We start from the raw sequence: 72089 nt of genomic DNA on the forward strand, positions 1-72089 counted from the left end.
TGGCAACTGCCCTATTTTGTGAGCATGAGCAGATGGCAACTCTCTTTTTACCTCGAACATGTTATTGTTGCCACGTCTGTTTTGTAGCGCTACATGGCAACTGTCTAGTGTTATTAGGTGGCAACTCCTAAAGATACCACCATCGCCCACATGCCTATCTCCTCTCCCACACACCAAAAGCTATCAGTTGCCATGTGTTTTGCAGGGTACATGGCAACTGCCCTATTTGTGAGCATGAGCAGATGGCAACTCTCTTTTTACCCCGAACGTATTATTGTTGCCACGTCTGTTTTGTAGCGCCACATGGCAACTGTCTAGTGTTAGTAGGTGGCAACTCCTAAAGATACCACCATCGCCCACATGACCGTCTCCTCTCCCACACACCGAAAGCTATCAGTTGCCATGTTTTTTGCAGGGCACATGGCAACTGCCCTAGCGCACTTGTAAGCAGATGGCAACTCTCTTTTTATCGAAACATGTTTTTGCCATGTTTTTAGTGCTACATGGTAACTGTCCAGTGTTAGTAGGTGGCAACTCCTAAAGTTTTTCAAATCATGGTATCTGTAGTAGACCAGACCATACATGGCAACAGCTGCAGTTGCCCAAAAACGGCATCCGACACTTTTGACCTAAGATGGCAACTGCAGTTGAGCAACCATGGCAATTGTAGTTCAACAACATGGCAACTGCAATTCAGCAACATGGCAACATGGCAACCGAAGAGGTCGGACCATGGCAATCGCGGCAGGACGCGTGGTTACTGACACGCGGGGCGTGTGGCTCGCAGGCGGGGAGGGGCGACGGCCGAGACGGGTCATGCGGGCCGCGCGCTTGCTCGCCCGGACGTGCTCGTGCGGGGGCGATCGCGCTGCACCAGACGTGCGGGCGGGGTCGTCTCCGTGCCACACAGGGCGTATGACACAACCACTCGATACACCACACGTGTGGCAGTTATCGGCGTCCTTGTTCATTGCAAACATGGCTGTTAAGAAACAGATTTGCTATTTCACATCTAGATATGAAATAACTATCTCACATCTAAGTCCTTTGCCGCTAGATTTGTTTGATCTCGTTTTTCTTTTGTCCACGTTTGAGCGTGTAATCTCGCGATTTGTACGCATTCGCATTCCAGCGAGCGTGCGCTCGTGCAGCCCCAGCAGGGGGACTTGCATGCAGCCTGCCAGCGTGGGCTGGCGCATGTGTGTGCCAGCGTGGCTGGTTTTGCCGTTCTGTTTTTGTTTTTTATTGTTAAACTGTCTCAATGCTATAATATGTGTATATATGCATCTCCTTTTGCGTGTATATACCATATGATCGTTCTTGTATGTTTTTGTTTGTCAATGTTTTGATTTGTGTTCATATATGAGCGTGTTGTCTCATCTAAGTTTCGGTCCATTTGATCCGTCGCTATAAATTTTCGTGCAATTCTTTGATCGTGGTTGTTTTGTCCCATGCGTCCGTTGTCCATTTTGCGGCCCATCGCACCGCGCGCCTTTCTTTTTGGGGCCATTTTTGGTGGATTGTTTTGTGTGTTGTAGTTGGAAGAGAAGAGTTATTTGTTAGAGACGAGCTGACCGCTAGCTTAACCATTCAGGTCTGAGTCAATTACATCGGTGGTGCTACAACTTAGCGCAAACGGTCATTTTGGTGCTAGAAGTTGTGGCGTACATTAAAGTAGTGGAGAAACTTAGCTTGGGCGTGCAAATACAGTGCTTATCCCGTTTGCATATAGAATCTACGCTGACTAGACGTGTGGACCCCGCTGTTAGTGACTGGACCAAGGGGAGTGGGCGTGTGGCCTCATTTTCAAAAAAAAAAACTCGAAATATTCTTTTTTTTTTTTACAAAAAAAGTCCACATGAACGTGGCATTATTCACCTCTGTGACCAGCGGTCAAAATATAACCAGCAAAATAGAGGCCGCTAGGTTTTGAACCAGCAACAACCTGCTACCACACATGCTGATCAAACCACTCCGCGTTACATTTTCCAGTTACACAAGTGGATAACAGGACTATATATATTTAATAAGTACGCAGGTGGAGTTTAAGTGGGCTGCAAATATTGCCGCCCAAATTACACTAACTATTACTCCCTCTGTAAACTAATATAAGAGCATTTAGATTACTAAAATAGTGATCTAAATGCTCTTATATTAGTTTTCGAAGGGAGTATTTAAAAAGATATTAGTAAAACGTAAGTAATAAAACTTATGTTAAAATATACACCCGTGTATTATATAAAAATATTATACGAAGAAACGATGATAAGTAAATAAAAATGTTAAAATATACACTACTGATTTGTGTGTTATAAATTTCAATAATACAACCATTTCGATAATTATATAATTAACTTGATGAATTATATTTTTTGGTATAATTTGGAACAATACAATATTTTATAAACTACAACTAAAAATGTTATTTCAATTGTACAAACATTTAAAAATTTATATGCATACTTATAATTCATGCTGTTAATTATAGAATTATTATAATGTTTGTATTATTGAAATTTATGACACACAAATGTCCCTATTAATTAAATGAATTTAATGCAATACACGGTGTATATTTACTAATCATATTTTTTTGTTTGTATAGTATTTATAACACATAAAAATTTCTTTTACAAATATTTCAAAAAAATACTTTTTTGCAGAATGGGCCGCAATATTTGCAGCGCATTTAATCTCCACATGCGTACTCGATAAATAAATATAGACATGTTCACATTAGTCAGTGGAAAATATGAGTCGTAGTGGTTAGACGAGTATCAGTTTTGGCACTTGGTTGCTGGTTCGAAACCTAGGCGCGCCACCATTTTGCTATCAGTTTTTGACAGGCGGGACCGGCTGATCAATGAGTTGAAAAATGCCACGTCCACATAGACTTTTTTTTGTAAAGAAAATATTCCGAGGTTATTTTTGGAAAAATCAGGCCACATGCGCCTTCCCCTTGGTCCAGCTGCTGAAAGTGGGGTCCACACGCCTAGTAAGCACATATTCCGTATACAAATGAGATAATCACTGTATTTGCATGCCCAAGCCAAGTTTTTGCACCATTTTAATGTACGCCACAACTTTTAGCACCAAAGTGACCAGTTACGTCAAGTTGTCACACCACCTGTGTAATTGACTCTTCAGGTCTTTGTTCTAACTCTTTATCTCATTCATCTTTGTCTTTGGAGTAACGACCCATTTCTTGTTTCTGTTTTTGCCTGCGAGTCTAACCCTAATATGTAAGAAGCCATCCCTTTCTATTTTTCTTGTCCCTTTTTATTTTTCTTGTTCCAGTTGCAATCGATCATTGACATGCATGTGGTTCAAATCATTTTGGTATCTGTGCAAGTGTACTCCTAATATGTAACTGGGTTCACGTCTTTTATATTTTGTCCTAGTTGTAAGTCAACCACCGACATGCAAACTGGAGCATGTCTTTTTTTATTGTCATGGTTGCAAGTCAACCACCGACATGCAACTCGGTCCGACACTTTTTTAGATTATGTTTCAAGTGCACCTTTGTCATACAACTAGGCCCGCCTCTTTTATTTTTTCTTGTCCGAGTTGCATGTCAACCAACGACATGCAAGTAGGGTCCAACCCATTTTTGTTTCTCAGTTGCAAGTTGACCATAAACATGTAATTATAGGATAGATTCTTTTTGTTTTAGTTACAACTCACACCAACACATACAACTGGCATCGCCATCTTTTGTCCCAATTACAAGTCCACCTTCAATATGTAACTGGACGTACCTATTTTTTATCCCAGTTGCAAGTTCACCCTCGACTCGCAATTGAGGCTCAACCTTTTTATTGTCCCTGTTGCAAGTCCATCCTTGACTCATAACTTAGACCCAACATTTTTTCTCTCAGATACAAGTCCACCCTCACTCACAACTTGGGCCACCTTTTTTTGTCCCAGTAGCAAGTCCACCTCTGACTCGCAATTCGGGGGCTGACCTTTTTTTTCCTACTTGCAAGTCCACCCTCGACTCCCAACTCGGGCCCGATCATTTTTTTCTTCCAGTTACAAGTCTACCCGTTGACTCGCAAGTGGGGCCTGACCTTGTTTTGTCCTAGTTGCAATTCCACCCTCGACCTGTAACTAGGATCCGACTTTTTTGTCCTAATTGCAATTACACCCTCAACTCGCAATTGGGGTCTGACCTTTTTTTGTCCCACTTGCAAGTCCACCCTCAACTCGCAATTTGGGCACGACCTTTTTTTCAGTTGCAATCCCACTCTCGACTCGCAACTGGGTCCCCATATTTTTTTCTAGTTGCGAGTCCACCCTCGACTCGCAATTAGGGCCTGAACTTTTTTTTGTCCCAGTTGCAGGTCCACTCTCGACTCACAAGTAGGGCCCGACATTTCTTTCTCCTCATTTGCAAGTCCACCGTCGACTCGCAACTGAGGCTCAAGCCTTTTTTTGTCACAGTTGCAAGTCCACCATCGACACACAACTGGGGCCCTAACTTTTTTAGTCCAAGTTGCAAGTCCATCCTCAACTCGCAACTGGTGCCCGACCCTTTTTGTTCCAGTTGCAGGTCCATCTTTGACTCGCAACTCGGCTTGATGTTTCTTCTATCTTGCAACTGGGTTCTGAGTATATTTCTTTGATTTAGTTGCAAGTTCACCCTTGATTCACAGCTGGGGCTAACGCTTTTTTCTCTCCACTTGCAATTCCACCCTCGACTTGCAACTAGGCTTGATGCTTTTTTTGTCTTGCAAGTGAGTTTAAGTCTTTTTTCCATTAGTTGCAAGTCCACCACCGTCGAGGGCCCACAGTTGCAACCCGACCATCGACTCGCAACTGGGGGTGTGTGTGTTTTGTCATGGCCCCCAGTTGCAACCCGACCATCGACTCGCAACTAGGGGTGCGTGTGTTTTGTCATGGCCCCCAGTTGCAGCCGACCATCGACTCGCAACTAGGGGTTTGCGTGTGTTTGTCGAGGCCCCCAGTTGCATGCCGGACATCGGCATGCAACTAAGGTTGTATGTGTTTGTCGAAGTCCCTAGTTGCATGCCGACCATCGACTCGCAACAAGGGGTGTTTGTGGAGGGCCCCCAGTTGCATGCCGACCATCGAGTCGCAACTAGGGTGTGTGTGTGTGTGTTTGTCGAGGGTCTCTAGTTGCATGCTGACCATGGACTCGCAACTAAGGGTGTGTGTGTGTGTCTTTTGTCGTGGCCCTAGTTGCAACCCGACCATCGACTCACAACTAGGGATGTGTGTGTTTGTCGAGGCCCCCAGTTGCATGCCGACCATCGGCTCGCAACTAGGGGCCTGTGTGTTTGTCGTAGCTCCCAGTTGCATGTCGACCATCGACATGCAACCAGGGGGAGTGTGTGTTTGTTGAGGGTCCTCAGCTACATGTCGACCATTGACTCGCAACTAGGGTGTGTGTGTGTGTTTGTCGAGGCCCGCAGTTGCATGCCGACCATTGACTTGTAACTAGGGATGTGTGTGTTCGTCGAGGGTCCCCTGTTGCATGTCAACCATCGACTTGCAACTAGGGGAGTGTGTGTTTGTCAAGGGTCCCCAGTTGCATGCCACCATCGACTCGCAACTAGGGGTGTGTGTGTTTCATCGTGGCCCAATTGCAACCCGACCATCGACTCACAACTAGGGTGTGTGTGTGTGTGTGTGTGTGTGTTTGTCGAGCGTCCCTAGTTGCATGCCGACCATCGACTCGCAACTAGGGATGTTCGTGTTTGTCGAGGGTCCCCGGTTGCATGCCGACCATCGACTCGCAACTAGGTGTGTGTGTGTGTGTGTGTGTGTGTGTGTGTGTGTGTGTGTGTGTGTGTGTGTTTGTTTGTTTGTCAAGGGTCCCTAGTTGCATGTCAACCATCGACTTGCAACTAGGGGAGTGTGTGTTTGTTGAGGGTCCTAGTTGCATGCCGACCATCAATTTGCAACTAGGGGTGTGTCAGTGTTCATCGAGGGTCCCTAGTTGCATGTCAACCATCGACTTGCAACTAGGGTGTGTGTGTGTTTGCCGAGGGTCCCCAGTTGCATGCCGACCATCGACTCGCAACTAGGGCTGTGTGTGTGTGTGTTTGTTGAGCGTCCCGGTTGCATGCCGACCATGGACTCGCAACTAGGAATGCTGTGTTTCTCGAGGGTCCCCAGTTGCATGACGACCATCAACTCGCAACTAGGGATGTGTGTTTATCAAGGGTCCTTATTTGTGTTTTTTTTGTGAACCCGAGTTGCAACCCGGCCATTGACTCGCAATTAGGGATGTGTATGGAGAGGTTCTGAAATTATTCGATGTGCCGCTTTTGGTCTATATTTATTGCTTCACTGTGATGTGCAGACAGCAACGGCCAACAGGTCCGTTGGCTAGGTACATGCATTTCACAGTGGGTCGACTGATGCAATGCGGGGCAGTTCCCAGATTAAAAAAATCAAACACCGACGCAACGCAGGGCAGCTTCCCAAGTAAACAAACCAAAAAATAAAAAAATCAAGCAAACAAGAACGTGGTGGGCTTGTTTCATATGACGCTGATGTCAAAGCTTAGAAGGGTAGATAGAGAAAAAAAACCAGCGGTGGCCTGAACAATCAGAACAAAAAACAGTTGGAGGAATTTGTCAACAAGTAACATCACATCTAGATGTAACATAGTCAGACCCGCTAAGAAAATGTGAAGAAAACTCGAGGACAAAGAAAATCGGGCCAATAGCTCATGTGCGACGTTATTGATGTGAATTGGAAGGAGTGCGACGTTGTTGGAATGAATGACTGTGATGCGACACATTTGAGCGTGTAAATAGCCCAGGGCCACATGGGGTGTTAAATGTGGTTAAATTGGTCGTCAACCAAGCCCGCCCGTTTATGTTAGGACATGTGGGTCCAACTTAATTGTTCCTCAAAACAGCTGACCCTGCCCTGCCGCCCGACCGTGCCGGGCCCGCCACTCTGCCCCCCTTCTTCTCCGGTGGCGGCGGATCTTGCGTTCTTGGTGGTGGCGGCGGAGCCCTCGTTCTCAATGGCGGCGGAGCCTTCGTCCTCAGAAAATGGTGAGTGAATTCGAACCTAGTCGCCCTCCCGTTCCTCTCTCGGGCCCGTAGATCTCAGCTCGTTTCCTCTGTTTTTGCTTGTTGAATCGATAGGTTGTGAGGGGAGCCCGTGGGCATACTGAGATGGAGCCGCCAGATTCAACTTCGAATAGATAATGCGCCTCTCTCTGATCCAATTTTGCATGCAATTAGGGCCTCGTCTGCTCTTTCTCACGGGCTCACACTGTCCGCCACTGACAGAGGGGATGCTGCCGCTCGGACCTTCGAATTGACAGTCAATTTCTTTCCATCAAAGGCAAAATTAGTTGATGGTAGCATACAGAACATTGAGAGAGACACAATTATTAAATGGGAGGTTGAGTTTACAGAGATTGATCCACAAGTTCTATAGAACATGGGAGAGACGGCAGTGAAGAAATGGGTGGAAAAAATTGGGGAGAATATTGTTTGGGGTCCAGAGCAAGAAGTATCACTGTTGCGGTTTGATGATTGGAAAGGAGAGTATGTGAGAATAGAAGATGGTGAATAGATTGTTGAAGAAATCGATTGGCAAAACGGCTGGACAAGCAAACGGGCTAATTTTTTTGCTGAGCTCGTTGATCTGAACATTTTTTCGAAGGTTGGATATGTGCCATCACAATTGGCTGCGCAGATGGTAGATGATGATTGGGCTACACAGAGGCCATTGATTCCCATGTGTACTAAACTTACAGTAATAGCCGAAGAGGGACAGGTGACTGGAACTGAAACTGCAGCAACTATTGAATGGAATGTAGTTGAATTAGATGAGCCTACTGATTTGGTCATTGCACCAATGCCTGACATTGATATGGCCAAACTTTTTGGCATTACAGTCGATGACAGAGATAAGAAGGAGAGGGGCGAATCTAGTTTGCCTGCTAATGCTGATGAAGAAGTAGATGGACAGTTGATGGAACAAGCTGCAGATGAAGTAGATGATGCAGATGATGATGAGCTGGTGCATGTGTATGACAAAGAAAACCCTGTCATTGGAGTAGGCAAGTTGTCCCCAAGCATGAAGGAGTTTAGGGTGTGTTTCAAGACTTATGCAGTGAAACATGAGTTTGATGCCAAGACTGTTTGGACTGATAGAAAGAAGTTTTATGCGAGGTGCAGAGGATTTGATGGTAGTGTGAAGCCTTGCAAGTGGTACATATCTGCTAGACTGCAACCTGATGGAAGTACTGTTAGGGTTAACCAAATCCTCAATCAACATACTTGTATTACAAGTTCACAGAGAGTATCAACCATGACATCACAACTTTGGGTTGCAGAAAAGATCACCCCAATTTTAGCCAAAACACCAAACACTACTGCCAAGAAACTCAAAGTAGATTTGAAAAAGATGTACCCCATTAAACTGAAATATACCACAGTGTGGAAGGCAAAACAAAGGGCAATGAAAAATTTATATGGTGATTGGGCAAATACATTTAGGATGCTTTACAACTTCAAAGCAGAGGTGGAAAAGAGGTCACCTGGCAGTGTTGTGGAGATAGATACAGAGGTATCAGCCGAAGGTGAAGTCAAGTTCTCCAAGTTTTTTATGGCTTTGAAGCCTTGCATCGATGGGTTCAAAGCAGGGTGCCGTCCATATTTGAGCATAGACTCATCATTTTTGACAGGCAAGTGGAATGGTCAGTTGGCAGCATGCAATGCTCTAGATGGACACAACTGGATGTTTCCTATTGCAGTTGGCTTGTATCAGTCAGAAACAGAGGCTTCATGGACATGGTTCATGATCCAGTTGAAAAGATGCATAGGGCCAGTGTCACCTTTGGCTATACACACAGATGCATGTAAGGGGCTTGAAAATTCAGTGAAAAATGTTTTCCCACATGCTGAGCAGAGGGAGTGCTTCGGTCATTTGTGGACGAATTTGATCAAAAAATTTAGAGGAGAAGAATTTGGGCGCATGTGGCCAGCAGCAAGATCTTACACTAGACAGACACACAAATATCATCTTGATAAGATAATGGCAGCATGTGATGAGTTTGGTCCATGGCTGAACACCTACCATTCTTTGTTATGGTACAAGTCAGCATTCAACACTTTCATCAAGTGTGACCACATCAACAACAATTTGGCAGAGAGTTTCAACAACAAGGTGAAGGAGTTAAAAGATTTGCCTGTGCATGACATGGTTGACCAAATCAGGATCATGCTCATGCGGTTGTGGGAATTGAGAAGAAGGATAGGTGATTGTCTGCAAGGTGATAAGCTTCCAGCAGTGGTACAACAGGTGGTCAATAGGAGCAGATGTCTTTCACATTTGTTTGTTGAAAAATCTTCACCTTGGGGTGCTGACGTTAGAGATAACAAAACTGGAAGGAGACATGTTGTTAACACTGAATTGCATGATTGCACTTGCCTCGAGTGGCAACACACTGGTAAACCATGTGAGCATGCCATTCTTTTCTTAGCATCCCAACCGAAGATAAACATGCACCCATATTTGCATGAATATAATTCGGTAGCAAGATTCAAAGCTGCATATGCTACTCCAATTCCAGCACTTACAGATCAGTCTCAGTGGCCTGAAGTGGACATTGAATTTTCCATGTGTCCTCCCTTGACGAAAAGAAAGGCTGGCAGGCCTAAACAGAGTAGATTCAAGGCATGGTTTGAGAAAGGTGGGAGTAGTAAGAAGGGAAAGAAAGATGGAAAGCCAAAAAGGGCCCAAAAAGGTAACAAAAACAGATGCAACTTGTGCCAGGAACTTGGGCACAGAATGGGATCTGTCAAATCCCGTCACACTCCTGATAAGCCAAAGTATGTTCTTGTTTATTTGTCTGTGTTTTGATTTGGTGCCTTTTTCCAATTACTATATCTATAACATTTTCCCAATGGCCAGGAGGAAGCGAGCAAGTTAGCCCCTTGTTGTTGAACAGTGTTGGCCAACAAAAAAAGCAAGAGTCAATGGCGGTAGAAATAAGAGAAGTGTGCCTGAGCCTGAGCAGACTGAAGAAAATCCTGCTGCAGTCAACATTCAGACTGAAGAAACTGATGTGGAGGTGCACACCGAAGAAACTGAAATTGCAGTCAACATTCAAACCGAAGAAACTGCTCTCGAGGTTGAAACTGAACCTGAGCGTGTGGAGGTTCAGACTAAAGAAACCCATGTTGAGGTACACACCGAAGAAACTGAAACTGCTGTCAACATTGAGACTGAATACACAGATCACGAGGGTGTTGGCGAGGTGTTGAAAATACCAGTGAAGAAAACCAAGATGATCAGTGAACTTGTGTGTGTAGTAGAACCAAAAACAAGAAGTGCTAAGGCGAAGAAGGGCACACGACGTGGTAGGAAGTGGTAGAACAGAGAACAGTTTGAAAATTTGGGGCATGTAATAATATTTGTAACTTGGTGCGTACTGGTAGTCACTATGTATCCCCGTATTTCTATTCGAACTTGTTTGTTGGTACCTTGTCTAAACCAGCCAAATAAAATTCAAATTCAAATTCAAATTTGGGCTCAAATTTGAATTAGGGATGGGGTATTGATGTTTTAATGCTATCTGAAGTACCTCAACTGAAATATGTTTGCTTGCTGATCATTCCGAGCCCTTTTGGTAAGTTGAACTCATAGTCATGAAAAGTGTGTCTCAAATGACCTCCAAAGGTAGGGTAAACGGCCCCATATTTAAGCAAGTTTTTTGGTACCTTGTCTAAACCAGCCAAATAATTTTTCTACACATCTATTCTACCTATATAGTGTAAATCTAAAGTCTCACTATTTATTGAATTAATTTTCTATTGTTTTCTTTTCTTTTTGAAAAAACAAGGTTTAATAGAAAATTATATATAAAACAAGTTTAAAACATGAAAGTGAGAAAAGTAAGTTAAGATCTTTCTTAGTCAATCCAAAATGAAGTTTTGGTGAGGTTTTCACACTTTTAATTTTCAAAACCCCACCTACTCTCGGGTGCCCACTACTCTCTCCCTTGAACTCCATACTACATTGTTCGAGGAATGATAATTTTGTGAAGGATTTTTCGTAAAAATGTATGTAAACCATATTTTTTTTCTCGTTACTATACGACATCATAAGACTATGTGCGCAAGTTTTATATATTTTTGATTTTTTTTGAATTAGTTATGCTCAACCCTAATCAGTCAAAACCCCTCAAAACCTCTCAAAACCCCTCAAAACCTCTCACAAAACCCCTCAAAACCCCGCACACTACCGGGTCGTCGATGGTTGTGCGTGGACGGTTGAGATCAGGCGCTAGGGTTAGCTACAGTGTGCATCGATCCGCATGAGACGCGCTGATTGGTTGAATCAGTGTGCATCGATCCGCATGAGACGCGCTGATTGGTTGAATCGGTGGGGTTTGGATCAGCCTCTCTCGTTGGAGCATCAGGACCGTTCATTTGAATCCAACGGCAAGAGTTGACGCGGTGCATGGACCAAGCCTACGCAGTGCCCTTTCCATTGTTGCATGCGTGCCCGTGCCTACCCGCAGCATGCATGCCCACCCGCAGAACTGCGCCCGTGCGTTGCATGCATGCCCTCGACGTAGCCCTGCTCCGCCACCCCTATCGACGCAGTAAGCTATCGCATGCCTACCATTAGAACCGATGCAGCGTCGCATCAAAGCATGCACCCGGCCACAATGCAGCAGCCCGATGAAGACAACCAAAAAGCCAACGCTGCATGGCGTGCTGTACATGGCATGCTCCTCTTTGAGGACGCAATACTGGCATGGGGTATCGATGCAGTTCAAACGGCGTGCTGCCCGTTACAAGATGGGCAAATGAAGGCGTCCATTATTGTCACGTCTCCCATCGACCGAACGTTGCCCTCTAGCCAGGCCCTAGCAAGATGGGCAAATTAATGGGCTACGGCATGAATGCATGGGCGGCACACGCAGAGAACCCAGGGCAGGCGTGTCCCCTTGACCCACGACGACACATACGCGTGCGTGAGCCCGTCCCCCTTGACCCGCGACCGGTGGCACAGAAGGATCGCAGCCCGTTTCCCACGCTCGTGTACACACTTTCATGGGGCGCCACCAAACGCCGCCCGCCCATTAATTCTACGGGGTGAAACCACGTCGCACTTGGGCTATTTAAGCCGGGCACTATCGTCTTCCTCTCCCTCGTCATCCACACCCCACCCTCTGCCTCCTCTGCCCTCCTTCTTCCTTCTTCTCCATCAAACCCGATCGAGCCCTCGAGCCACCCCGCCACCATGCAGTACAACGCCCCACCTACCGCTTCCCCCCAACCGTGCCGGAAAGGCTCTACCCGGCCGGAGTGTATGTAGAGAGAACCCTTAGGGTTTGGGCGATCTCGAGGTGGAGGGGCGCAAGGGAGTTAACGGAGTTCTTCCTTGCGGCCGGCTTCCGCCACCTCCCCCGCGGCTCTCCTCGGATGTACCATCTTGAGGAGGTCAACCAAAACGGCGTTGTGGTTGGGCTCCTCGCCACGTTCACTAACCCTTTCGATGCTTTCCATCTCCTCGGGCGAGCGTATTGGGTTGGTTGTGAGTTCATAGCTTTCACCACCTACAATATCTTCACCGACTTCAACGACATCTTCCCCAACAACGGCGTTATGCACACGCTCCCGTACCCCATCAACAATGGGGAGGAGTGAAGGGTTGTGACGCCCCCGATTTGACCGTACACTAATCATGCACGCAAATGTGTACGATCAAGATCAGGGACTCACGGGTAGATATCACAACACAACTCTAAAACATAAATAAGTCATACAAGCATCATAATACAAGCCAGGGGCCTCGAGGGCTCGAATACAAGTGCTCGATCACAGACGAGTCAGCGGAAGCAACAACATCTGAATACAGACATAAGTTAAACAAGTTTGCCTTAAGAAGGCTAGCACAAAAGTAGCAACGATCGAAAAGGCAAGGCCTCCTGCCTGGGACCTCCTAACTACTCCTCGAAGCCGAACTCCATGTAGAATCATCCTCGGGATCTCTAGCTCCTGGACTCTAGCATCTGGTTGCGACAATCAGGTATGGAAGGGGGAAAAGAGGGAGAAAAGCAACCGTGAGTACTCATCCAAAGTACTCGCAAGCAAGGAGCTACACTACATATGCATGGGTATATGTGTAAAGGGTCATATCGGTGGACTGAACTGCAGAATGCCAGAATAAGAGGGGGAGAGCTAATCCTGTCGAAGACTACGCTTCTGGCCATCTCCATCTTGCAGCATGTAGAAGAGAGTAGATTGAAGTCCTCCAAGTAGCATCGCATAGCATAATCCTACCCGGCGATCCCCTCCTCGTCGCCCTGTTAGAGAGCGATCACCGGGTTGTATCTGGCACTTGGAAGGGTGTATTTTATTCAGTATCCGGTTCTAGTTGTCATAAGGTCAAGGTACAACTCCGGGTTATCCTTTTACCGAGGGACACGGCTATTCGAATAGATAAACTTCCCTGCAGGGGTGCACCACATAACCCAACACGCTCGATCCCATTTGGACGGACACACTTTTCTGGGTCATGCCCGGCCTCGTAAGATCAACACGTCGCAGCCCCACCTAGGCATAACAGAGAGGTCAGCACGCCGGTCTAAATCCTATGCGCGCAGGGGTCTGGGCCCATCGCCCATTGCACACCTGCACGTTGCGTACGCGGCCGGAAGCAGACCTAGCCTAGTGGCGTTCCAGTCCAATCCGGCGCGCGCCACTCAGTCGCTGACGTCACGAAGGCTTCGGCTGATACCACGACGTCGGGATACCCATAACTACTCCCGCGTAGATGGTTAGTGCGTATAGACCAAATGACCAGACTCAGATCAAATACCCAGAACTCGTTAAGCGTGTTATTTATCCGCGAACGCCGACCAGGGCCAGGCCCACCTCTCTCCTAGGTGGTCTCAACCTGCCCTGTCGCTCCGCCACAAAGTAACAGTCGGGGGCCGTCAGGAACCCAGGCCCACCTCTACCGGGATGGAGCCACCTGTCCTTTCAGCCCCCTCATCAGAATCACTTGCGGGTACTCCTCGAGCCGACCCGACTTTAGTCACCACATGTGTCATGTATATAATGTATATAGTATATACCCGTGATCACCTCCCAAAGTGATCACGGCCCAGTAGTATAGCATGACAGACGGACAAGAGTGTAGGGCCACTGATGGAACACTAGCATCCTATACTAAGCAGTAGGATAGCAGGTAAGGGTAACAACTATAGCAACAATGACAGGCTATGCATCAGGATAGGATTAACGGAAAGCAGTAACATGCTACACTACTCTAATGCAAGCAGTATAGAGAAGAATAGGCGATATCTGGGGATCAAGGGGGGGCTTGCCTGGTTGCTCTGGCAAGTAGGAGGGGTCGTCAACTCCGTAGTCGAACTGGGCAGCAGCAGTGTCGGTCTCGTAGTCTACCGGAGAGAAGAGGGGGGAAGAAACAGTAAATACAATGCAAACATAAGCATGACGATGCGTGACATGACAATGAGCGGTGCTAGGTGTGTCCTAACGCGGCAGTAGGTGGTACCGGCGAAGGGGGGAACATCCGGGAAAGTATTCCCGATGTTTCGCATTTTCGGACAGATGAAACGGAGGAGGAAAGTTGTGTGTTCGATAGGTTAGGGAGGTGTGGTGGACGAACGGGCTGCGTATCCGGATGCGTCTCGTCGTTCTGAGCAACTTTCATGTACAAAGTATTTCCATCCGAGTTACGGATTAAAAGATATGATTTTCAAAAGAATTTATTAATTTCTGGAATTTAATTAATTATTTAATTTAATTCGAATTTGGATTTATGACATCAGCATGATGTCATGCTGACGTCAGCAGTCAACGTTGACCGTCGACCTAGTCAACCTGACAGGTGAGTCCCATCTCTCAGGGGCTGTTAGCTAATTAACTACTGTTTAATTAAATTAACTAACTAATTAGATTAATTTAAACAGGATTAATTAACTTAATTAATTTAGTTAATTAATTAATTTTATTTTTATTATTTGTTTTATTTATATATTTATTAATTTTAATTATTATTATTATTATTATTATATTATTATTTTATTTTTTTTAAATCATTTTTTTTCGTTCTCTGGGCGTGGGGCCCATCTGTCATAGGCCCCAGGGGGTTCGGGCCCAGGGGCAGTGGCTCAGGGGCGCGAGGCCCCACCTGGCAGTGGCCCAGGGGCCACAGGCGGCGCGGGCGCGGCGCGCGGGTGCGGCGCGGGCGACGGGCGGTGGGCGTGGGCGACGGGCGCCCGTAGTGTTGGAAATATGCCCTAGAGGCAATAGTAAATGGTTATTATTATATTTCTTTGTTCATGATAATAGTCTATTATTCATGCTATAATTGTATTGTCCGGAAATCGTAATACATGTGTGAATACATAGACCATAATATGTCCCTGGTAAGCCTCTAGTTGACTAGCTCGTTGATCAACAGATAGTCATGGTTTCCTGACTATGGACATTGGATGTCATTGATAACGGGATCACATCATTAGGAGAATGATGTGATGGACAAGACCCAATCCTAAGCATAGCATAAAAGATCGTGTAGTTTCATTTGCTAGAGCTTTTCCTATGTCAAGTATCTTTTCCTTAGACCATGAGATCGTGCAACTCCCGGATACCGTAGGAGTGCTTTGGGTGTGCCAAACGTCACAACGTAACTGGGTGACTATAAAGGTGCACTACGGGTATCTCCGAAAGTGTCTGTTGGGTTGGCACGGATCGAGACTGGGATTTGTCACTCCGTGTGACGGAGAGGTATCTCTGGGCCCACTCGGTAATGCATCATCATAATGAGCTCAATGTGACTAAGGCGTTAGTCACGGGATCATGCATTGCGGTATGAGTAAAGAGACTTGCCGGTAACGAGATTGAACAAGGTATTGGGATACCGACGATCGAATCTCGGGCAAGTAACATACCGATTGACAAAGGGAATTGCATACGGATTGATTGAATCCTCGACACCGTGGTTCATCCGATGAGATCATCGTGGAACATGTGGGAGCCAACATGGGTATCCAGATCCCGCTGTTGGTTATTGACCGGAGAGGCGTCTCGGTCATGTCTGCATGTCTCCCGAACCCGTAGGGTCTACACACTTAAGGTTCGGTGACGCTAGGGTTGTAGAGATATATGTATGCGGAAACCCGAAAGTTGTTCGGAGTCCCGGATGAGATCCCGGACGTCACGAGAGGTTCCGGAATGGTCCGGAGGTAAGGAATTATATATAGGAAGTCCTGTTTTGGCCACCGGGAAAGTTTCGGGGGTTACCGGTATTGTACCGGGACCACCGGAAGGGTCCCCGGGGTCCACCGGGTGGGGCCACCTATCCCGGAGGGCCCCGTGGGCTGAAAGTGGAAGGGAACCAGCCCTTAGTGGGCTGGGGCGCCCCCCTTGGGCCTCCCCCCTTGTGGCCGCCGCCCCCCTTGGATCTCATCTCCAGGGCCGGCGCACCCCCCCAGGGGCCTATATAAAGGGGGGAGGGAGGGCAGCAATACTACAGCCTTGGGCGCCTCCCTCCTCCCCTGCAACACCTCTCTCTCTCTCTCGCAGAAGCTCGGCGTAGCCCTGCCGGAGAACCGCTACATCCACCACCACGCCGTCGTGCTGCTGGATCTCCATCAACCTCTCCTTCCCCCTTGCTGGATCAAGAAGGAGGAGACGTCGTTGCACCGTACGTGTGTTGAACGCGGAGGTGCCGTCCGTTCGGCACTCGGTCATCGGTGATTTGGATCACGGCGAGTACGACTCCGTCATCCACGTTCATTGGAACGCTTCCGCTCGCGATCTACAAGGGTATGTAGATGCACTCCTTCCCCTCGTTGCTAGTAGACTCCATAGATGCATCTTGGTGAGCGTAGGAAAATTTTAAATTATGCTACGATTCCCAACACGTAGCCTGCCCGGGGCAGGGCGGGGCCGTGGCCATGGACGAGGCCGCCGGTGCCCACGACGCCAGCCAGGAGGGGAGGCGGAGGGCCGCGGGCGGCGCGGGGGTGGAGGTAGATGCGGGGCTGGCCGGAGCGGGGCCGCGGACCAGAGGGGGACTGGCCGTGGCCGAGCCAGACGGCCGGGACGAGGCACGGGTGCCAGGGCGCGGGGGAGGTCGACGCGGCCGCGGGTCGAGCTCGTGTCCATGGTGGATCGCGGGCGAGATGGCGCAGAGAGTAGGAGGGCGGGGGTGCGGTGAGCGCGTTCGGGGCCCGGGTCGGCGAGTGTGCACGGCGATGGAGGGGAAGAGGAGGAGGGGGAAAGGCCCGGGGCCTCACCGGGGTTCGCAGGGTCCAGGGCAGCTGTGCTTGAGGTGGTCCGGCGAGGAGGAGACGAGGAGGAGGACGGTGAGGCGGCGACGAAGTCCGGCGACGGCGTGGCAGCTCTGGGGCGACGTCGGGGGCGAGCGGGGCGACGGGGTCGTCGGGGCGGCGTCGGCGACGCCGTCAGTTGAACGAGGACGAGGGCGGGGCCGGCGAGGGAGGGCCCCGGCGTAGTGGCCGCGGGGATCGCCGGCGGCGTCGGGTCGATGGGATCGGGGGGTTTGCCCCGATCCAGATCGGGAAGAGGGGGGAGAGAGAGGAGTGCGAGGGGGGGAATGGGGATCGGGCTAGGGTTACGGGGGGGGGATATGGAGAGGGAGTGGGCCGGCCAGTTGGTTGGGCCAGGCCTGCTGGGCCGGAGCCCGAAGGTTCTCCTCTTTTCTTTTTTTTGATAGTTAATTTTCTGTTTTGTTTTGTTTCTTTTCTTTTTATTTATCTTTCTTTTACTGTTTTACTTTTAGTTTTCATTTATTTTAGTTTTATAAAAATTATCACTACACTTAAATTAATACTTTTAAGTATACTATTGCCACATTAATCCTCAACCCAAATTAAAATAGTTTAATATTTTATAAAATTCAAAAGGCATTTATTTTAACATTTGAACCTCTATTTTAATTATTTTGAACACTTAAACATTTTATTAAATTTAGGTTTCTCCACCATTTTTATTTATGCAATATTTGGTTCACTCCGAACATTTTAGTTTTACTATTTGAAAACTTTTATCGTTTGCTTGATTTTGAACTTTGAATTTTGGACCGGTTTTGATCTAACGATAGATTAGAAACAGTAACGTAGGTAACGTGGCACCATTAGCGTGGGATTACTGTAGATTAATTACCCGGGCGTCACAATTCTCCTCCACTACAAGAAATCTCATCCCGAGATTTAAGAGGGGAAGTAAGGGGGAAGGGATTTGGTCACGAAATTCTAACGAGTCTTCTCGATCTTGGTTGCTATTCTCAGAGAGGTCGATCCATTATGTTGATGTCTTCATTTCTCTGCTTCAGGTCATCATGATGAAGTTGGCATCCTTTCTTTGGGAACTCCATCGTACTTACGAAAGAATAAAGGGTGGTTATTCCGGAAGAACGGACCTCTGCAAGGTTGACTACCTGGTAGCTAACATCAGGGAAAGGTGGCGGAAAGTAACTCTCGAACTGAAACTTAAGAAAATTTTGAGAGCAAAGTAAGAAGGTACTATGAGAAGTTTAAGCGGGTCGGCAATCGTTCGATGCCTGAACAAAGTGTGAAAGGGGTCCAGATCAACGAGAATAAGTATTGCGTCTGATACCAAAGTATAATACTAGGAAGATGACCCATGAATTATATACGAAATCAAGCGCGAGGAATAAGTTTGGAAACAGAGAGTATAGGAGAGTCAGGTTTCGATCCTGTGGAATTGTGGGTTATGGGCCCACCATGTGGTTAAAAGTAGGAAGGTCGTTGGCATCTTACACGGTCATGATAGCAAGACATGTCAGAGGGTAGCCTGTCGATTATGTCGGCAACAACGTCGATACCAAGGGCGAGGGACGAAGAGAACCATTTTTCCTGCTCGTTGAACGAGGCGGACCAATAGGCAAAGTTCTCGTCCATCGGTGGTTACCGGAATGTCATCGACAATAGTAACAGGGTCTTACTGACAGAATTGTACACCGAGGTGTTTACATAAGCAGGAGAATACTTACTGCTTAGATCATGTAGATCACCAGAAAGGTTAAACCAAACAATGGAAAGGAAAATATGATTATCATATTAAACAGAACAATGGAAAGGAAAATGTGTTTAAACACATATTTCAAGGGTATATCCTTCCCAAGGACAAGCAGAGCATGATATCCATGACAGGATATAATGTAGAAAACTCTTTTAGGTACGGGAGAGAATTTTCATGACATTACCCATACATCGGTGTTTGGATAATTGAGCAGGAAACATTTAGCATTGGGCTTCAAATGTTCCTGTTGAAAATCGGAGTACCATAGACATGCTTCGAGATAGCATTGACATGGTCAACAGGTGAAGATCAGAATTTGGAAACAAAAAGGATCCATCAGGAACAACTTATAGAATAAGTCTTACAATTTCCTCATGGAAGAATAGCTAACCTTGCTAAAAAGGAAAACGTATAACAATAGGTCCTCTGGCCAGGTGTGTTAGGCATGACATCACCTTACCGGGTCATAAATAGACCAATGTTACAACTCTTGGAAATATGTTCCAACCATCATATCTGACCGAGATTCAGATCTGATTGGTGTCAGGATACCTCAGACTCGGAATGCCTGAGAAGAAAAGGTGAAACACAATTGACGAGATGACATCATAAGATTTTTAGGAAATGAACTATGGAAGTGAGTTCCAAAACAAGAGTTCATCATTAAATCAAGGAGGTGAGGAGGTGGCTGATTGACTCAGCAACAATTCATTGAGATTACCAAAAAGATGGATTTCCACAATTATGTGAACAAGGAGGAACACTTGTCAGATCAAATGATATAATTATGTATGCTCGAGGAAAACATACACAATTAAACATTGGTTGAAAGGTGCGCCCGAAATATGGGCTTAGGTAGCATGATCAATGTTTAGAATGGTGATTCAATAACCAATACACAAGGAATGAAACTATCGTTCATTATCTTACAGGCAATAAGGTTGTTAGTAATTTTGAATATTACACCTCATAGTCCAATCATCGGTATTCCGGTAGGAGACAACACGGGGACCAAGAGATGAATGTAGATGGCGAGATGTATCAATTGTATCAAGAATTCTTAAGAGGTGGTGAAATTCTCACAACATTCTTGATATATAAGATGGTATTACTTCAAGGTAGGACATAATATAAGCTGGATAACCAGTAACTCAAAGTACAGCCACAACACAAACAAGTTTGAGTCGGAAAGAAGGCAAGGAAGTAGTCGATGGCAACACAAATTACCAAGGGACAAGGATGGTATTTCCCCATGAAGAATTCAATTGATATCCTGGAAGAGCTCAGAATGCTGATGATGATCACGACACATTTGTCGAGAGACTTCATGAAGAGATAATCGAACGGCGATGACATCAAGTCAAAGGAATGATGAAGCGAAAGGTTATTGGAACCATGGGTACGACACAAACTCGAAATCAAGCTTGCTGTTCAAGGTGAACGATAAGACGAGGAAGATCGACGTAAGCTTAGCTCATCATCGAAAGCTATGCTCTGGGAATAAGTACCAGATGGCACGTTTTAAAATTTAGCACAATAATGGTATAGCCGATCAGACTAGGAATGATTTGAAGGATCATTAAACTCGTAAGCAATGAAAATTACTTGGAGTTATAGAGTCGGAGTGCGGAATCGATTCACTTATCAGTGTTCTCGAGTGACTAATAACTCAGAACCCGAGGGGGATTGGAATCGGTGAGAATGTAGTACTTGATGAAGAACTCATAAGAAGTTATGCAGTTCCAAGATAACCTCAAGATACCAGGGGGTAATACTCGACGACAGATCAAAGTAGAGGTTGGAGTGGGGTATTGATCCGTAGAAGACAAGTACTTCATCTCGTCTGAGAAATGGAATCAAAGGAGATCAATCATGGTCAGAACCACGATTGCAAAGGATCAATTCACATATACCAGATGATATTATATCAAGGAAAAAGTTATTATTATAAGAAGCTTCCATGATAGGATCTACATCGTGTCCATGGGCATGAACACAAAGGTTCAAGGTCGACTCCCACTTCTTCAATGCATAACCTTCCATTCGCCTCTCGTATTTTGATAATGACATTAGTTGTCGAAAGTTTTACCTGGTGCAATACCAGATAAGTATGTCCCGCGAAATCTTTCGGGTTCACACAGATTAAGGAAGGCATAGGTTCAACCCATCGGGGCATCGTAGAAAGATATACTACAAACTTCAGGAGTAAATAACACAAGCTCAAAAGTAGAGCATGGTTCACAAAGCAGCGGATACAATTTACCAAAGGCATCAGGTATCCGAGGAAAAGCTCACAAGCTTATTTAATATGAAGGACATTGTCGGATAAAATCCGACAAAAGGGTCTGATGGTCCACAAGGGATCTGATGTGAGCATCAGTACTCAACCAGAGGAAGAAAGAATGCAAGGAGATCAGATTATAGAAACAACTGACTAACTCAAAGCTCAATGCAAAGGAATTATAATTTCAAATTCAAGGGATCGGAAGCAAACGCTCTGATTGAGGATGGATAAGTCGAGTAAACTTACGGGTACAATCGATGGCAAATTTGATTGGTCGAGATCCAGCTCACGTTTAAAATGACGTCTGAGCCGGAAGGATGAATTCTAGGATCTGATTGAGAATTGCGAGCATTCGCAACAGATTGAATCAACGGACTCAAAATGATAATGACAAGAGATGCCAATAAGATTACGAGACTTAAGATTAATCATAGTGCAAGTAAGCAAGAATTTCAAGAGCAAAAGGCTCCTGAGGATTTTCGGAAGATCGAATGGTATTTTGAACACTTTTGTGAAATACTTGAATCAACTAGGGATGAGCGGATACTCGGTAAGTGCGAGAATTATCCGTAGGGGTATTCAGGAGACAAAGAACAGCAAGGCAGTAAGCTCAAAGGATTCTCGGAACAACAGAGAGAATTTCGGGGTATCTCGTAATACAAGATCAACTGGGAAACATTGTATGAATGGCGAGTATACGTGGTTATCCATAGGAGTTCATCGATGAAAGGGAATTGCAAAAGCGATGAACACAAGTTCTCGGGTTATCAGCGGAGAGTATCTTTAGGGTCTTCACGTGCAGCAGACGATCATCAGTAATAAGGGGCTCTCCGGGTGAAAGTGATAACGAGATCCTAATGTTAGATTTAGCAAAATTCACTTAACCCGAATAGAAGAGAGATCAGAGTCCCAGAGTATAGACAAGAAGTAAAAGATCCTAATACCACCCAATGGCGACGTGGGCCCGTAAGCCACACAACCATGTTAGTAAAAGTTTTTCAATGACTAGACTCGACTTCGGCCAAGGAGTTGGAAAGGGGGATTCCTACAGGCAGTCGGCTCTGATACCAACTTGTGACGCCCCCGATTTGACCGTACACTAATCATGCACGCAAATGTGTACGATCAAGATCAGAGACTCACGGGTAGATATCACAACACAACTCTAAAACATAAATAAGTCATACAAGCATCATAATACAAGCCAGGGGCCTCGAGGGCTCGAATACAAGTGCTCGATCACAGACGAGTCAGCGGAAGCAACAACATCTGAATACAGACATAAGTTAAACAAGTTTGCCTTAAGAAGGCTAGCACAAAAGTAGCAACGATCGAAAAGGCAAGGCCTCCTGCCTGGGACCTCCTAACTACTCCTCGAAGCCGAACTCCATGTAGAATCATCCTCGGGATCTCTAGCTCCTGGACTCCAGCATCTGGTTGCGACAATCAGGTATGGAAGGGGGAAAAGAGGGAGAAAAGCAACCGTGAGTACTCATCCAAAGTACTCGCAAGCAAGGAGCTACACTACATATGCATGGGTATATGTGTAAAGGGTCATATCGGTGGACTGAACTGCAGAATGCCAGAATAAGAGGGGGAGAGCTAATCCTGTCGAAGACTACGCTTCTGGCCATCTCCATCTTGCAGCATGTAGAAGAGAGTAGATTGAAGTCCTCCAAGTAGCATCGCATAGCATAATCCTACCCGGCGATCCCCTCCTCGTCGCCCTATTAGAGAGCGATCACCGGGTTGTATCTGGCACTTGGAAGGGTGTATTTTATTCAGTATCCGGTTCTAGTTGTCATAAGGTCAAGGTACAACTCCGGGTCGTCCTTTTACCGAGGGACACGGCTATTCGAATAGATAAACTTCCCTGCAGGGGTGCACCACATAACCCAACACGCTCGATCCCATTTGGCCGGACACACTTCTCTGGGTCATGCCCGGCCTCGTAAGATCAACACGTCGCAGCCCCACCTAGGCACAACAGAGAGGTCAGCACGCCGGTCTAAATCCTATGCGCGTAGGGGTCCGGGCCCATCGCCCATTGCACACCTGCACGTTGCGTACGCGGCCGGAAGCAGACCTAGCCTAGTGGCGTTCCAGTCCAATCCGGCGCGCGCCACTCAGTCGCTGACGTCACGAAGGCTTCGGCTGATACCACGACGTCGGGATACCCATAACTACTCCCGCGTAGATGGTTAGTGCGTATAAACCAAATGGCCAGACTCAGATCAAATACCCAGAACTCGTTAAGCGTGTTATTTATCCGCGAACGCCGACCAGGGCCAGGCCCACCTCTCTCCTAGGTGGTCTCAACCTGCCCTGTCGCTCCGCCACAAAGTAATAGTCGGGGGCCGTCAGGAACCCAGGCCCACCTCTACCGGGATGGAGCCACCTGTCCTTTCAGCCCCCTCATCAGAATCACTTGCGGGTACTCCTCGAGCCGACCCGACTTTAGTCACCACATGTGTCATGTATATAATGTATATAGTATATACCTGTGATCACCTCCCAAAGTGATCACGACCCAGTAGTATAGCATGACAGACGGACAAGAGTGTAGGGCCACTGATGGAACACTAGCATCCTATACTAAGCAGTAGGATAGCAGGTAAGGGTAACAACTGTAGCAACAATGACAGGCTATGCATCAGGATAAGATTAATGGAAAGCAGTAACATGCTACACTACTCTAATGCAAGCAGTATAAAGAAGAATAGGCGATATCTGGGGATCAAGGGGGGGCTTGCCTGGTTGCTCTGGCAAGTAGGAGGGGTCGTCAACTCCGTAGTCGAACTGGGCAGCAGCAGTGTCGGTCTCGTAGTCTACCGGAGAGAAGAGGGGGGAAGAAACAGTAAATACAATGCAAACATAAGCATGACGATGCGTGACATGACAATGAGCGGTGCTAGGTGTGTCCTAACGCGGCAGTAGGTGGTACCGGCGAAGGGGGGAACATCCGGAAAAGTATTCCCGATGTTTCGCATTTTCGGACAGATGAAACGGAGGGGGAAAGTTGCGTGTTCGATAGGTTAGGGAGGTGTGGTGGACGAACGGGCTGCGTATCCGGATTCGTCTCGTCGTTCTGAGCAACTTTCATGTACAAAGTATTTCCATCCGAGTTACGATTAAAAGATATGATTTTCAAAAGAATTTATTAATTTCTGGAATTTAATTAACTATTTAATTTAATTCGAAATTTGGATTTATGACATCAGCATGATGTCATGCTGACGTCAGCAGTCAACGTTGACCGTTGACCTGGTCAACCTGACAGGTGGGTCCCATCTGTCAGGGGCTGTTAGCTAATTAACTACTGTTTAATTAAATTAACTAACTAATTAGATTAATTTAAACAGGATTAATTAACTTAATTAATTTAGTTAATTAATTAATTAATTAATTAATTTTTATTATTTGTTTTATTTATATATTTATTAATTTTTATTAATTAATTTATTATTTTTATTTTTATTATATTTTATATTTTATATTTATTTTTTTAATCATTTTTTTCGTTCTCTGGGCGTGGGGCCCATCTGTCATAGGCCCCAGGGGGTTCGGGCCCAGGGGCAGTGGCTCAGGGGCGCGAGGCCCCACCTGGCAGTGGCCCAGGGGCCACAGGCGGCGCGGGCGCGCCGCGTGTGCGGTGCGGGCGACGGGCGGTGGGCGTGGGCGGCGCGGGGGTGGAGGTAGATGCGGGGCTGGCCGGAGCGGGGCCGCAGACCAGAGGGGGACTGGCCGTGGCCGAGCCAGACGGCCGGGACGAGGCACGGGTGCCAGGGCGCGGGGGAGGTCGACGCGGCCGCGGGTCGAGCTCGTGTCCATGGTGGATCGCGGGCGAGATGGCGCAGAGAGTAGGGGGGCGGGGGTGCGGTGAGCGCGTTCGGGGCCCGGGTCGGCGAGTGTGCACGGCGACGGAGGGGAAGAGGAGGAGGGGGAAAGGCCCGGGGCCTCACCGGGGTTCGCAGGGTCCAGGGCAGCGGTGCTTGAGGTGGTCCGGCGAGGAGGAGACGAGGAGGAGGACGGTGAGGCGGCGACGAAGTCCGGCGACGGCGTGGCAGCTCTGGGGCGACGTCGGGGGCGAGCGGGGCGACGGGGTCGTCGGGGCGGTGTCGGCGACGCCGTCAGTTGAACGAGGACGAGGGCGGGGCTGGCGAGGGAGGGCCCCGGCGTAGTGGCCGCGGGGATCGCCGGTGGCGTCGGGTCGATGGGATCGTGGGGGTTTGCCCCGATCCAGATCGGGCAGAGGGGGGAGAGAGAGGAGTGCGAGGGGGGAATGGGGATCGGGCTAGGGTTACGGGGGGGGGGGGGGGATATGGAGAGGGAGTGGGCCGGCCAGTTGGTTGGGCCAGGCCTGCTGGGCCGGAGCCCGAAGGTTCTCCTCTTTTCTTTTTTTTTGATAGTTAATTTTCTGTTTTGTTTCTTTTCTTTTTATTTATCTTTCTTTTACTTTTTTACTTTTAGTTTTCTTTTATTTTAGTTTTATAAAAATTATCACTACACTTAAATTAATACTTTTAAGTATACTATTGCCACATTAATCCTCAACCCAAATTAAAATAGTTTAATATTTTATAAAATTCAAAAGGCATTTATTTTAACATTTGAACCTCTATTTTAATTATTCTAAACACTTAAACATTTTATTAAATTTAGGTTTCTCCACCATTTTTATCTATGCAATATTTGGTTCACTCCGAACATTTTAGTTTTACTATTTGAAAACTTTTATCGTTTGCTTGATTTTGAACTTTGAATTTTGGACCGGTTTTGATCTAACGATAGATTAGCAACAGTAACGGAGGTAACGTGGCACCATTAGCGTGGGATTACTGTAGCTTAATTACCCGGGCGTCACAAGGGTGGCGCCCGGAGGAGCGAGGTGGCCCCGGAGGAGGAGGAGAAGAAGAACCCGAAGAAGAACCCGTGCCCCCGATCTATCTAGCTTGCTATGGATCTATCGTATTAGTTTTTTTAAGTTGTAATCGTTATGCTACTATTATTAAGTTTTATTAGTACTTTAAGTTGTAAGGCTATCATGGAGTTGTAAGGCTATCGTGGAACTATGGGTTGCAATCGTTATGCTTCTATATAATCGTTATGCTACTATATATATTGTGTGTTTCGTGCTATTATTTGTGGATTGCTATGGGTTGTTCTTGCTTATTATTCGTGTATTGCTATGGGTTGCTACGGGTCCGGGTTGCTACACCCCAATCACCACACACACCATCTTCAAAATATTGGCCAAACCATGGACATGCAACTAGGAGCCCCATGCAAACCCACTATGGACATGCAACTAGGAAATGCAAACTAATTTACTTCGGGCACTTCATGCAAGCATGCAACTCATTTAGTTCATGGAACCGTAGACATGCATAAAAACAATTAACTTTTAGTTTTAATGCATCAAAAAATGATCCATCACAAAATTTAGTGCAAGAAAAAGGCCAAAGTAAAAACAAGTAACATTTTATTGGGCCCCATTTTATTTGCAGAAGTTAGAGGTGGGCTGGTGCCCCTACGCGGGTGGGCTGGTCTTAGGCATGGTTATTTTCTCAGGGCCCATTTTCTCACGGCCCAACATCTATTCGGCAGCCCAGTTTTGTTTTTTTATTAGAAACTGAATTTGGGTGTGTACTCTGTTAACTGAAGAACAAAAACAGAGAAAACAGAGCATGAACACTGAATAGGGCCCCTGAGAATATCATTACAATAATTCAAGCAAGTTTTGTTTCACACAAATTCAAATTCATCTAACAAATGATCCCTGGCTAACTCAAACTACTGGGCACCCCTGAAACTAGCTAACACACTAACTGAAACTCTAACAAATTCTAGCTATTGATGAACATCAAGTAAAATAAATCCATAGCAATGACACAACCATAAAATGCTCCAGCCATCATATTTGCTTGTTGCTTCAAATCGATCAGATGCTTTAGTTGCTTGCCAATTTTCTTCAATTCACACTTCAGTTCTGCACTGTGCATCATCGGATCGGCTCTGTCCGCCAAATTGGGGGCTTGTTCTACGGCAAGCCCCCCCCCCCCCCCCCCCCCAAATTGAGCTCTTGGGTTCGGGTTGATCCCTCCAATTTCAACCTTTCAATATAGTCATCGAGCCACTCAAAATGCCCACATTTCTTCAGAACCTGAAAAACAGGGGGCCGGCGGCGCATGAATCCTAGATCCACCACCCAGATCCACTGCCCTAATTCGAGGAAAAAAGAAAGAAATCGGGAGAAATTAGACCATAGGATTATTCAAAAACACAGATCTAACCTGCCCCGGCTGTGGCTTGCTCAAGCATTTCACAAACTCGCGCCCACGGTTGCCATTTTCTTCCCTCACACAAGTCAAACGCTTCAGAGGCTCCATGCACGGGCAATCGGGGCATCTTGTCAACAGCAGTGGACCATATTGCGTCCATGATTGGCGGGAGGCCGAAGTCGAGCTAGACATCACTCGCCGGCGGCGCGCTTCGTTGCCGGAGCAGAGGAAGAAGAAGGTGGAAAGGAAAGGGGCAGGGCAAGCAATGGAGGGCCGGGGGGGGGGGGGGGCTGGCTCGGGTTCGTGGCTGGCTCGGGTCGGGGCACGCTGATGAGCACGGGCATGCTTGCTTGGATAAGTTGTGGGTCCCACCCGCATGCGAGTAACTGCTAAGTCCTGCGTGTCATAACTCGAATCACTAACCCCTCGTGTTTTTCATTTCATGGTTAAACAGAGCCATGTCGCATTGGAGCTATTGTTTGCTTCTAAAACGTCGCATCACAGCCATTCATTCCAACAACGTCGCACTCCTTCCAATTCGCATGAAAAACGTCGCACAGGAGCTATTGGCCCAAGAAAATCAAAATAGCCTGTAAAACTAGCCGACCACAATGCGTCAAGCGCAAGACGCACGCAAATCGAATTTTGGGAGTGAAACAAGTGTATTCTGCCTGCATCAGCAAGCAACAGGGTAATGTGAGCTCTATGCCCTGCCCTGAATCATGAAGAATTTTGCTGAGGAACTGCAAGGCTACATTCCCATCCCCCTGCCCCCAAGCGACTACCTAACCTGAGATCCATAATCCACTACACAGCCACATTATAGCAACTTAGCATCCTGCAAGCTCCCCTGCTCATTACTTGTTGGCAACCAATACAATGCTGCAGTTACTAGGTCCACGCTTAGACCTGTGGTCTATGACAGTACCTAGTACTACCACACAGTAAGTAGTACTAGTAGTATACAACCGAAGTGTTTCAGTGTGTAAGAAGTGCCCTCTGCCCAGACGCGCCCTTCACGAGACAGACTGACAGAGACACAGAGTCACGATGGCGATGGGAATTAGTACTAGAGCAGTCCATCTATTATCTACTGACCTCCCGTTAATTCGCTGCTCGGCGCACGGCAATGGCGCCGCGGCGGCCAAACCCGCCCCGCTGTTAGGATCAGAGAAGCGCACGCAATCAAGCTGCCATCACTTTGGTATGTGACGGGCGCCGAGGGCGTGGTCTCCGTATGGCATCGTGTGTCATCGACGCTGTCTGATATAGAATGTACTCTCGGAGTCCCACTCAAAAGGAAAAAAAAGCTTTCCCCTTGTCATACTCGGTTTCCTAGTAGAATCTGCTTCCTACTCCGGAACCCTACTCCGGGCGAGGATCGATTTCCTGTCACGAACCCTACTCCGGGCGTACCAAGGAGACGATGTCGCGAGGAGGAGGAGGAGGAGATGGCGTCACGGAGCAGGATACCCCACCGGCGACCAGCCCCCGTGGACGCAGCGAGGACGCTCCGTCCCGTTCGCCGTCGCTCCCCGTCGTTGCTCCAGAGGTTATTTCTTCCGCCTCCTCTTCCTTCTTCTAATATTTCCAATCTCTCAACTAAGTAAGAGAATCGGAGACCTGAACGACCCGTCTCTTCCCTTTGTAGAAGAAGAAGAAGCTGATGCGCGAGCACGAGCAGCAGCCCTCGGCGGAGCTCCCAGACGACGTCCTCATCGAGATCCTCTCGCGGGTGGGCTACAAGTCGCTCTGCCGCTTCAAGTGCGTGTCCAGGCCGTGGCTTGATCTTTGCTCCGGTCTCGACATCCGCAAGAGGCGGTCGCCACAGACCCTCTCTGGCCTCTACTTCTTCGGACAGGAACACGACGAGGGCCTCCAGTTCCATGATCTGGCAGGGGGTGCCCCCCCGTTGTTCAATGCCGGTCTCTCTTTCTTGGCCAGTTATCACTATCAACGGTACAGTGTCGAAAAATGCTGCGGTGGCCTTCTACTTTGCATGTGCTGGAAACCGCGCTCAGTGCAAGTGGATTGCGATTATGTCGTGTGCAATCCGGCGACTGATAAGTGTACTGTATTGCCTGCTATAGAGGTCCGGGACCGACCAGAGACTCTCCGTTTGGTGGGAGGTCACCTATGTGATATAGACCTAGCCGAACGTTTTTTGGGTTTTGATACAGCCAACCCCTCCAATTTTGTGGTGGTCGTGCCCCTGGCATATTATTTTGATGTAATCGGAGAACTGGCGATCTACTCATCGGAAACTGGACGATGGACTTTCGCGCTGAATGAGTGGAGTCGCGACGCTATGGTTCGTCGTGATCAACCTGCCATCTTCCTGAATGGAATTATCCATTTAACTACCTTTGATTCTTCAATAGTAACGGTGGACAGAGAGGGAAAGATTTGGAGAGAAATTAAAGCGCCATGCGTGTCGGAAGCCATTGGACTGTCTCAGGGGTGCTTGCATACTTGGAGTGTAGATGATTGTTGTCAACTGTTCGTTTGGGTTCTTGAGGATTATGCTAGCGGAAAATGGACCCTAAAGCACACTGCTAATGTTTTGGGACTGTTCGGAAGACATTCTTGCAAAGATGACAGTCCTACAAGATGTTGGCAATTCATCCAGATTATAATTCATTTTTCCTTACTGATGGGAAGATGACAGTCTTATACAATATGGATAATCAGAAATTGCAAGTTATCAGCGCTTCCCAAGAATTCGTGGGCTGTGCGCCTTATATTCCTTGTTTTGCCAAATGGCCCTCAGTAACAGTAGCGCCCTCGTAAGAAAAGTTTCTTGGACATAGGCCTAATCTTCTTGTTGTGGAACTATATATATATATATAGCTTGGACATGGATATGTTATATGTAACACATTTCTTGTTGTGGAGTATATGTCACCGATGAAGGAAATGGTTCAGTTTAACAATACATACTTATATTTTTCTTTTTATTTCTTTCTCTTCTTTTATGTTCTTTCGTTCTTCCTTGAGGGGAAGGTAACTTTGTTCTCTTAAGGGGTGTAGAACAGCATAATTGTTTGAACGATATACTAGCCTAGACTCTGGTAACTACAGACAGGTTCGCCATTCAGTACTGTGGTTCCTGAATCTTAGTCTTGGCTATGCGGTTCATGGTATTTGCATAGAGAAGAAAATATTGATGGTTAGAAGGATCTGAGGTTCATTCTGTGAATTAAAACAAGTTAAATATCTGGTGTTGAATCTATCTAGAAGAAAAAGGATGCAGCATGCATACTCCAGTTCCCTTCGCCCTTGTGCGGTCCTTTGCTTTTTATGTGGACATTACTTGATAGAGATTACTCGTTCACATAGCGATTTTCAGTTTGTTAAGTTATACCCATTTCCCTGACACTATTGTTGCTTGTATCGGAACATGTATGAACTTAGTATGTATGGCTCAGCTCAACAGAGCATTTGGTCCTTCCCATAAACGTGCAACGGCGGCCTCTCGTCATTTCCAAACCTGAATGTTCGTTTTTTTTGTTGAAGGACACTTTCGTTCAATCGATATGTCAAGGTAATACAACCACGATAAGCGAATGCCCGGCCTCTGCATCGCACGATGCACACATATCATAAATGGAATCCTAAACTAGTTTTCTATACAAAGGCCAATGTACCCACAAGCACCTGAAGGCTCCTTCATGTGTCAGAATCAGCAGCGGCTTGAAACAGGCCACCGACCAAAAGACTGAAATGATAAATCCAGTAGAGAGCACTTCGCCAAACCGTCCCTCGACGTAGCTCATGATTCACACGTTTGATACGCGAGCTGTGCATGCGTCGATCATCTCTTCCTCTCGGACCGACAGTGCCACACATTATTTGCCATCGTCATCTCACGTTGCAGCAATGGGTGCTACTGGACTGCAATTTCCTCCACAGGCAGATCATGTTCTGGGGGGACTGATAGTGCGCGGTGAAGTAACCATCGAAGCAACCAGCCTGGTAGAACCTGACATCGTGCCGATACTCTACTGACCGACGAGTGATGTTGAATTTCTCCACCCACATGCCGATGCTGACATCTCCCATCTTAAATAGCTGCACAATAAAGAATTGACAGTTTAGCCATCACCATTTCTGCACGACGTGAGTAAATTCAGTGGGTAGGTGTTGGATAGCGTCAGATGCTTACCCGAAGTGTCTGATCGTCAAATTGAAATACAATGTACTCCCTCCGTATTAGTGATCTATACTAGATCACTACTTGAATGATCTAAACGCTTTTATATTTTTTTTACAGAGAGAGTAGCGTGCAATATCTCATGAGATCACATAGTCAGGCCCATCGCTACTAGAATTTTTAATAAAGTGGCTGCATGCATCGTTCAGATGCAGAGGCCGGGGTCCTCCTCCATTTCTAAAAAAATCGCTCCTGAAATCGCCACATACGCCGAGTGCCAGAAACACTCGGCAAAGGGCCAAAAACCCTTGGCAAAGACTTTGCTGAAAGCTGCACTCGGTAAAGGCCATTCGGCGTACACCTCTCATGCAAACAGAAATTTGCCGAGAGCTAGAACACGAGCACTCTGCAAACTCTTTGCCGAGTGTTGAACAATACGCATCGGCAAAATAAAGGAACTCATGGACGACAGACGGAAACGGAGGTTGCCACCTGGCGTCTCTTTGCCGAGAGCCACGCTCGTCAAAGCCAGCCAACAGGAAACATCCACATGTCAAGCACCTGACATGTGGGTCCCGCAAAGTATGCCGAGCGCCAGGTTTGCCGAGAGTGACACTCGGCAAACACAGCCAGTAGGAAACAGCCACGTGTCAACCGCCTGACAGCCAGGCCCACAACATACGCCGAGTGCTTTCAAGTGACGGGACGAGCATGGGGAGGAAAGGAAATGAGATACCACGTGCCGGTGGGCTCAAGAGCAACAATCTCCTCTGCAATGGCATGTTGCCGTTCAGGATGAACAACAACATCATGATAAGAACTAAAGCCAGATATATGTTTGGCTGATCCTGTCTGTTGCAGAGTCAAACATGCACTTTTTTTCTGAATGATTATATTCTTTTGGAGATCAAATGAGCTTTTGTTGAAATATTTCTCATGGCAGCTGGACAACTGTTCTGTTTGAAACAACAACGGTGTCAAGTAGAACGGAAAAGGCACACCGTCAACATATCGTGATGGTAAATAAAAAATTGTTGCACAAAATCTTACTTTCTTATGATAAATACTAGCATAGATTTGCACAAATATTAGTATTGTAACACTAAACTATCTGTCATAGCATGGTCAAATATGTTGGGGAACGTAGCAATAATTTAAAATTTTCCTACGTGTCACCAAGATCAATCTAGGAGATGCTAGCAACGAGAGAGAGGGAGTGCATCTTCATACCCTTGAAGATCGCTAAGCGGAAGCGTTACAAGAACGCGGTTGATGGAGTCGTACTCGCGGCGATTCAAATCGCGGAAGATCCGATCTAGCGCCGAACGGACGGCGCCTCCGCGTTCAACACACGTACAGCCCGGGGACGTCTCCTCCTTCTTGATCCAGCAAGGGGAGAGGAGAAGTTGATGGAGAACTCCAGCAGCACGACGGCGTGGTGGCGATGGAGCTCGTGGTTCTCCGGCAGAGCTTCGCTAAGCACTACGGAGGAGGAGGAGGAGTTGGAGGAGGAGAGGGCTGCGCCTGGCAAGGGGTGCGGCTGCCCTCTCTCTCCCTCACTATATATAGGGGGAAGGGGGGTGGAGGAGGCGCCCTAGGGTTCCCTAGGGGAGGGGCGGCGGCCACAGGGGAAACCCTAGATGGGTTTGGGCGCCCCCACCCCTGGGAAACTTGCCCCCCAAGCCGGGAGGGGTGGCTGCCCTAGGGGAGGCGCCCCCACCTCTCCACGTTATGTGAGAGGGGTTGGGAGGGGCGCACAGCCCCTTAGTGAGCTGGTGTGCCCCTCCCCTTGGCCCATAAGGCCCCCCAACGCTTGCCGGGGCCTCCGAAACACCTTTCGGTCACGCTGGTCGTCACCCGGTACTCCCAGAACAATTCCGGACTCCAATACCCTTCGTCCAATATATCGATCTTCACCTCCGGACCACTCCGGAGTTCCTCGTCACGTCCGGGATCTCATCCGGGACTCCGAACAACCTTCGGTAACCACATACTATTTCCCATAACAACTCTAGCGTCACCGAACCTTAAGTGTGTAGACCCTATGGGTTCGGGAACCATGCAGACATGACCGAGACACCTCTCCGGCCAATAACCAATAGCGGGATCTGGATACCCATATTGGCTCCCACATGTTCCACGATGATCTCATCGGACGAACCACGATGTCGGGGATTCAATCAATCCCGTATACAATTCCCTTTGTCTATCGGTATGTTACTTGCCCGAGATTCGATCGTCGGTATCCCAATACCTCGTTCAATCTCGTTACCGGCAAGTCTCTTTACTCGTTCCGTAACGCATGATCCCGTGGCTAACTCATTAGTCACATTGAGCTCATTATGATGATGCATTACTGAGTGGGCCCAGAGATACCTCTCCGTCATACGGAGTGACAAATCCCAGTCTCGATTCGTGCCAACCCAACAGACACTTTCAGAGATACCTGTAGTGCACCTTTATAGCCACCCAGTTACGTTGTGACGTTTGGTACACCCAAAGCATTCCTACGTATCCGGGAGTTGCACAATCTCATGGTCTAAGGAAACTATACTTGACAATAGAAAACCTCTTAGCAAACGAACTACACGATCTTGTGCTATGCTTAGGATTGGGTCTTGTCCATCACATCATTCTCCTAATGATGTGATCCCGTTATCAATGACATCCAATGTCCATGGTCAGGAAACCATAACCATCTATTGATCAATGAGCTAGTCAACTAGAGGCTTACTAGGGACATGTTGTGGTCTATGTATTCACACATGTATTACGGTTTCCAGTTAATACAATTATAGCATGAACAATAGACAATTATCACGAACAAGGAAATACAATAATAACCATTTTATTATTGCCTCTAGGGCATATTTCCAACAGTCCCCCACTTGCACTAGAGTCATTAATCTAGTTCACATCACTATGTAATTGTAATGAATCCAACACCCATGGGGTTTGTTCATATCTCGCTTGTGAGAGAGGTTATCAGTCAACGGGTCTGAACCTTTCAGATCCGTGTGTGCTTTACAAATCTCTATGTCATCTTGTAGATGCAGCTACCACGCGCTACTTGGAGCTATTCCAAATTACTGCTCTACTATACGAATCCGGTTTACTACTCAGAGTCATCCGGATTAGTGTCAAAGTTTGCATCGACGTAACCCTTTACGACGAACTCTTTTACCACCTCCATAATCGAGAAAATTCCTTAGTCCACTAGTTACTAAGGATAAGTTCGACCGCTGTCATGTGATCCATTCCTGGATCACTCTTGTACCCCTTGACTGACTCATGGCAAGGCACACGTCAGGTGCGGTACACAGCATAGCATACTGTAGAGCCTACGTCTAAAGCATAGGGGACGACCTTCGTCCTTTCTCTCTCTTCTGCCGTGGTCATGTTTTGAGTCTTACTCAATACTCACACCTTGTAACACAGCCAAGAACTCCTTCTTTGTTGATCTATTTTAAACTCCTTCAAAATCTTGTCACGGTATGTATTCATTTGAAAGTACTATTAAGCGTCTTTGATCTATCCTTATAGATCTTGATGCTCAATGTTCAAGTAGCTTAATCCAGGTTTTCCATTGAAAAACACTTTTCAAATAATCCTGTATGCTTTCCAGAAATTCTACATCATTTCTGATCAACAATATGTTAACAACATATACTCATCAAAAATTCTATAGTGCTCCCACTCACTTCTTTGGAAATACAAGTTTCTCATGAACTTTGTAAAAACCCAAAATCTTTGATCATCTCATCAAAGCGTACATTCCATCTCCGAGATGCTTACTCCAGTCCTTAGAAGGATTACTGGAGCTTTGCATACTTGTTAGCATATTTCAGGATTGACAAAACCTTCTGGTTGTATCACATACAACCTTTCCTCAAGAAAATCGTCGAGGAAACAATGTTTTTGACATCCTATCTGCAAGATTTCATAAATAATGCAGTAACTGCTAATATAATTCCAACAGACTCTTAGCATCGCTACGAGTGAGAAAATCTCAGCGTAGTCAACTCCTTGAACATGTCGGAAAACATCTTAACGACAAGTCGAGCTTTCTTAATGGTGACACTTACCATCATTGTCCGTCTTCCTTTTAAAATCCATCTGCACTGAACAGCCTTACGACCATCAAGTAGTTCTTCCAAAGTCTATACTTTGTTTTTATACATGGATCCTCTCTCGGATTTGATGGCCTCGAGCCATTCGTCGGAATCTGGGCCCACCATCGCTTCTCCATAGCTCGTAGGTTCATTGTTGTCTAGCAACATGACTTCCAAGACAGGATTACGTACCACTCTGAAGTAGTACGCATCCTTGTCGACCTACGAGGCTTGGTAGTGACTTGATACGAAGTTTCATGATCACTATCATAAGCTTCCACTTCAATTGGTGTAGGTGCCACAGGAACAACTTCTTGTGCCCTGCTACACGCTAGTTGAAGTGATGGTTCAATAACCTCATCAAGTCTCCACCATCCTCCCACTCAAATCTTTCGAGAGAAACTTTTCCTCGAGAAAGGACCCATTTCTAGAAACAATCACTTTTGCTTCCAGATCTGGAATAGGAGGTATACCCAACTGTTTTTGGGTATTCTATGAAGATGCATTTATCCGCTTTGGGTTCGAGCTTATCAGCCTGAAACTTTTTCACATAAGCGTCGCAGCCCCAAACTTTTAAGAAACGACAGCTTAGATTTCTCTAAACCATAGTTCATACGGTGTCGTCTCAACGGAATTGCGTGGTGCCCTATTTAAAGTGAATGCGGTTATCTCTAATGCCTAACCCATAAACGATAGTGGTAATTCGATAAGAGACATCATGGTATGCACCATATCCAATAGGGTGCAGTTATGATGTTCGGACACACCATCACACTATGGTGTTCCAGGCAGTATTAGTTGTGAAACAATTTCCACAATGTCTTAATTGTGTGCCAAACTCGTAACTCAGATATTCATCTCTATGATCATATCACAGACATTTTATCCTCTTGTCACGACGATCTTCAACTTCGCTCTGAAATTACTTGAACCTTTCAATAATTCAGACTTGTGTTTCATCAAGTAAATATACTCAGCATCTACTCAAATCATCTGTGAAGTAAGAACATAAAGATATCCACTGCATGCCTCAACACTCATTGGACTGCACACATCAAAATGTATTACTTCCAACAAGTTGCTTTCTTGTTCCATCTTACTGAATACGAGGCCTTTCAGTCATCTTGCCCATGTGGTATGATTTGCATGTCTCAAGTGATTCAAAATCAAGTGAGTCCAAACGATCCATCTGTATGGAGTTTCTTCATGCATATCTACTAATAGACATGGTTCGCATGTCTCAATCTTTTCAAAAACGAGTGAGTCCAAAGATCCATCAACATGGAGCTTCTTCATGCGTTTTATACCAATATGACTCAAATGGCAGTGCCACAAGTATGTGGCACTATCATTACTATCTTATATCTTTTGGCAGGAACATGTGTATCACTACGATCGAAATTCAATAAACCATTCATTTTAGGTGCAAGACCATTGAAGGTATTATTCAAATAGACAGAGTAACCATTATTCTCCTTAAATGAATAACAGTATTGCGATAAACATAATCCAATCATGTCTATGCTCAACGCAAACACCAAATAACAATTATTTAGGTTTAACACCAATCTCGATGGTAGAGGGAGCATGCGATGCTTGATCACATCAACCTTGGAAACACTTCCAACACATATCGTCATCTCACCTTTAGCTAGTCTCCGTTTAGTCCGTAGCCTTTTATTTCGAGTTACCAACACTTAGCAACCGAACCGGTATCTAATACCTTGGTGCTACTAGGAGTACTAGTAAAGTACACATTAATAAAATGTATATCCAATATACTTCTGTCGACCTTGCCTGCCTTCTCATCTACCAAGTATCTAGGGTAGTTCTGCTTCAGTGACCATTCCCCTCATTACAGAAGCACTTAGTCTCGGGTTTGGGTTCAACCTTGGGTTTCTTCACTAGAGCAGCAACTGATTTGCCGTTTCATGAAGTATCCCTTCTTTCCCTTGCCCTTCTTGAAACTAGTGGTTTTACTAACCATCAACAATTGATGCTCCTACTTGATTTCTACTTTCGCGGTGTCAAACATCGCGAGTTGCTCAAGGATCATCATGTCTATCCCTGATATGTTATAGTTCATCACGAAGCTCTAATAGCTTGGTGGCAGTGACTATGGAGAACCATCACTATCTCATCTGGAAGATTAACTCCCACTCGATTCAAGCGATTGTAGTACTCAGACAATCTGAGCACATGTTCAACGATTGAGCTTTTCTCCCTTAGTTTGCAGGCTTAAGAAACTTGTCAGAGGTCTCATACCTCTTGACGTGGGCACGAGTCTCAAATCCCAATTTCAGTCTTTGGAACATCTCATATGTTCTGCGACGTTTCAAAACATCTTTGGTGCCACAATTTTAAACCGTTAGCATTACACACTGAACTATCACGTAGTCATCAAAACGTGTATGTCAGATGTTTCGCAACATATACAGACGACGCTCGAGGTTCAGCACACCGAGCGGTGCATTAAGGACATAAGCCTTCTGTGCAGCAATGAGGACAATCCTCAGTATACGGACCCAGTCCGCATAATTGCTACTGTCAACTTTCAACTAAATTTTCTCTAGGAACATATCTTAAACAGTAGAACTAAAGCGTAAGCTATGACATAATTTGCAAAGACCTTTTGACTATGTTCATGACAATTAAGTTCATCTGATTATTTAATGAACTCCCACTTAGATAGACATCCCTCTAGTCATCTAAGTGATACATGATCCGAGTCAACTAGGCCGTGTCCGATCATCACGTGAGACGGACTAGTCATCATCGGTGAACATCTTCATGTTGATCGTATCTACTATACGACTCATGTTCGACCTTTCGGTCTCTTGTGTTCCGAGGCCATGTCTGTACATGCTAGGCTCGTCAAGTCAACCTAAGTGTTTCGCATGTGTAAATCTGGCTTACACCCGTTGTATGCGAACGTTAGAATCTATCACACCCGATCATCACATGGTGCTTCGAAACAACGAACCTTCGCAACGGTGCACAGTTAGGGGGAACACATCTCTTGAAATTTTAGTGAGGGATCATCTTATTTATGCTACCGTTATTCTAAGCAAATAAGATGTAAACATGACAAACATCACATGCAAATCATAAAGTGACATGATATGGCCAATATCATCTTGCGCCTTTGATCTCCATCTTCGAGGCGCGGCATGATCACCTTCGTCACCGGCATGACACCATGATCTCCATCATCATGATCTCCATCATCGTGTCTTCATGAAGTTGTCTCGCCAACTATTACTTCTACTACTATGGCTAACAGTTAGCAATAAAGTAAAGTAATTACATGCCTTTTTCATTGACACGCAGGTCATACAATAAATTAAGACAACTCCTATGGCTCCTGCCGGTTATCATACTCATTGACATACAAGTCGTGATTCCTATTACAAGAACATGATCAATCTCGTACATCACATATATATAATTCATCACATCCTTTTGGCCATATCACATCACATAGAATACCCTGCAAAAACAAGTTAGACGTCCTCTAATTGTTGTTGCATGTTTTACGTGGCTACTATGGGTTTCTAGCAAGAACGTTACTTACCTACGCAAAAGCCACAACGGTGATATGCCAATTTCTGTTTACCCTTCATAAGGACCCTCTTCATCGAATCCGATCCGACTAAAGTGGGAGAGACAGACACCCGCTAGCCACCTTATGCATCAAGTGCATGTCAGTCGGTGGAACCTGTCTCACGTAAGAGTACGTGTAAGGTCGGTCCGGGCCGCTTCATCCCACAATGCCGCTGAATCAAGATAAGACTAGTAACGGTAAGCAAATTGAACAAATCATCGCCCACAACTACTTTGTGTTCTACTCGTGCATAGAATCTATGCATAGACCTAGCTCATGATGCCACTGTTGGGGAACGTAGCAATAATTCAAAATTTTCCTACGTGTCACCAAGATCAATCTAGGAGATGCTAGCAACGAGAGAGAGGGAGTGCATCTTCATACCCTTGAAGATCGCTAAGCGGAAGCGTTACAAGAACGCGGTTGATGGAGTTGTACTCGCGGCGATTCAAATCGCGGAAGATCCGATCTAGCGCCGAACGGACGGCGCCTCCGCGTTCAACACACGTACAGCCCGGGGACGTCTCCTCCTTCTTGATCCAGCAAGGGGAGAGGAGAAGTTGATGGAGAACTCCAGCAGCACGACGGCGTGGTGGCGATGGAGCTCGTGGTTCTCCGGCAGAGCTTCGCTAAGCACTACGGAGGAGGAGGAGGAGTTGGAGGAGGAGAGGGCTGCGCCTGGCAAGGGGTGCGGCTGCCCTCTCTCTCCCTCACTATATATAGGGGGAAGGGGGGTGGAGGAGGCGCCCTAGGGTTCCCTAGGGGAGGGGCGGCGGCCACAGGGGAAACCCTAGATGGGTTTGGGCGCCCCCACCCCTGGGAAACTTGCCCCCCAAGCCGGGAGGGGTGGCTGCCCTAGGGGAGGCGCCCCCACCTCTCCACGTTATGTGAGAGGGATTGGGAGGGGCGCACAGCCCCTTAGTGGGCTGGTGTGCCCCCTCCCCTTGGCCCATAAGGCCCCCCAACGCTTGCCGGGGCCTCCGAAACACCTTTCGGTCACGCTGGTCGTCACCCGGTACTCCCAGAACAATTCCGGACTCCAATACCCTTCGTCCAATATATCGATCTTCACCTCCGGACCACTCCGGAGTTCCTCGTCACGTCCGGGATCTCATCCGGGACTCCGAACAACCTTCGGTAACCACATACTATTTCCCATAACAACTCTAGCGTCACCGAACCTTAAGTGTGTAGAACCTACGGGTTCGGGAACCATGCAGACATGACCGAGACACCTCTCCGGCCAATAACCAATAGCGGGATCTGGATACCCATATTGGCTCCCACATGTTCCACGATGATCTCATCGGATGAACCACGATGTCGGGGATTCAATCAATTCCGTATACAATTCCCTTTGTCTATCGGTATGTTACTTGCCTGAGATTCGATCGTCGGTATCCCAATACCTCGTTCAATCTCGTTACCGGCAAGTCTCTTTACTCGTTCCGTAATGCATGATCCCGTGGCTAACTCATTAGTCACATTGAGCTCATTATGATGATGCATTACCGAGTGGGCCCAGAGATACCTCTCCGTCATACGGAGTGACAAATCCCAGTCTCAATTCATGCCAACCCAACAGACACTTTCGGAGATACCTGTAGTGCACCTTTATAGTCACCCAGTTACGTTGTGACGTTTGGTACACCCAAAGCATTCCTACAGTATCCGGGAGTTGCACAATCTCATGGTTTAAGGAAACGATACTTGACAATAGAAAACCTCTTAGCAATCGAACTACACGATCTTGTGCTATGCTTAGGATTGGGTCTTGTCCATCACATCATTCTCCTAATGATGTGATCCCGTTATCAATGACATCCAATGTCCATGGTCAGGAAACCATAACCATCTATTGATCAACGAGCTCGTCAACTAGAGGCTTACTAGGGACATGTTGTGGTCTATGTATTCACACATGTATTACGGTTTCCAGTTAATACAATTATAGCATGAACAATAGACAATTATCATGAACAAGGAAATACAATAATAACCATTTTATTATTGCCTCTAGGGCATATTTCCAACAAAATATTCGTATACAAGACAAGCAGGTCATGTAATTCATGATTTTCTTATTTGTAGAATGCTGCTGCATTATGCCACTGGCCTCATCAACCAAAACAAGCATCTGCACAACATTTTCCATGGTGTGCCTTTTCCTACTATCTTCTACGCATGAAACAGACAACTGGACCTGTAAAAGCTAGGGTTGGCTGCGTTAAGCGTGTTGCCTCCTGGCAGGGACGCCTTTGTGTTAATATAGGCAGAGCGATTACATGATAAGGCGCAGGTGGTTAGTTGGTTGTTAACTTGTCCTCTACTCCAAGATATACATGAGATAGAGGATATCCTAGCCAACAACCTGCGCCTCAACTCCAACGAATACAATCACGTTACAATGTCATGATACAACTACGGTCCTACACTTTTAACACCTCCCTCAATCTTAACGTATCAAGGTTCAGATTGCGCTTGAAGGCCTGTAGTTGCTTGACTTGTAACGGTTTTGTGAACCCATCTGCAACTTGATCTCCTGTTGGAATGAACTGAATATCTAGCAACTTTTGTGCAACTCTCTCTCGTACAAAATGGTAATCAATCTCTATGTGTTTCGTTTGTGCATGAAACACTGGATTTGCAGACAAATACGTTGCTCCAAGATTGTCACACCATAAGCATGACACACCTGTTCTTCCAACGCCAAGTTCATCAAGTAAAGTTTCAATCCACATTACCTCAGCTGTTGCATTTGCCAAAGATTTATATTCTGCCTCAGTGCTCGAGCGTGACACTGTAGCCTGCTTCTTAGCACTCCAGGATATCAGATTCGACCCAAGAAAGATTGCAAATCCCCCTGTAGATCTTCTATCATCAGGACATCCAGCCCAGTCTGCATCAGAAAATGCACTTACTGTGGTTGAAGAAGATTTACACAATTTCAGCCCTGTGTTGGCACTCCCTTCAAGATACCTCAATATCCTCTTTACAGCTGTCCAATGTACAGAGGTAGGAGCATGTAAAAATTGACAAACTTTATTAACAGCAAAGGATATATCGGGTCTTGTTAGTGTCAAGTACTGGAGAGCACCAACTACACTTCTGTACTTAGTTCCTTCTTCTGGGCTTAGTAATTCTCCTTCATATAATGACAACTTATCAGTGATAGCCATTGGTGTACTGGAGGGTTTGCAATCCTTCATACCTACACGTCTGATTACATCTTTGGCATAATTTTCCCGAGTTAACATAATACCATCATGCAACTTTTTTACCTCAATACCTAGGAAGTAGTGTAACTCTCCTAGATCTTTAAGAGCAAACTCATTTCTCAAATTTGATAGCAATGCTGTGGTAGCTTCCTGTGAAGAGCTGGCAACATTTATGTCATCAACATAAATTAACATAAATATAATCACCTTCCCTTTCTTGAAGAAGAAAAGAGAAGTGTCACCCCTTGAAGGCTTGAAACCAAGTTGCTGAAGCTTTGCACTTAATCTTGAATACCAGGCTCTAGGTGCCTGCTTTAGGCCATATAAGGCCTTGTCCAACTTGCACACATGATGTGGCTTTGAACCATTTTCAAACCCAGGTGGTTGTCTCATATAGACCTCCTCCTCGAGAACGCCATGTAAGAACGCATTCTGAACATCCAATTGGCGAAGACTCCATGCCTTGGAGACAGCAATAGATAGAACAAGTCTAATAGTAGCAGCTTTAACTACGGGACTAAAAGTATCCTCATAATCAATACCATAGCGTTGCTTGAAGCCCTTAGCTACTAGTCTAGCCTTATATCTATCTATTGTGCCATCAGGTCTCTTTTTAATTTTATATACCCATTTACAATCAATAATATTCCTCCCTCGCTTAGGAGGAACCAAACGCCAAGTTTGGTTTTTCATAAGTGCATGATACTCTACATTCATGGCATTTTTCCAATTGTCATTTCCTAGAGCTTCGGTCAAAGTTTGGGGCTCACAAGTAGAAGCAAAATTTGCAAATTTGAAGTGCTTATCATACCTGAGTGTCCCATCTTTGTAAACTGTGGGCTTTGAAATACCTCGTTGTGCTCGTGTAGTCATCCGAGGAGGTGTGCTGGAGCGTACGGGTGCGGCAGCCGCAGAAGATCCCGATCCCGCCACAGCAGAACCAACCTCGTCTGTCGCACGGTCGGATGATGTTGGATCGCGCGCTGGTGGAGCAGGAGGATCCCGCCTTGACGAGTCAGCGGGCGCCACGTGACCACGGGCCAGCGCGCGGTCGCGCCCGCCATCATTGCGCCGCGCAGCGGGGGACAGGCGACCAGGTTCAGGCCCACCCGCCTCGTGACGACTGGGGCGCGAAGAAAGAGGAGGGGCCGGCCCACCCGACCGGCCTGGAGACCCGTGCCAGGCGTTACCCGGGGAGTGGATGGCCCCGGATTCTGGTGGGGGCGGCATCGGAGGATCCGCCTGGGGCGTCAAAGGATCCGCCCGGGGATCTGTTCCCGCGTCAGCTCCAGAATCGGCGCGTCCAGGCGAATCTGCCTCGTGTCCGCCGCCAGGTGTTTCCTGCTGCTGTTGCATAAAATCACAAGCATTTGGAGTGCAGTTTTTTTCACCGCTATCTCCGTCAGAAGTAGGGCTATGTAACAAATGATCATCAGCATAATGTTCATCCCCATGATCGGTTTGGTTTAGTAACTCCGGACTCAAAAGAAGAATTTCTGCCCGAAGCCGTGCACCGGCATTTGGGTGAAGTGTAGCGAAGGGAAATACATTTTCATCGAAAACATCCCTGGAGATATACACTCGTCCTGTAGAAATATCAAGGCATTTAAAACCTTTGTGAAGGTTGCTATATCCAAGAAAAGTGCATTGTTTGGAATGGAACTGAAGTTTGTGCTTGTTATAGGGTCGGAGGTTGGGCCAACAAGCACACCCAAAAATCCTAAGTGCGGAGTAATAGGGTTTTTCATGGAACAATCGCTCAAGAGGGGTCTCAAGCTTGATAACTTTGCTAGGAAGGCGATTGATCAAATAGGTAGCAGCAATAAACTTCTCATCCCAGAATTTGAAGGGCATAGAGGCTTGAGCAAGAAGAGACAAGCCCACTTCGACTATATGTCGATGTTTTCTCTCTGCTGATCCGTTCTGTTGATGCGCATGGGGACAAGATACATGATGAGATATTCCTATCTTGGTGAAGGAGTTGAGTTTTTCATACTCCCCTCCCCAATCTGTCTGAAGAGCAAGAATTTTGCGATTAAACTGTCGTTCAACAAGGTGCTGAAAGTCATGAAATTTTTGAAAAACTTCAGACTTGTGTTTGATCAAATATATCCATGTGAATTTGCTGAAGTCATCGATAAAACTCACATAATATTTCTTTCTACCTACTGTTTCAACAGCAGGTCCCCAAACATCAGAGAAAATAAGCTCTAAAGGAAACTTGGATTCACTTATTGATTTTGGATAAGGTAACTGGTGACTTTTTCCCTTTTGACAGGCGTCACAAACAGAATCACTACTGGAAAAACTAGCACAAGGAAGTTTATTCTGACTAAGAATTCTCCTGACAACTAGAGGAGATGGGTGACCTAAACATCGGTGCCATCTATCCGAAGATATCTTGGTGGCACTGAGCATCTGCTTCTGGACGTTGGATCCCTTGTGCTTGACGGGGTATAGACCACATCTACCCCTGCCTCGAAGAAGAACCTTCCTCGTTCCCCGTTCCATAACAAGAATGAGGGTGAATTTCACAGTATGTATCATTGTCAAGAGCAAGACAACTAGCAGAGATTAGGCTCTTGCTAGCTTCTAGAACATGAAGAATATTATTTAGGTAGAGATCACGATCAGGGGTACGAATAGCTGAGTGACCAATATGTTCTATAGCCATAGCTGACCCACTAGCAGTGTGGATTTGCTCGTTCTCGGTGTAGCGGTCGCGGACAGTCAGCTTCTCAAGGTCTCCTGTGATGTGATCGGTGGCGCCGCTGTCAAGGTACCAGTTGGTGTCCACCCCATACTGAGGTGCTGCCAGGTTCGCCGTCCTCTCTTCTCCTCCTTGGTAGGCTTCATCATAGCGCTTCCAGCACTTCCACGCTGGATGGCCCAGTTTGCCACAGATCTGGCACTGGATCCTAGGTGCAGGGGCATTGTTGTTGTAGTTTCCCCCCGCCACCGATGTTGTTGTAGTGGCCGCCTCCTCCTTGTCCACCATGGCCGCCAGGCTTGATGTAGGGGCGACCACGGTCACCACCGTTGTTGCCGTTTCCGCCGCGGCCACAGCCACGGTCACCACCGCGCCCGCGACCTCTGGTGGTAGCGTTAGCGGAGGACTGCGACACTCCGCCGCGAAGCTTCATCCTCGTCTCGAAGCTGATGAGCTGAGAGAACAGCTCAGGCACGGTGATCGGCTCCACTCTGGAGCACATAGCAGAGACCACCAGATCAAATTCCTCGTCCAGGCCAGCGAGGATGTGAGAGACGATGTCATCATCGTCGATCTTCTTCCCTGCTGCGATGAGTTCATCGCACAGAGACTTGACTTTCCCGACGTAGTCGGTGATGGAGGAGTTCCCCTTCTGCAGGTTGGCGAGGGTGATGCGCATGTTGACAGTCTGGGCACGAGTGTGAGACGCAAGCATCTCTGCAATCGTATTCCAGAGCTCCGCCGACGTATGACAGGTAGCGACCTGGACGGCCATCTCACGGGGCAGAGTTGTCAGAAGGTAAGAAAAGACTTGCTGATCTTGAGCGTACCAGGTCTGGAACTCCGGGTTGGGCTTCTTTGTCTTGGTTTTGCCATCAGATGTGGCCTCTTCAAGGTGCATGGGTGGCACCGGGTGATCGACGTCGAGGTACTGCTCCATGCGGGCACCTCTGATCGCCGACAGGACCGTCGCCCGCCATAAGGCTTGGTTGTTCTTGCTGAGCTTCTCAGAGACGGCGTGCACAAACGGAGAGGATGGGAAGGAGTTTGAAGGTGTCGCCATGGATGATCTCGAGAAGTGCTCTGATACCATGTAAAAGCTAGGGTTGGCTGCGTTAAGCGTGTTGCCTCCTGGCAGGGACGCCTTCGTGTTAATATAGGCAGAGCGATTACATGATAAGGCGCAGGTGGTTAGTTGGTTGTTAACTTGTCCTCTACTCCAAGCTATACATGAGATAGAGGATATCCTAGCCAGCAACCTGCGCCTCAACTCCAACGAATACAATCACGGTACAATGTCACGATACAACTACGGTCCTACACTTTTAACACGACCATCATTCTTGCTTGCAAGTTACCAAATTGCCTGTTCAATCTGGAGCCAATGAAGTCAGCGATCCATAACTGTTTGCTGCCCTCCAGCATCTTAATGTCTTAATGACCCTTTGAAGGACTGTTTCTAGTTCCTCGTCAGCATTGGGTGCCGAGTCTGAAACATGAGCCCCCTTGATAGTTCTAGGAGAACCACTCCGAAGCTGTAGAGAACCAACCTTTGCTGTTATTAGGAGTCCAGAAACCCACTCATGAGCTATATAACCTCTAGTTACATGGATCCGCGTACATTTTTAATTGACCCGCCTCTGTTCAGAAGTTTTGCAAGGCCAAAGCTAGTGATATTTGGCCCAATTTATGATCCAACAGTACGTTCTCAGGCTACAGGTTACAGTGGATAACCCACTCCAAGCACTCGTGATGAAGATAGGCCAATCCTTTTGCCACTCCTAGAGCAGTCTTAAATCTTTCGTTCCATTCAAGTAATATCTGTGAGTCTCTGCTAAACAGTGCTTTATCCAACGATCCATTCTCAACATACATACTCCAAAACCGGTATCCTGTCTGGTCCATCAGAACAGAATCCCCAAACACTCACCAGATTCATATTAATCTTTCCAATCACACTCAGTTCATGCTGGAATTCTTCTTCACCTTAGTTTATCTCTGCCAAGCTTTTCACAGCTACTGTCCTCTTGTCTTTTGAGATTCCCTTGTATATATACGAGACCAGATGCCCCCCCTCCCAGTCTGATGCTTGATCTTTCGAGTAGCTCTCTGCAACTCACTGTAAGTGTATCAGTGGAAATGGTTAGTTATCATTTCAGAGCCAACCTCGAGTCATCAATCAAGACCATTATATTCAGTGCAAGAGGTAATTCTGTACTATGGTTGCAACATGTTTTCTTGTCAAGAACGCCCATGAAAGATCATTAAAGGGATGTCATGCATCCATTCCTAGAGTCAAAGTTAACTAACAAAATAATTCCTAAGATGTCCGCATAAGATCGATCTGAATCCCTCTAGCTAGTTTGCAAATTGAAATGCACATACTGGCCTGCCAAGTTTTTTTTCTTTTGCACAAACTGGCATGTTCCACGGGTAAGTTCTTATTCTTAGACTTATACAGTTAAATTTTTAATTGCAAGATTGCTTGGTCATCCAATAATCATGTGAGAAATGCTGAAGATAACGACATATATTAGCACCGCATGAGATCTGCCAGGCATCTTCCAGCAATGAGCTGTGTTTCTCAGAAGTCAAGTGCCAGAGGCAGGTCCATCTGCAGCAACAATTCTGCGTGTCTGCAAGTACCTTGAAGCTTATCACCAGGTGCTTCTCCAAATCTCGGTGTATGTGTAACGTGCCTGATCGGCAGAGGAGATCGAGAAGGAGGGGATCGGAGTTGGTAGGAGGAAGAAAGGGGAAAGTGGAAGGAGGAGATAACTTGGAGAGAGGGCAGCTCTGCTCCGATTCGTTTCAGCCAAGTAATACACGATACCCACACCAGCCACACGCGGCTGTACTTAAGCACGCCAACCCAACCACCACACGCACACCTACTCGACTGCACTTGGGTCTTCATCAGCCCCCGCCTCTGCCAGGTGGGCCTCCTTGGATCTCATGCTCTCGGGGCCACCGTCAGACAGTATGGTAGTACTTCGGTTGTATAAACATTTAGTGTAAATTCCACTTTCTATCGTCGAGCTGTTGCAAAGTGTCAACAATTATACTCCGATTTAAGAGTTTGTTTTATCTTCTTACGCTATATCTGTGTTTTGCTCTACTGTTTACCCATTTAGCATCCCTAGCCTGATGAGGCGACCCCACATTGAGATCCATGTGGCAGATGACTCAGACACCACATAAATAATATGTCACAAAATATAAGAAAATAAATTTATGAATTCTCGTGGATCTTTAAAATTAATCATACTCCACCAAGTTTAGAGTTAACTGATATTTGTTCCTAAAAAGCTATCAGAACTATATTAGTATAAATTATGATCCAAACATTTTTTTCTTGAAGTTGAGTTCTGAATTTCATTCTAAACAACTTCCAACTCAAATTTGTGGCTTTTTTTCCATGTGTGCAACAAATATCATTTACTTGGGAGTTAACATGAGTGAGATTATTTTTATCAAGATTTTAGATTATTTCTATAATTATTGTCCAACATTTTTGTGAAGTGACATCTGCACGGTGTCCCAGTCAGCAGCCGCATTTGTTGGAGTAAATTCCATATATGCCACTGAAATTTTGCCCGGATCCTCATATGCCACTTAACATTTTCCTCCCCAAAATCTGCCGCTGAAATTTTGCATCGCTTACACATACACCCCTACCGTCAGTTGACCCGTGGTTAAGCGAGCTTTCTTTTTTGACACCTAAAGTCCTTGAGCGAGTTGATTCCCCTACACCCGTGGAGTAGCTCTAGTTGTTTTGTTGACAAGCTGTCCTTCCTAATCCTCTTGAGCTCCGTGTGCCCACATGTTTTAAGTTGAGGTTGGACTTTTTCGTCCTTGGAAATAGCCTTTCCAAATAATTTAAAACATAGGTATCCCCATCATCAAGGACACATCATGGCACAGTAATTAGTGAGTGCACCATGCCTCAACAGCCCAAAAGACAGATGGGAGACCAAGAGCTCTTCGTTTGAGGCCTTTTCCATTTCCCATAGAGCAAAAACACAACCAAGATGCCAGCAACACTCCACAACAGATCGATACATGTGCAATCCTCGCCATTGCAGGACTTGGGAGCACCACGCCACACTCCGAACGAACCTCGAAACCCAGAGTAACCGTACAGAGAATACCTAGACTACCTACGCACCCTGCCTATGTATGTACACCAGAGAGTTAATCTGCCAAGCCTGTACACATCCTAATGAACAATGAAAGGGAAGGAAGACGAACACCTAGATAATGGCCAGACAGAAGAACAGAACAGATACATGAGGCAGAGTCGCAGGGGATCGACCGATCGATGAACCGATCAGTCATGGCGGCAGAGCAGCACGACGACGCATCGCCAGATGATGCTCAGCCTCCCTCCTCCTCTTCTCTTTCTTCCTCCTCCTCCTCCCTTTTCCTTGCCCTTCTTTTTCTCTTGGTTCCTCACATCGTTCATCCGGGCTGAAGATGGGGGCGGGAGCGCCAGGTGGGCGGGAAACGGAACCTCTCTGCTGCAATGGATCTGGCTGCGCTTTTGGCTGTGCTTTGTGTGGACCACAAGCTGGGTTTTTATACTAGCCAGATGAACAGGTGGCATAGAGGCATAGGCTCTCACATAGTAGTCCTCGCACAGTATTTGCCTATTTCTGCATGTATCATTCATAATACTTCCGTTGAGCACACAAGAAACTTCAGTGCTCCCATAATTGTTCCCAGTCCTTCGAGTGCTTGTAAATTTCCTAGTTGTTCTGTGTCACTCCTGTGTTTGTAACTTTTTGTTCACAAATAGTTTTGATTGCTGATCATTTCCCTCTCACATAGTAGTATATCTGAAATTCACAAATTTCATACAAGTAAAATTATTCGAGTCCTTTGGGTGCTGGCAATTTTTCAAGATAAATAGCTTTGCGTCCTGTTCTAAAAACATGTATAGTGCTTGCAACTTTGGTTCTTTAGATTGTTCATGGCAAAAAATATGTTACTTTAGACGAGAGGAGTGAGATAGAAACATGAAGATTCTTATGTGCATTCTCTAGATATTTTATGCTGTCAGTACTATTCTTATATTATTTTTGTTCAACCTAGCTATATTATTTTTGTTCAACCTAGCTAAAAACATTTGCTCCTGCATGCCATTTTGCCTCTTCGGAAGAATGGCTATCAGGGTATCTTCAACGCGAACCCTCAAACCGCCCGCATACGTCTGGACCGCGTTGTCCGAACAACGGAAGCTATCCAATACGGGCTTGTATCGGTCTTCAGGAGGGTCCAGACACGTTTTCTCGCTCAAACCGGAGACATACGCAAGAGGGCTTTGCAGGAATCCGGACCGCCGTCATGCCCGCTTCTAACCACACTGACCTACCCAAACCCCCTCATCCCTTGCCCATGCGTGTTCCCGTCCGTCACTAGTTGCCTGCATTCATGCCGCTCGCGTCGCTCCACATTGAAGACGGCTCAGGGCGGACGTGACCTCTCACTGCCTCCACCATTAAAGCGGCATGCTGGCCATGGGCGCTGCCCGCTGCACGCCCGGCTGAACACGCCTCCTCGTCGTATTCAAACGCCTCCATCAAACCCACGTGGAAGCCAAGAAACCTACTCCAACTACACGTCTGTTCATGAGCGGGCCGGCAGTAAACACAACACCGGGCAGGCTCCTCCCATCCGCCGCAGTAGCAGCCGGAGTAGTAGCGGCCCCGCCCCCTCCCGGAGGCCTCGGTGATGTACGAAGAATTCATCCGTCAGATCGATCTACTAACGGAGCGTTCACTCCATCATATGGGGACGCCGCCACCATTACCAGCGCGCGTGAAGGTGGAGCCGCCATCCCCGCCGCGCCACCGCGTGAAGTGCGAGCCGACTTCCCCACTCCGTCTGGTAAAGGGCAAGCCTGTCTTACCGCAACACAATCGCCCCGTCCAGATCGGACGCCGGGTGAAGGACGAGTCATTGTCGCCCCCGCCCCCGCGCAACCGCGGCGTCTAGGACGAGCGGGCGTCCCCACCATGGTACGCCCGCTAACGCCGTGCTGCCAGGCCTCCAATGCCGCGACATCAAGGAGGAGCTGCCGGCGGCGATCACATAGGCGTTATCCTCCTCTACCTCGGAGGAGGTGGTTACGCCAGCGCCTCCGGCTCTCGGGCCGTGATTTCCGAGGCGGAGCGTGCAGCGAGGCGGCATGCGAGGTACGACCGGCAATGTCGATCGCCGCTCCGCATTCGCCGAGTCGGACATGGTGCCGGAATGGGTCCATAATGACCTTGACCTCACCGCCGCGTGGGAGCTCGACCGCTCCGTCACCACCACGGAGACGGCCGCCAGGCGCCACCGCCGCCTTGACGGCGAGCTCGCCAAGATTGGCGAGGAGTGGTCCCTTAGCGACTGCTCCTCCAACGCCGGTCACGGTAAGGCTGCCACCAGGGCTCCGAAGGCTATGTCGGCAGTGGCCACGGTAGGAGGCGGAGAGGCTCCTCTGCTAGTGGCAGGCAGGTGCCGGACAAGGCTGACGCGGCCCTCCGGCACCGTACCGCCGCTGGAGGGACGACGACGGCGGTGCGGCAGGGTAGGGCAGCCACGCTTACAAGGTGGCCGTCCGGTATGGGGTTTATATTTGTTTTTCTAGTTTTTTTAGTTAAACGGTTGAAATATCGATCTTTTATGTAAATTATGTGCGAATTTTATTGAAATCCGCCATGTTTGAACGAATTTCGTCCCTTTGGTCCGCATTGTTGTTGAAATGTATGCGGGCAGTGTTGGATGGCAGCCTCCCGCATCCATGTCTGCGGAGCAGTCCCACCTGTCCACTGACGGATGCGGAAGAAAATTTGCGGGTCGCCGTTGAAGGTGCTCTAACAGAGTTAGATAGGACGCAGAGTTTCTCAGCCCGACTCAAAATGAGCTCGGGGTGAATAGTAAAATAAAAAAAATAAAAAAATCTAAATTTTTTGTGACATACATTGTCAAAGTTTCAAGTGGTTGCGAAAATTCGTCATGGAATCACATTTCTAGAAGGCGTGTTAAAAATAAATCGATACTCTGAAAATGCTAGTTTCAAAAGCATTTTGGATCATTGATTTTGTTTTTTTTGTCACGCCTTGCAGTAATTTTATTCCATAACGAATTTTTGCAAGCACTTAAAACTTCGGAAAAACTAACGCCCACACGTGTGGGAATTTGCACATCGTCCACACGCCTTCATCACCACTCATTTTGCCATGTATGAACAGATGGCATCAGCAGAAATCTTTTTAGCTTTCGGCTTAAAAATGTTTTATCTCCTAATTAAAAAATCAAATTAAAAATCTGTTTTCACCATTAAATCCGTCTCGACGAGATCTTCAAAACTAGACCCCATGTTGATATGTTTCGATGAATTTTTTTTGCCCAAAAGTTGCCATGATGTTTACACTGTAGTTGCCATAGTGCTTAAACTAAAGTTGCCATGTGGCAATTTTAGTTTGTAGATCATGGCAATTTTAGTTTTTTGATGATGGCAATTCCAGTACTTTGATCATGAAAATATTTTTTTGTATGAACCATGGCAATTTTAAGTGCATGTATCATGTCAATTTTAATTTATGGTGCATGGCAAGTCTAGTTTCTTAATTCCCCATTTTATAATATGTCAAAATTTACTCTTAAATGTAGAAGAAAATAGCTGAAACATATCATGGCAACTTCAATGTAAACATCATGGCAATTCATGTGCAATAGACACGGCAACTTTTAACCAAAAAAAAAATTTGTCGAAATATATTGATATGAGATCTAGTTTCGAAGATCTCGTCGCGAGGGATTTAGTGGTGAAAACGGATCTTCAATCGGATTTTCATTTAAAAGATAAAACATTTTAAAAACAGAAAATCCAAAAAGATTTCCACATGCATGCATGCGGTGACATGGCGTAGTCTGTGTGCTATAGGGCGTGTGGGCGGGTTTGGCTCCCACCACACGTGTGGGCGTTAGCGTTATCCTAAAACTTTTGTCAGTGTTTGTCACAAATATTTTTTAGATTTTTTTGAATATTTTTTAGACTTTCGAGTTAGATACATCTACTTCACCACACTTTCGAGTTGGATACATCTACTTCACCCATGCAGTATCTACTTCACCCATTGACAAAAAACTACCACTTTAAGGGTTTGCGTCCCACAGAACTACCACTTTAAAAAAGTGACCGAAAACTACCAAAAGTTTCTAATTTTGTGACTAAAAACTACCACTTTCAGATAATTACCAGTTTAGACGATTTAAATATGTTTATGACAGGCGGGGCCCATCTGTTCGCGCTGACGTGGCGTCAAAGTCAACTTCACAGGAGAGGCGGACGACGAGCGCCGGCGCGTGGAAGCTCGTCGGTGGGAACCTGGCGGCGGCGGTGGCTACGTCAGGAAGGGCTCGAGGTCGGGCGCGAGTTCCCTCACGCCGGCGTCCGGCAAGGGCGGCTGCGTCGGCCTCGCCCGAACCAGGGCGGTTGTTACGCGCGGCGGGGCGCTGGAGGCCCGGGGCGACGACGGCAAGCGCTGGCGTCGGGCGGTGGCTAGCAGCAGCAGCCCGGAGCGGCAGCAGCAGGCAGCATCGCGAGCGGAGCGGCGCGGGACGGCGGAGGCGCGGCTCGGCAGGTGCGGCCAGTCGCCGGCGGGGCACGCGCGGGTGGCGCCGCGGCGGGCGGCGATGCACCAGCAGCAGCACGCATCGGCAAGGGGAGCAGGGGAGCGCGACGGCCAACGGCGGGGCGCGGGTGAGCGAGGGAGCTGCGGGAGGTTGGCGGGGCGCGCGGCGCCAGCGCAGGCATGCGAGGCGAGAGCAGCAGCAGGCCGAGGCTGGGGAAGCAAACAGCAGCCGTTGTGGCCAGCAGCATGAGGTGACGGCGGCGCGGGTTCAGCTGTTGCGCGGGGGCGCGACGCCGGGCCCTCCCTGCTGAGCCTGGTGGACGGCGCGGAGGTGGCACGCAGGTGAACACGAGGTGTTTGGGAAAATACCACAGAGAGAGGAGGAAGAAGGAGGAGGTTGACGCTGACAGATGGCCCCGCCTGTCATAAACGCGGTTAAATCGTTTAAACTGATCATTATCTGAAAGTGGTAGTTTTTTGTCATAAAATTAGAAAATTTTGATAGTTTTCGGTCACTTTTTTTAAGTGATAGTTCTGTGAGATGCAAACCCTAAAGTGATAGTTTTTTATCAATCACTCGAATATAGAAGCGGCCCTGTTCCTGCCCTCTTAGGAAGCCCTTCATGCCGCTCCACGGGCACCGCACATGCACACGCACGATGCAGCGAAAACACCACCTCCCATCCTCACTCTCGTGTTGCGCGAGTTCCGATGACGCACGCTCCAAACCGGCTCCGTAGCCGGTAGAGAAGCCCGCCCAGGCCCAACACCGGGGCCCCTCCTGACACCGGATCAGCCAGCCAGCTCCGTGATCACCACGCCTTAATGTCACACAACCTCCTATTGCCCCTGTTGAGATACACTCAAGATAATCTCACATGCTACCCACGTGGACGTGTACGCATATGTGGTGGAGAATGGAGATGCATGCGCAGCTGCTGGCATATGTGGTGGAGAATGAATGGAGATGGCATGTAAAAGCGCGGCTGCTGGTGGAAAAGCGCACGAACCTGGATGTAACACACCCGCACCGGCACCAAGTTGGGATCATTTTATAGTGCATCATCATCCCATGGTGATGATGTTAATTAAGGCGTGAATCCAGTGAGGCTGGCACGTACTTTTGAGTTTAATAATTGCACTTTTGAGGCTTGGCCGTCTAGTGTGTGATGCATCATGACATGATGCTGTTCTAGTTTTTATATCCGGGCATTGGGCTAAATTTCTTTAGATGCATTGGGCCATCAGTAGTTGCGCGGACATTCTGCAGACAGGAAAAATAATTGATACTCCTCAGTTAGCTTCCAAAACAGTGGGAGCTTTGCATGTCGTAACAAAGTTGAAGGAATTCTTAAACGAACCTTTTGCTCGCGGAAGAATGAATCTTCCCGTTGCCGGCAAAATGGCCTCGTATCCGACACGGTCCCTTAAACCGTCCGCATTTGTTTGGACTGCCCTACCCGGATGTATGTAGTCCCGCATCCGTCCGCGGAGCGGCCCGGACCACTCCCGCGCCCGCTTCCGACACCCCGGACTCACCCAAAATCCTCTCCCTCGCCCGTGCTCTTTCCCATCCAAACCGGTCAGAGTCACATGCATGCCGGCCCAGACCGGACACGACCTCTCATTGGAACCGACATTGAAACGGCGTCGGCCGCTACACGCGCCTTCTCTCCGTATTAAAACGATATCCATTGGTCCGCCTACCCTCCACTAAATCAGCGCGCCTGCCGAGGAACGTACTCCGGCGCCCTCATGCGAGCGTCACACGTCTGCCCGTCTACCGAGCGGCATTAAACACCTCGCCACTTGGCGCCTGGCGCCAGCCCGTTATTTAAACGTGGCCAACACCCGACAACAACCGCATCACACCTCCGCTCCCGATCTTATCCTCTGTGCATCACACCTGTCGTGGATCTAAGACTGACAGTAGAATGGGGGGTAGGTATCAGGAGGCAAGATCCTAGCTATGGCGAAGTTGTACACACGAGTTTTACGAGTTCAGGCCCTTCGCGGAGGAAGTAACAGCACTACGTCTCGGAGCCCGGAGGCAGTCGACTGGATTATGCGCGTGTGAGTTACAGGGGGTACGAACCCTTGTCCCAGAGGAGGGGTTGGCTTATATAGAGTGCGTCAGGACCCCAGCTCCCCTCCTTTACACAGGGTTCAATGTTCATAAAGAGTAAGCGTTACAGGTAACGTCCGCAATAAAGTGTTATAAATGGTAATTAAGTCTATGAGTAAACGCCCGACCATTGCTGTGTAGAGTGACTTTAGATCTTCTGTATGTCGAGTGGTTTCTGTGATGGTCGAGTGACATTGATTCTTCCGAGTGGAATGTCTCTGGTCGAGTGGATGATGGTACCCTTTGAATGCTTCTGTCTTTAGGGTGATGCCCTTGGGGAGGGTGTCTAGGTCAGGCCTATGACCCTACCCTAGGTACATGGCTTCATCATTAGCCCCCGAATGGTTCAGGGTTTCAGTGGAGAAGGAGTTGAAAATACTTCCGATTCAGCTCTTGCACTTTGGAAGTGTCTGGTTGGGATCGATGAATCAACACGGCGACGTCAACTTCTTTTTCAGTCGCCTTGATCCATTCTTGGTTTTGTCGAGTGAACTTTTGCTGGAAAGCTTCGAGTGTTGATGCGGAGAAAATCTTCTGTCTGACAGGTTGCTCTGCTACTCGCGGATCTTTCGGGATTTGAATTTGGGGAAGCGCACGGGACGGAGGAGGCCGCAGAAATCGGGACGGATTAGGCAGAGTCGCCTCGATCTCCGCGCCACCTTTTTCGCCACGTATCACGCGCGCGGCTGTTGCACGATTTGACAGGATAGTCCGGACCCACAAGTCAGCCACTCGGATCCGAGTCCATATAAAGCACCAGATGGGGTTTTTTTTTGCACAGTGCCTTCCCATTCTTCCCCTTTCTCCTCTTCTTCACCGCATCTGCTTCCGCCTCAGCGCCGCTGCTCCACTCGGACCCCGCCCGCCGCAATGGGGAAGGAGAAGACGGCGGCTTTGGAGCGCGCAAAGAAGGCGACGACGAAGGCGAAGGGGAAGAAATCCAGCCGGGGCGGATCTTCGTCGAGGTCTGGTCTGCCGCGCGGCTGGATCCAGGGCGATTGGATCCGGTCGACGATTCTCCAGGACGACATCGACGATCTGGCCGAGGAGGGATTGATCCCCCACGGATCTGCGCGGCTCCCGGGGAACGAGACTGAGCCCCGACCGCAGGAGGGTGAGTGTGTCCTCCTTGCCACTCACGTCGATCGCGGGTTTTCTTTGCCTCCTCATCCTTTTTTCCGAGCTTTCCTGAACTTCTTTGGAGCAAAACTTCATCACTTTTCCCCCAACACCATCGTGTATCTTGCCGTTTTCGTGTTTATGTGCGAGAACTTCTTGGGCAGTCGACCGCACTGGGGCCTCTTCAAGCACATTTTCACGTGTCGCTCTCAATCGGTCAAAAAAGCTAATCCGAGTGACGAGAAGACAAAAGTGATCCAGATGTGTGGGGTTCTTGGGATTCAAATGAGGGGTAAGAGTTCTTTCCCAGCCATAATCCTTCCCGAGTCAGTCCGAGGGTGGCAGTCGACCCGGTTTTACTGCAAAGACCAGCCGACTCCAGGTCAGTCGGCTGGACTTCCCCCCTTTTCCATGGCTCGAGTAGAGAAGCCCTCCGCCTTGAAAGTGACCCCAGGGGAGAAAGCGGAGGTGCAAGTGCTGGTTGAGCGAGTGGTCCAGCTCATCCGTGACGGTGTGACCAGCATGGATCTGTTGGAAGTCTTCCTCAGACGACGCATTCAGCCGCTTCAAGCCCGTGACCATCCAATGTGGATGTATTCGGGCATTGACGATTCCACTCGGATCCACCCGGAAGAGGTCGACGAGGGTACGATGGAGAAGTGGTTGAAGGGTATCACGGGCAACAAAGACAACCCCAGGGGGTCCAGGAGAATCCCTCCACTCGACAACTCGTACGAAACAGACAAGGTCCAATTCTGAATTGCCGAGTGCTATCTTGATTTATCATGAGATTGCTTTTTGTCGATTGACCGATATTTGTTCCACTTGTTGTCCTCCAGGCCTTCACTGAGATGTACTCGATGCCCGATGGAGAGTAGGAGCAGGACCCTGCAGGGGAGGTGAGTGCGGATGAGAGCGGCGAGTGGCATTCTGACGGAGGAGAGGACGAAGAGAGCGACGACTCAAGTGATGGTGAGGAAGTCGACTCGCCTCCTCGCAACGAAAGGCGATCCAAGCACTCTCATGATCCGGTGAGTATTCGTGGCAAAGCGACTGTGCCGACTGGGCAAACTTCGAAGCACCCTCGGACGTCTTCTCCGGCGCCGACTGAGAAGGCCCCGAAGCAGACCAAAGTTGAGGCACCGAAGTCTCGGAAGACCCTGCCCAGAATCAAAATCAATATCCCTGTTGCTTCTGCGTGAGTGTTTTTTCTTTGCCCGAGATTTTGTGCTGTCTACTGTTTTCTTGGTTTGACCGAACGAATCTTGAACCCAACAGTGCTGCTACCTTTGGAACTTCTGCTTACAAGAACGAGGACGAGGAGATGGAAGATGCGGTTACTTCAAACCCAGGTATGACCTTTCTAATCTTGTCTCTGTATTATCGACTGAACTGTGGTCGACTGACTTCTGACGACTAAGCTTTTTGCAGCTCCTCCCAATGTTATTACTCTTCCAGACGACGACGAGGGCATGCCGCTGAGGTCTTCGGGAAGAAGGAACAGGAAGACGTCGGCTGGAAAGACGCCTTAGTCGATGCCAGTGGTGGAACCAGTGATCCAGGAGGGCGGTGATGTCAATCGGACTTCTGTCACCTTCGCCATGCCACTGTCGAATGCTCAGCCTTCAGCGTCGACTGCGCAGGCTCCAGTCGATCCATCTTCGCTCTTCGCTGTGCATCGCGTCCCAGAGGACCAAGTGGGTGCCGCCAAGGAGGCCATACGACAGGCAGGCATCATGATGGAGCAACTGAAGGTGGTTTGAGACGCCAGTCAAGCTGCTTACAACGCTAGCTCAGCTCTCTAGAGCAACGTCCAGGTCAGTTGATTATCGACTGATCTTTTAGCTTGTCGCTTGTTCTGTTAGGATATGCTACCTGAAAATTTTCCTTGAGCATCTTTTCATCATTCTGCTTTTGCGTTTGTACACCCACTGGGTGTTTGAATTTGCCACTGAATAGTTTTGCCTCTTGGGTCGACTAAACGTGTGTCGACTGAGTCTTCGAACCAGTGGGGGCACGCTGAGTGCACCCACTGGGTGTAGTCCCCGAGACCATAGTCGACTGCTGGCAGTCGGTTATGGTCTGAGAATTGAAATTTTCTCACTCGTCCTGGACGGACCACGTCGAGTGGAAATTGAACTGGTGGGGGCACGCTGAGTGCACCCATTGGGTGTAGTCCCCGAGACCGTAGTCGACTGCGGGCAGTCGGCTATGGTCTGAGAAACACTCCCCCTCTTTTTTTACTCGTCCTGGACGGACCACATCGAGTGTAAACTGAACTAGTGGGGGCACGCTGAGTGCACCCACTGGGCGTAGTCCCCGAGACTACTGTTGGATGGTTGATTCGGCAATAGTCTTAGAACTTGTTGAATTTGTCACTCTATTGTTTTGATGTAACCAATCATTTCGCCTGCCGACTAACTGTCCTTTGATTACACAAATCTTGTGACCTTGGAGCTCATTTTGCTGACCTGGAGCAGAAGCAGATTCAGCTGAATCTCGATCTAGAGCTGGCCAAGAAGAACTTGCAGAAGGCCCAGGATGAAGCTGCTGGTACGAGGAATTTGTTCGACTGTTTTGTTTCAGAACCGGGTGATATTTGTTTTTCTGAGCCTATCATCATTTCCTTCAGAAAAAATGAACCAAGCTCTGGCGAAGAAGGATTTGGACCTTGCAGCTGCGCAGAAAACAGCTGACGAGAAAACCACACTCGCCGATCAGAAGTTGGCTTCAGTCGGCAAGCTGGAGGAAGAGAATACCAAGTTGAAGATCGCCTTGAATGAAGCCAACAGGGAGGTGACTCGTCTGAAGAAGGATAAGATATCCTTGAACGACAAGATTGCAGAAATCGCCCGCAAGAGAAATGACTTGGAAAATTATCTGGGAGATCTTGCCAAGAAGCTGTTCGTCATGCTTGAAGGTATTTTCTTTCTTCCGACCGATTGACTTGTTGCCGTCAACTCGATGTACAACCGTTGACTCATCTTTGAATTGTGCGTGCAGAATTTTGCCAGAACTTTGAAGAAGAGACTGGGCGTGTTGAGACAAGCTTGGACCCCATCAACTCTCTAGTGAAGAATGAAGCTGCCATGAACGTGCTCCGACTGGAATCCCGCGTCGCTGGCGTCGTCGAATACCTTGCTCGACTGAAGGTTGCGGTGTCAAGGATCGACACAACACTCTGGCCAAGGGCGACGCTTCCGAATGACCTCGAGTCTTTGATGACTCGACTTAATGAGATCCCTAGTCGAGTGCAAGAATAGAAGAAGTCTTCTACTCAGTGTGGCGCTGATGTGGCTCTGTCTCTGGTACGCGTCCACTGCAAGGAGGCGCGAGAAGACAAGCTAGCAGCAATCAAGGTCGCCAATACCAAAAGACACAACTTCCAATCCTTCATGGAGACTTTCATCGCTGCTGCCACTCGGATTACTGACGGAATTGACCTGGACGAGTTCGTTGATCCTGCTACCCCACCTCCCGTGGAGTGAACAAACTTTTATGCCTGACCTTAAATTTGCCTCGGAATGCCGAGTGATTTTGTAATCGTTAAACTCCTTCGGGCTTGAAGCCCGAGTACTTTAATCCGTGGTCCGAAACTTTAGGATTTATCCGAATTTGGTTTATCTCTGAACATGCTCGTGTTTGCCATCGAGTGGAACTTATCCTTCACTCGGAATAACTTTTGTGCTTGAGATGCAGCTCTGGGGCAGAGGTTCCAGTCGACCTGCACCTCGTCATCCTTGCGGATGAGGATGGAGTGCACGTTATACTTGTGGCGCAGCTCTGAGGAGAAGGTTGCAGTCGACCTGCACCTCGTCGTCCTTGCGGATGAGGATGGAGCGCACGTTATACTTGTGGCGCAGCTCTGAGGAGAAGGTTGCAGTCGACCTGCACCTCGTCGTCCTTGCAGAAAGGGATGGAGCGCACGTTGTACTTATGGCGCAGCTCCGAAGGAGAAGGTTGCAGTCGACCTACACCTCGTCGTCCTTGCGGATATGGGCGTGTTTCAAACTTAAGCGAGTACTGGACTGCAGCTAAGCCCCCGAGTGGGAGGGTTGCTCACCACTCGGTAGGATTTTTTAAACTTAGGCGAGTACTGGACTGCAGCTAAGCCCCGAGTGGGAGGGTTGCTCGCCACTCGGTAGGATTTTTAAACTTAGGCGAGTACTGGACTGCAGCTAAGCCCCCGAGTGGGAGGGTTGCTCACCACTCGGTAGGATTTTTTAAACTTAGGCGAGTACTGGACTGCAGCTAAGTCCCCGAGTGGGAGGGTTGCTCACCACTCGATAGGATTTTTCAAACTTAGGCGAGTATTGGACTGCAGCTAAGCCCCCGAGTGGGAGGGTTGCTCACCACTCGGTAGGATTTTTCAAACTTAGGCGAGTACTGGACTGCAGCTAAGCCCCCGAGTGGGAGGGTTGCTCACCACTTGGTAGGATTTTTTAAACTTAGGCGAGTACTGGACTGCAGCTAAGCCCCCGAGTGGGAGGGTTGCTCACCACTCGGTAGGATTTTTCAAACTTAGGCGAGTACTGGACTGCAGCTAAGCCCCCGAGTGGGAGGGTTGCTCACCACTCGGTAGGATTTTTCAAACTTAGGCGAGTACTGGACTGCAGCTAAGCCCCCGAGTGGGAGGTTTTCTCACCACTCGGTAGGATTTTTCAAACTTAGGCGAGTACTGGACTACAGCTAAGCCCCCAAATGGGAGGGTTGCTCACTACTCGGTAGGATTTTTCAAACTTAGGCGAGTACTGGACTGCAGCTAAGCCCCCGAGTGGGAGGCTTGCTCACCACTCGGTAGGATTTTTCAAACTTAGGTGAGTACTGGACTGCAGCTAAGCCCCTGAGTGGGAGGCTTGCTCACCACTCGGTAGGATTTTTCAAACTTAGGCGAGTACTGGACTGCAGCTAAGCCCCCGAGTGGGAGTCTTGCTAACCACTCGGTAGGATTTTTCAAACTTAGGCGAGTACTGGACTGCAGCTAAGCGCCCGAGTGGGAGGCTTGCACACCACTCGGTAGGACTTTTCAAACTTAGGCGAGTACTGGACTGCAGCTAAGCCCCCGAGTGAGAGGCTTGCTCGCCACTCGGTAGGATTTTTTTTAACTTAGGCGAAACGGATTCGTAGCTAAGCCCCCGAGTGAGAGGCTTGCTCACCACTCGGTAGGATTTTTTAAACTTAGGCGAAACGGATTCGCGGCTAAGCTCCCGAGTGAGAGGCTTGCTCACCACTCGGTAGGATTTTTTAAACTTCGGCGAAACGGATTCACGGCTAAGCTCCCGAGTAAGAGGCTTGCTCACCACTCGGTAGGATTTTTTAAACTTAGGCGAAACGGATTCATGGCTAAGGCACCCACCGGGGGATTTGAAACGTAGAACAAAGAAACAGCAAACATTTAGGAGACTGTAAGACTGTGTCTTTGATAATCAAACTAGAAGGTATTTCTTATTACATCTGAACGCTTAAGTATAAAAGGGGCGGAGCAACTCCGCATTCCAAGCGCGTGGCTCGTCTTTCTTGTGCTCGACGTTGTAAAGGTGGTATGCTCCATTGTGGAGTACTCTTGTGACGATGAAGGGGTCTTCCCAAGAAAGAGCAAGCTTGTGTGGTTTCTGCTGATCCACTCGAAGAACCAAGTCTCCCTCTTGAAATGCTCGACCCCTTATGTTTCTAGCGTGGAATCGACGCAGATCTTGCTGATAGATGGTCGACCGGATCAGGGCCATCTCTCTTTCCTCTTCCAGGAGATCAACTGCATCTTGCCGTGCCTGTTCTGCTTTATCTTCTGAGAAAATCTCAACTCGGGGTGCATTGTGAAGCAAGTCACTCGGGAGTACAGCTTCAGCTCCATAGACCAAGAAGAATGGAGTTCTGCCAGTCGACCGATTGGGAGTCGTCCTCAGTCCCCACAACACTGATGGAAGTTCATCGACCCAGGCTTCTGCTGCGTGTTTGAGATCACGCATCAGTCGGGGTTTCAGTCCTTTGAGAATCAATCCGTTTGCTCTTCCAGCTTGTCCATTCGACTGGGGGTGGGCGACTGAAGCATAGTCGACTCGAGTACCTTGAGAAGCACAGAAGGCTCTGAACTCATCAGAATCGAAGTTCAACCCGTTGCCAGTGATGATGCTATGTGGAACACCATATCTGAATGTTAACTCTCTGATGAAACTGACAGCAGTACTGGCTTCAAGGTTTTTGATAGGCTTGGCTTCAATCCATTTGGTGAACTTGTCGACTGCTACAAGCACATGAGTGAAGCCGCTCCTACCAGTCCTCAGAGGTCCAACCATATCCAATCCCCAAACAGCAAAGGGCCAGACGAGTGGAATGGTCTTCAGGGCCGACGCAGGCTTGTGAGACATGTTGGAGTAAAACTGGCAACCTTCACATTTGTCGACTATTTCTTTTGCCATCTCATTTTGCTCGTGGCCAGTAAAATCCCGCTCGGTATGCTTTGGCCACAATGGTCCGAGATGACGCATGGTGACCACAGGTCCCCGAGTGGATGTCATTGAGGATCACTCGACCTTCTTCTGGTGTTATGCATTTCTGTCAGACTCCAGTCACACTTTCTCTGAACAACTGTCCTCTTATCACAGTAAAGGCTTTGGATCGACGGACGATCTGTCGAGCCTCTTCTTCATCCTCTAGGAGTTCCTTCCTGAGAATGTATGAAATATACGGCACTGTCCAGTCGGGAGTGATGACCAAAACCTCCATGATCAAGTCGACCACGGCTGGGATTTCGACTTCAGTCGGATCTGTGGCACTCTTTGGTTATGGGGGCTCTTCAGTGAAAGGATCTTCTTGAACTGAAGGTGAATGAATATGTTCCAAGAACACATTGCTGGGAATGGCTTCCCTTTTGGAACCTATCTTTGCCAGATCATTAGCTGCTTGATTTTTCAGTCGGGGTATGTGATGGAGCTCTAACCCCTCGAACTTCTTTTCTAACTTTCTCACTGCATTACAGTAGCCAGTCATAGCTGGGCTTCTGACATCCCACTCCTTCATCACTTGATTAACCACTAAATCTGAGTCGCCGTAAACCCTGAGGCGACGGATGCCGAGTGAAATGGCCATACGCAACCCGTACAGAAGTGCTTCATATTCAACTTCGTTGTTGGAGGAGTCAAAATGAATCTGGAGAACATAGCTGAGTTTGTCGCCTCGGGGGGATACCAATACCACCCCAGCACCGGAACCATTCAGCATCTTGGATCCATCGAAGAACATGGTCCAATGCTCCGAGTGAGTCTGAGCCGACAGTTGTTGTTCAATCCACTTGGCGAGGAAATCTGCTATTGCTTGGGACTTGATAGCTTTCTTTGCCTCAAACTTGATATCCAAGGGAAGGAGTTCAATCGCCCACTTTGCCACTTGACCAGTTGCATCTCTGTTGTTCAGGATCTCTGACAATGGTGCGTCGCTGACGACTGTAATGGAGTGATCAGAGAAGTAATGTGCAACCTTCTTCGTGGTCATGTAAATCCCATAAACAAGCTTCTGATAATGTGGATATATTTGCTTGGATGGAGTCAGAACTTCAGAAACATAGTATACTGGGCGCTGAACTTTATAGGCTTTTCCTTCTTCTTCCCGCTCGACCGTGAGCACCGTACTGACAACTTGTCCCGTGGCTGTAATATAAAGCAGTAAAGGCTTTTTGCTGATTGGGGCAGCAAGCACCGGCTGGGTGGAAAGCAGGGCTTTGAGTTCTGCAAACGCTGCGTCAGCTTCATCTGTCCACTCAAACTTGTCAGATTTCTTCATCAGTCGGTAAAGAGGCAGGGCCTTTTCACCGAGGCGAGAAATGAATCGACTCAAGGCGGCCAAACAACGAGTAAGCTTCTGGACATCGTGCACACACACGAGGCGTTTCATCCGGAGAATATCACCAACCTTCTCTGGGTTAGCATCGATCCCTCGTTCGGACACGAGGAACCGAGTAAATTTCCACCAGGAACTCCGAATGTGCACTTTGATGGATTAAACTTGATTTCATACCTTCTAAGGTTGGAAAAAGTTTCAGCAAGGTCAGCCAGCAGGTCAGAACTCTTATGTGACTTGACCACAATGTCATCCATGTATGCTTCCACATTCCGACTGATTTGAGTGAGAAACACTTCTGAATCATCCTCATGAATGTGGCTCCGGCGTTCTTCAGGCCGAATGGCATGGTGACGTAACAAAAGCATCCGAATGGAGTGATGAAAGCCGTTTTTATCTCATCGGGTCCATACAGTCGGATCTGATGATACCCGGAATAGGCGTCTAGAAAAGACAATCGCTCACACCCCGCAGTCGAGTCGACGATTTGGTCAATGCGGGGGAGAGGAAAATGATCTTTCGGGCAGGCCCGATTGATATGCTTGAAGTTAATGCACATGCGAAGTGAATCGTCCTTCTTGGGGACGATGACAACATTGGCGAGCCACTCGGAGTGGTAGATTTCCCAGATGAACTCAGTTGCCAGGAGCCGAGCCACTTCCTCACCAATTGCCTTTCTCTTCTGTACGGCGAAGATGTTCCTTGACAGGTTTCACTTTCGGGTCGACTCGCAAACGGTGCTCAGCCAGTCCCCTGGGTACACCCGGCATGTCCGAAGGTTTCCATGCAAAGATGTCCCAATTCTCACAGAGGAACTGGATGAGCGCTTCTTCCAATTTGCTGTCGAGTGTTGTTGAGATATGAGTCGGCGCAGCATTCGGATCGGCCGGGTGAATATGAATCGGATTCATTTCACCGGACGACTGAAATGCAGAGTCAGTGGCAGGCTTCTTGGCCCGCAACAAATCACTCGAATCTGCATTCTTCCGGTATTCTTGCATTTCGACTGCTGCCATTTGCGCATCGGCGATTTTTGAACCCTTCTGGAAGCACTCTTCTGCCTTCTGTCGATTGCTAGTGATAGTGATCACTCCTCTGGGACCAGGCATTTTCAACTTGAGGTACACGTAACATGGTCGAGCCATGAAACGTGCATAGGCAGGCCTACCCAGAATGGCATGATAAGCACTCTGGAAATCCACTACTTCAAATGTCAACTTTTCTTTGCGGTAATTCTTGGAATCACCAAAAACCACATCAAGGGCGATCTGGCCGAGTGATTCAGCCTTCTTGCCAGGTATGACGCCATGGAAACTCATATTTCTTTCACTGAGCTTGGACATCGGAATGCCCATTCCCTTCAAGGTCTCCGCATACAGGATATTTAGGCCACTACCACCATCCATCATCACTTTAGTTAGTCGAGTGCCATCAACAACTGGGTCGACCACCAGCGCTTGCCTCCCAGGGGTGGCTATACGTGCTGGGTGGTCAGACTGGTCGAATGTGATGGCAGTCTGGGACCACTTCAGATAACTTGGTGTTGTTGGAAATATGCCCTAGAGGCAATAATAAAATAGTTATTATTATATTTCCTTGTTCATGATAATTGTCTCTTGTTCATGCTATAATCGTGTTATCCGGAAATCGTAATACATGTGTGAATACATAGACCACAACATGTCCCTAGTGAGCCTCTAGTTGACTAGCTCGTTGATCAATAGATGGTTACAGTTTCCTAACCATGGACATAGGATGTCATTGATAACGGGATCACATCATTAGGATAATGATGTGATGGACAAGACCCAATCCTAAGCATAGCACAAGATCGTGTAGTTCGTCTGCTAAAGCTTTTCTAATGTCAAGTATCTTTTCCTTAGACCATGAGATTGTGCAACTCCCGGATACCACAAGGGTACTTTGGGTGTGCCAAATGTCACAACGTAACTGGGTTGCTATAAAGGTACACTACGAGTATCCCCGAAAGTATCTGTTGGGTTGGCATGAATCGAGACTGGGATTTGTCACTCCGTATGACGAAGAGGTATCTCTGGGCCCACTCGGTAAGACATCATCATAATGAGCTCAATGTGACTAAGGGGTTGGTCGCGGGATGATGTGTTACGAAACGAGTAAAGAGACTTGCCGTAACGAGATTGAACAAGGTATCGGTATACCGACGATCGAATCTCGGGCAAGTGCTATGTCGGTAGACAAAGGGAATCGTATACGGGATTGATTGAATCCTTGACATCATGGTTCATCTGATGAGATCATCGTGGAACATGTGGGAGCAAACATGGGTATCCAGATCGCGATGTTGGTTATTGGCCGGAGAGATGTCTCGGTCATGTCTGCATAGTTCCCGAACCCGTAGGGTCTACACACTTAAGGTTCGATGACGCTAGGGTTATAGGGAATAGATGTACGTGGTTACCGAATGTTGTTCGGAGTCCCGGATGAGATCCCATACGTCACGAGGAGTTCCGGAATGGTCCGGAGGTGAAGATTTATATATGGGAAGTCCAGTTTCAGTCACTGGAAAGGTTTCGGGGTTTATCGGTATTGTACCGGGACCACCAAAGGGGTTCCGGGGGTCCACCGGGAGGGTCCACCTGCCCCGAAGGACCAAATGGGCTGTAGTTGGGCGGGAACCAGCCCCTTAGTGGGCTGGTGCGCCCCCCCAAGGGCCCAAGGCGCCTAGGGTTGGAAATCCTAGGGCCCCTCCCCCCGGGGGGCGGCCCCCCCTAGTTGGAAACCCTAAGGGGGCCGCCGCCCCCCTCTAGATGGATCTAGGGGGCCGGCCCCCTCCCCTTCCCCTATATATAGTGGGGGTTTTGGGGCTGCCAGAGACACGAGTCTCCCTCTCTCTTGGCGCAGCCCTACCCCTCTCCCTCCTCGTCTCTCGCAGTGCTTGGCGAAGCCCTGTTGGAGTGCCACGCTCCTCCACCACCACCACGCCATCGTGCTGCTGCTGGACGGAGTCTTCCCCAACCTCTCCCTCTCTCCTTGCTGGATCAAGGCGCGGGAGACGTCACCGGGATGCACGTGTGTTGAACGCGGAGGCACCGTTGTTCGGTGCTTAGATCGGATTCGGCCGCGATCTGAATCGCTTCGTGTACGACTCCACCGACCGTGTTCTTGCAACGCTTCCGCATCGCGATCTTCAAAGGTATGAAGATGCACTCCCCTCTCATTGCTAGTAAGCTCTATAGATTGATCTTGGTGATGCGTTGAATTTTTTTAATTTCTGCAACGATCCCCAACAGTGGCATCATGAGCTAGGTCTATGCATAGTTTCTATGCACGAGTAGAACACAAGTTGTTGTGGGCGTCGATTTTGTCAATTTACTTGCCGTTACTAGTCTTATCTTGATTCGGCGGCATCGTGGGATGAAGCGGCCCGGACCGACCTTACACGTACACTTACGTGAGACAGGTTCCACCGACTGACATGCACTAGTTGCATAAGGTGGCTAGCGGGTGTCTGACTCTCCCACTTTAGTTGGATCGGATTCGATGAAAAGGGTCCTTATGAAGGGTAAATAGAAATTGGCATATCACGTTGTGGTTTTGGCGTAGGTAAGAAACGTTCTTGCTAAGAAACCTATAGCAGCCACGTAAAAATTTGCAACAACAATTAGAGGACGTCTAACTTGTTTTTGCAGCATATGTCGTGTGATGTGATATGGCCAAAAGGATGTGATGAATGATATATGTGATGTATGAGATTGATCATGTTCTTGTAATAGGAATCACGACTTGCATGTCGATGAGTATGACAACCGGCTGGAGCCATAGGAGTTGTCTTAATTTATTTATGACCTGTCTGTCAACATAAACGTCATGTAATAACAGTTTATTGCTAAACTGTTAGCCATAGTAGTAGAAGTAATAGTTGACGAGACAACTTCATGAAGACACGATGATGGAGATCATGATGATGGAGATCATGGTGTGTCATGCCGGTGACGATGATGATCATGGCGCCCCGAAGATGGAGATCAAAAGGAGCAAAATGAAATTGGCCATATCATGTCACTATTTGATTGCATGTGATGTTTATCATGTTTTTACATCTTATTTGCTTAGAACGACGGTAGCGTAAATAAGATGATACCTCATTAAAATATCAAGAATTGTGTTCCCCTAACTGTGCACTGTTGCTAAGGTCCGTTGTTCCGAAGCACCACGTGATGATCGGGTGTGATAGGTTCTAACGTTCGCATATAACGGGTGTAAGCCAGATTTACACACGCAATACACTTAGGTTGACTTGACGAGCCTAGCATGTACAGACATGGCCTCGGAACACGGAAGACCGAAAGGTCGAACATGAGTCGTATAGAAGATACGATCAACATGAAGATGTTCACCGATGATGACTAGTCCGTCTCACGTGATGATCGGACACGGCCTAGTTGACTCGGATCATGTATCACTTAGATGACTAAAGGGATGTCTATCTGAGTGGGAGTTCATTAAATAATTTGATTAGATGAACTTAATTATCATGAACATAGTCTAAAACTTTGCAATATGTGTTGTAGATAAAATGGCCCACACTAATGTTGCCCTCAACTTCAACGCGTTCCTAGAGAAAACCAAGTTGAAAGACAATGGTAGCAACTACACGGACTGGGCCGTAACCTGAGGATTATCCTCATAGCTGCCAAGAAAGCATATGTCCTTTATGCACCGCTAGGTGAAGCACCTGTTTTCCCAGCAACTCAAGACGTTATGAACGCCTGGCAGTTGCGTAGTGATGATTACTCCTTGGTTCAGTGCGGCATGCTTTACAGCTTAGAACCGGGGCTCCAAAAGCGTTTTGAGCAGCACGGAGCATATGAGATGTTCCAAGAGCTGAAAATGGTTTTCCAAGCTCATGCCCGGGTCGAGAGATATGAAGTCTCCGACAAGTTCTACAGTTGTAAGATGGAGGAGAATAGTTCGGTCAGCGAGCACATACTCAAAATGTCTGGGTTGCACAACCGCTTATCTCAGCTGGGAGTTAATCTCCCGGATGATGTGGTCGTTGACAGAATCCTTCAGTCGCTCCCACCTAGCTACAAGAGCTTTGTGATGAACTTCAATATGCAGGGGATGGAAAAGACCATTCCTGAGGTATATTCAATGCTGAAATCAGCGGAGGTGGAGATCAAAAAGGAACATCAAGTGTTGATGGTGAATGAAACCACTAAGTTCAAGAAAGGCAAGGGTAAGAAGAACTTCAAGAAGGACGGCAAGGGAGTTGCCGCGCCCGGTAAGCCAATTGCCGGGAAGAAGCCAAAGCATGGACCCAAGCCTGAGACTGAGTGCTTTTATTGCAAGGGAAACGGTAACTGGAAGCGGAACTGCCCCAAGTACTTAGCGGATAATAAGGCCGGCAATACCAAAGGTATATGTGATATACATGTTATTGATGTGTACCTAACTAGCGCTCGTAGTAGCTCCTGGGTATTTGATACCGGTGCGGTTGCTCATATTTGTAACTCAAAACAGGAGCTGCGAAATAAGCGGAGACTGGCGAAGGACGAGGTGATGATGCGCGTCGGGAATGGTTCCAAGGTCGATGTGATCGCCGTCGACACGCTACCTCTACATTTACCTACGGGATTAATTATAAACCTCAATAATTGTTATTTAGTACTAGTTTTGAGCATGAACATTGTATCTGGATCTCGTTTAATGCGAGATGGCTACTCATTTAAATCTGAGAATAATGGTTGTTCTATTTATATGAGAGACATGTTTTATGGTCATGCCCCGCTGGTCAATGGTTTATTCTTATTTAATCTCAAATGTGATGTTACACATATTCATAGTGTGAATGCCAAAAGATGTAAGGTTGATAATGATAGTCCCACATACTTGTGGCACTGCCGCCTTGGTCACATTGGTGTCAAACGCATGAAGAAACTCCATGCAGATGGACTTTTGGAGTCTCTTGATTATGAATCATTTGACACGTGCGAACCATGCCTCATGGAAAAAATGACCAATACTCCGTTCTCCGGAACAATGGAGCGAGCAACCAACTTATTGGAAATCATACATACTGATGTGTGCGGTCCAATGAGCGTTGAGGCTTGCGGTGGTTGTCGCTATGTTCTCACCCTCACGGATGACTTAAGTAGATATGGGTATGTCTACTTAATGAAACACAAGTCTGAGACCTTTGAAAAGTTCAAGCAATTTCAGAGTGAGGTTGAGAATCAACGTGACAGGAAAATCAAGTTCTTACGATCAGATCGTGCGGGAGAATATTTGAGTCACGAATTTGGCACGCACTTAAGGAAATGTGGAATTGTTTCATAACTCACGCCGCCTGGAACACCTCAGCATAATGGTGTGTCCGAACGTCGAAATCGCACTCTATAGGATATGGTGCGATCCATGATGTCTCTTACCGACCTACCGCTATCATTTTGGGGTTATGCTAAAGAGACTGCCGCATTCACTTTAAATAGGGCTCCGTCGAAATCCGTTGAGACGACACCGTATGAATTATGGTTTGGGAAGAAACCTAAGCTGTCGTTTCTGAAAGTTTGGGGATGCGATGCTTATGTCAAGAAACTTCAACCTGAAAAGCTCAAACCCAAGTCAGAAAAATGCGTCTTCATAGGATACCCTAAGGAAACTATTGGGTATACCTTCTACCTCAGATCCGAAGGCAAGATCTTTGTTGCCAAGAATGGATCCTTTCTAGAGAAAGAGTTTCTCTCGAAAGAAGTAAGTGGGAGGAAAGTAGAACTTGATGAAGTATTGCCTCTTGAACCGAAGAGTAGCGCAGCTCAAGAAAATGTTTCTGTGGTGCCTGCACCGACTAGAGAGGAAGTTAATGATGATGATCATGAAACTTCAGATCAAGTTGCTACTGAACTTCGTAGGTCCACAAGGACACGTTCCGCACCAGAGTGGTACGGCAACCCTGTCCTAGAAATCATGTTGTTAGACAATGGTGAACCTTC

The 72089-nt window shown here is 47.6% G+C and overlaps 1 protein-coding gene and 1 non-coding gene across 2 annotated transcripts; both read right to left on the minus strand.

Annotated features, from left to right (window-relative positions):
* Window positions 1–31478: 31478 nt before the first annotated feature.
* On the minus strand, window positions 31479–46477 carry LOC141039127 (uncharacterized). Its single transcript, XM_073506435.1, has 5 exons — window positions 45700–46477; window positions 45195–45584; window positions 42776–43213; window positions 42231–42484; window positions 31479–31688 (listed from the first exon to the last, which is right to left on the minus strand). The coding sequence occupies exons 1-5, from the start codon at window positions 46475–46477 to the stop codon at window positions 31479–31481; spliced, it is 2070 nt and encodes a 689-aa protein (XP_073362536.1).
* Window positions 45853–45991, minus strand: LOC120973007 (small nucleolar RNA Z247). Its single transcript, XR_005767136.1, has one exon. It is a non-coding gene; the product is annotated as a small nucleolar RNA Z247 (small nucleolar RNA).
* Window positions 46478–72089: the final 25612 nt, after the last annotated feature.

Source organism: Aegilops tauschii, chromosome 1 (assembly GCF_002575655.3).
Source record: "Aegilops tauschii subsp. strangulata cultivar AL8/78 chromosome 1, Aet v6.0, whole genome shotgun sequence".
NCBI lineage: Eukaryota > Viridiplantae > Streptophyta > Magnoliopsida > Poales > Poaceae > Aegilops > Aegilops tauschii.

Coding starts and splice junctions, on each gene's coding strand:
- LOC141039127 (XM_073506435.1), bottom strand. CDS start 46,477: ATGGCGACACCTTCAAACTCCTTCCCATCCTCTCCGTTTGTGCACGCC. Junction 43,214..45,194: donor TGGAACGGGGAACGAGGAAG/GTTCTTCTTCGA, acceptor TTAGTCCCGTAG/TTAAAGCTGCTACTATTAGA. Junction 31,689..42,230: donor TGGCAAATGCAACAGCTGAG/GTAATGTGGATT, acceptor TTTATTGTGCAG/CTATTTAAGATGGGAGATGT.